Source organism: Eumetopias jubatus, unplaced genomic scaffold, assembly GCF_037043125.1.
Source record: "Eumetopias jubatus isolate StellerSeaLion01/CBP00866 unplaced genomic scaffold, mEumJub1_p1.0 scaffold_10, whole genome shotgun sequence".
NCBI classification, from domain to species: Eukaryota; Metazoa; Chordata; class Mammalia; order Carnivora; family Otariidae; genus Eumetopias; species Eumetopias jubatus.
The window spans coordinates 57,686,039-57,758,127 of NW_028274816.1; the positions used below are offsets into that span (position 1 = coordinate 57,686,039).

At 39.4% G+C, this 72,089-nt stretch overlaps 1 protein-coding gene and 2 pseudogenes across 1 annotated transcript; 1 reads left to right on the forward strand and 2 right to left on the reverse strand.

Annotated features, from left to right (window-relative positions):
• Nucleotides 1-8,331: 8,331 nt before the first annotated feature.
• LOC114199535 (small ribosomal subunit protein uS2 pseudogene) lies at nt 8,332-9,352 on the reverse strand (annotated as a pseudogene).
• A 10,171-nt stretch (nt 9,353-19,523) lies between these two features.
• Nucleotides 19,524-47,265, reverse strand: SLC6A16 (solute carrier family 6 member 16). The gene is given in 14 exon segments (XM_028091431.1): nt 19,524-19,745; nt 19,958-20,141; nt 21,897-22,035; nt 22,176-22,377; nt 22,706-22,892; nt 44,745-44,986; nt 45,153-45,219; nt 45,221-45,261; nt 45,731-45,871; nt 45,874-45,908; nt 46,114-46,240; nt 46,429-46,526; nt 46,529-46,582; nt 46,986-47,265. Coding segments are annotated over 14 exon segments (2,019 nt in total).
• Nucleotides 47,266-56,180: 8,915 nt separating this feature from the next.
• LOC114199514 (replication protein A 14 kDa subunit pseudogene) lies at nt 56,181-56,529 on the forward strand (annotated as a pseudogene).
• Nucleotides 56,530-72,089: the final 15,560 nt, after the last annotated feature.

The window sequence follows — 72,089 nt, forward strand, 5'->3', positions numbered from 1 at the left end:
TACAATACATTACTATTAACTATAGTCACCATGTTGCACATTAGGTCTCCAGAACTCATTCAGCTTATAATGGAAAGTTTGTTCCCTCTGACCAACAGACATCTCTGCATTTCCTCCACCCCTCATCCCCTGGTAACCATTCTTCTACTCTGTTTCTATGAATTTGACTTTTTTTAGATTCCACATATAATTGAGATCAGCAGTATTTGTTTTTCTGTACCCGGCTTATTTTACTTTGTATAATGTCCTTGAGGTTCATCCACGTTGTCAGAAATGGCAGGATTTCCTTCTTTTCTAAGGCTAAATAATATTCCATTGTATGTATATATGCATCACATTTTCTTTATCCAATCATCTGTTGAGGGACACTTAGGTTGTTTTCATATCTTGGCTATTGTGAATAATGCTACAATGAACATGGGAGTGCAGGTTCTCCTCAAGAACCTGATTTCATTTCCTTTGGACATGGACCCAGAAGCGGGATTTCTGGATCATATGGTAGTTCTATTTTTAATTATTTGAGGAACCACCATCCTGTTTTCCATAATGGTTGTACCAATTTATATTCCATTTACATTACAGTGTATAAGCGTTCCCTTTTCTGCACATACTTGCCAATACTTTTTATCTTTTGACTTTTTGATAGTAGCCATCTTAAGGGTATGAGATGATCTCTCATGTGGTTTTGATTTGCATTTCCCTGATGGTGAGTGATATTCAGTACTTTTTCATATACCTATCGGCCATTAGAATGTTTTCTTTGGAAAAAGGTCTATTTAGGTGCTTTGCTCATTTTTACTTTTTTTTTTTTTTTTGCCACTGAGTAGTATGAGTTCCTTATGTATTTTGGCTATTAACATCTTATGGATATACAGTTTGCAAATATTTTCTCATTCTATAGGATGCCTTTTATTTTGTTGATTCCCTTTCTGAGCAGAAACTTTTTAATTCAATGCAGCCCCACCTGTTTAATTTTTCCTTTGTTGTCTGTGCTTTTGGTGTCATACCCCAAAAAACCATTGTTGAGACTAATGTCAAGGAAATTTTCCCATGTGTTTCTCTAGGAGTTTTATAGTTTCAGGTCTTACGTTTAAGACTTTAACCAATTTTGAGTTGATTTGTGTGTGGTATGAGACAAAGTTCCAATTTCTTTCTTTTGCCTGTGAATATCCAGTTTTCCCAACACATTTATTGAAGAGAATATCCTTTCCCCTATTGTATATTCTTGGCACCTTAGTTGACTGAACATGTGTAGGTTTATTTCTGGGCTCTCTATTCTGTTCCATTGATCCATGTGTCTGTTTTTATGTGAGTACCATACTGTTTTGATTATTGTAGCTTTGTAGTATAATTTGAAATCAGGAAGTGAGATGTCTCTGGCTTTGTTCTTCTTGCTCAGTACTGCTGTAGCTACCCGGGATCTTTTGTGGCTCCATATGAATTTTAGGATTTTGTTCTATTTCTCTGAAAAATTATCATTGGAAATATAGTCCCTATAAAAATAGGGACTGCACTGAATCTGTAGATCACTTAGGGTTATATTGGCATATTGACACATATTATTTGTTCTTAATTCTTCCAATCCATGAACACAGTATTAATTGTTTATGTCTTCTTCAATTTCTTTCATCGGTGTTTAATAGATTTCAGTGTACAGATCTTTTACCTCTTTGGTTAAATTTATTCCTAAGTATTTTATTCTTTTTGATGTAAATGGGATTTTCTTCTTAATTTCTTTTTCAGATAGTTTATTGTTAGTGTATGGAAATGCAACTGATTTTTGTATGTTGATTTTTTTATCCTGCAATTTTACTGAATTCGTTTATTAGTTCTAACAGTTCTTTTGAGGAGTCATCTGTAGACAGACACAATTTTACTTCTCCCTTTCCAAATTGGATACCTTCTTTTTCTTGCTTAATTGTTCTGGCTAGGACTTCCAGTACTATGTTGAATAATAGTGGTGAGAGGTAGCATCTTTATCTTGTTCCTGATTTTAGAGGAAAACATTTAAGCTTTTCACCCTTTAGTATCATATTAGCTGTGGGCATGTCCCATATGGCTTTTATTATATTGAGGTACATGACTTCTATACCTAATTTGTTGAGAGATTTTATCACAAAATGATGTTGAATTTTGTCAAATACTTTTTCTGCATCTATTGAGATGATCATATGGTTTTTATCCTTTATTCTGGTAATGTGGTGTATCACATTTATTGATTTGCATATGTTGAATCATGTTTGCATCCCTGGGATAAATATTACTTGATCATGATGTATGATCCCTTTAATGGGCTGTTAAATTCAGTTTGCTAGTATTTTGTTGAGGATTTTTGCATCTATTTTCATCAGAAATATTGGCCTATAGTTATCTTTTCTTATAGTCTCCTTGTCTGGCTTTGGTATTGGGCTAATGCTGGCCTTGTAAAATGAGTCCCCAGTCAAATTCACAGACAGCAGGTCTGTTACCAGGCACAGATGGGTGTAGCTCCCACCGATCTCTGGTTGCACTTGCACCATGCCCCTGGGTGAGTCGGGTGGGAAGATGGATTCTGGAACTGTGGTACAGCGGGCTGGAGCTGGGTCACAGGACTGCTTCGAATTCTGCGGTCAAGAACTAGATCAGTCAGCCTGGCACTGGTGGATGAGAGGAGCATGTCTCTCTCCAGTTCCCTGGGTGGTCAGAAGTGCCCCAACCATGGCAGAAAGGGATTGGCACTCAATCTCAGGGCCATATCAAGGTACATAGCTGGGACTGACTTTTGGGCCTACAGCCAGGACTGAGGTTGGCAGGCCTGTATGAGGAGTACAGACAGGCAATGCTGGATCCCTGGGTAGGCAAGACTGAGATCAGGGCTGAAGCCAGGTCACAGAGCTGCTTCAGGATCCAAAGTCAGAACCAAGGCTACCAGGAGCATGTCTCCCATAGGGCCCCTGTGGAGGCAGGTCTGACTCTAGACTGGCAGTTAAAGTGGGGCTGGAGCTGGGTCACAGGGATGCTTCAAGGATCTGCAATTGGGTCCATGGCTAGCAGGCCTGATACTGTGGCACGGATGACCGTGGCTCCTCCTGGAGCCTTGGTGGATGGAACTGGTTGCAGGACTACAGCCAAGTGGGGCTGGAGCCAAGTCCATAAAGAGATGGGGTGATTTTTGTTCTGTACCCAGGACCACACTTGGTTGGCCTGCCACCAGGGCTAGGGCCTGCCTTCTCAAAGCAGTTTTCCTTAGTCCTGGACTTTCCTGGAGCTTCACAACCTCCTACCAGAATCCCAAAGCTCCCACAAAGGCACTTTTGTCTGTGGATGGCTGCCAGATTGTTGTTTGTGTAGGGGGAAGTGAGCTGGGGACCTCCTATTCCACCATTTTGCTTATTAGGGAAAAAAAAAACTTGATAAAGACATTAAACTATTATAACCACACTCTCCGTGAGGTAAAGGTGAACACTCTTGAAATTAATGGAACAATAGAAGTTCTCATCAGAGAAACAGAAACCATAAAAAAAAGAACCAAATGGAAATTTTACAGCCAAGAAGTAAAATAATGGAAATTTAAAAATTCATTAGATGGAACATGAAGATAGATCATTAGAAATTATCTGATCTTTAAAAAAAAAAAAAAGATTTACTTTTAAGTAATCTCTACACCCAACATGGGGCTCAAACTCACAACCCCAAGATCAAGAGTCCCATGCTCTTCCAACTAAGCTAGCCAGGAGCACCAGAAATAATCCAATCTGAAGAACAGAGAGAAAAAAGATTGCAAATAAAATGAGCAGAGCCTTAGGGACCTATAGGACAGTATCAAAAGTCTAAGGATGAGGGAAAAAGAGATTGGTGAAGAAAAAAATATTTGAAGAAATAATGATTGAAAATTCCCCAAATATGGTGAAATATAGAAATTCACAGATTCAAGAAGTTCATCAAATCCTAAATAGAAAAAAAACTCAAAGTCATATTCAGGCATTCAATAAAGCTGTTTAAAAAATAAAGGATGGAAAAAGATACCCTATGCAAATATCAAAACAAATCTAGAGCGGCTGGGTTGATAATACACAAAGCAGATTACAGAAAGTAAAAAAAAATCCCCAGGAATAAGGAAAGACATTACATAATGTTAAAAAAATAAATTAATAGGGCGCCTGGGTGGCTCAGTCATTAAGTGTTTGCCTTCAGCTCTGGTCATGGTCCCAGGGTCCTGGGATCGAGTCCCACATCGGGCTTCCTGCTCGGGAGGAAGCCTGCTTCTCCCTTTCCCACTCCCCCCTGCTTGTGTTCTCTCTCTCGCTTTGTTTCTGTCAAATAAATAAATAAAATGTTTAAAAAAATCAGTTCATAAAGAAGACAAAACAACCCTGAATGTACATACACCTTAAAACAGAGCTTCAAATACATGAAGCAAAAAATTATAGAAATGATAAGAGAAACAGAGAACTCACAATTACACTTTGAAACTTCAACACTCCTCCCTGAATAACTCGTAGACCAAGCAGACAAAAAATCAATGAGAACATAAAAGACCTAAATAACATTATCAACAACATAATCTAATTTACATATCCAGAATACTTCAACAACAGCAGAATACACATTATTTTCAAACGCATGCAGCATCCACCAAGATCATATCCACCTCATAAAACAAGCTATAAGAATTTTAAAAAATAAAATACACAGTATGTTTTCTGACCGTAACAGAATTAAACTAGAAATAAAAAAACAAAGATACCTTAAAACCCCCACATGTTTGAAAGTTAAACAACACACTTAAATATAACCTATGGGTCAAAGAAGAATTGTTCAGGGAAACTGGAAAATATTTTGCACTAGACAAAAATGAAAATACAACATGTCAAATTTTCTGTATTATAATTAAAGCAATGTTTAAAAGGAAATTTACATTGGGGCGCCTGGGTGGCTCAGTCGTTAAGCGTCTGCCTTCGGCTCAGGTCATGATCCCAGGGTCCTGGGATCGAGCCCCGCATCGGGCTCCCTGCTCTGCGGGAAGCCTGCTTCTCCCTCCCACTCCTCCTGCTTGTGTTCCCTCTCTCGCTGTGTCTCTCTTTCTCAAAATAAATGAATAAAACCTTTAAAAATAAATAAATAAATAAATAAAAGGAAATTTACATCATTAAATGCTTATATTGGAAAAGGAAAAAAAAGGAGTAATTCCAACATTCTCAGATAAACAAAATCTAAGGGAGTTCATTTCCAGTAGACCTGCCTACAAGAAATGCTGAAGAGTGTTCTGCAGGGTGAAATGAAAGGACACTAGAAGTTAATTTGAGCCATAGGAAGAAATAAAGATCTCAAAAAAGGTAAATTATGGGTGATTATAAAAGCTAGTATTACTGTAACAATAGTTTGTACCTCCATTTTTTATTTTCTACATGAAAGAACTGATTTCTTTTTTTTTTTTAAAGATTTACTTATTTGAGAGAGACAGCAGGGGAAGGGGAGGGGAAGAAGGAGAGGGAGAGGGAGAGAGAGAATCTCAAGCCTGACATGGGGCTCAATCTCACAACCCTGAGATCATGACCTGAGCTGAAATCAAGAGTCAGATGTTCAACGGACTGAGCCATGCAGGTGCCCCAAAAGAGATGATTTCAAGAAACCAATACATTTAAAAAAATTATTAGTCTAAAAACTGGTTTTATTGTAACCTATGTTTATAACTCCACATTTGGTTTTCTACATAAGTTAAGATACTAGTGCATTGAAATGAATTATTAGTTTATGTTTTGGGGCACAAAATATATAAAGATGTAATCTGTGACATCATCAGCCAAAAAGGGTGGTGATGGAGCTATAAAGGAGAATCTTTATATGTAATTGAAAAATTGGTAGGGATTCAAATTAGAGTGCTCTAACTTTAGGATGTTATATGTAATCACCATGGTAACCATAAAGAAAATAGCTATAAAACATACAGAAAATGAAATGAGAAAGGAAGTTTAACATTTCACTACAAAACAACAACAACAACAACAACAAATACCAAAGAAGACAATAATAAGGGAATAAGCATGGAGGAGCTATAAGGCATATAGAAAACAAATAGCAAAATGATAGCAGTAAATCTCTACTTATCAGTAATTACTTTAAATGTAAATAGATTAAATTATCTAATCAAAAGACAGATATTTTCAGAATGGATAAAAACACACAATCCAATTATATTCTGTCTATTCTGTCTAAAGAGACTCACTTTAGATCCAAAGACACAAATAGATTGAAAAGATGGAAAAAGATACACCATAAAAATAGAGAGCAGGGGTGGCTATACTAATATCAGACAAAGCAGACTTTAAACTGAAAAAGTTTACAAGAGACAAAGAAAGACATTATATATTAATAAAAGGTTCAATACAGCAAGAATATATAACAATTATTAGTATTTGCACACCTAATAAAAGACCATAAAAAAGACATGAAGCAAAAATAAATAGAACTAAAAGAAGAAAGAGTTCTACAATAACAACTGGGGACTTACATACCCCACTCTCAATAATGAATAGGACTACCATCTGGAAGCAGAGATCTTAAACAACACAATAAACCAACTAGATAAAAGAAGAAATCACAAAGGAAACTATAAAATACTTAAGAGATGAATAAAGGTGAAAACACAACATACCAAAAGTTATGGGATACAGCAAAAGCAATACTAAGGAGGTTATTTATAGTGATAAATGCTTACATTAACAAATAAGAAAGATCTCAAATCACCACTCTAACTTTACAACTTAAGGAACTACAAAAAAAGAACAAATGAAACCCAAAGCTAGCAGAAAGGAGGAAATACTAAAGATCAGAACAGAGATAAATGAAATAGAGAATAGAAAAATTGAGAAAATCAATGAAACCAAAAGTTGGTTCTTTGAAAAGATCAACAAAATTGACAAACTTTTAACCAGATGGACTAAGAAAAACAAAAGAAGACTCAAATTACTAAAATCAGAAATGAAAATGGGGACACTACAACTTATTCTATGGAAATAAAATGGATTATGAGAATACTATGAACAACTGTACACCAACAAACTGTATAACCTAGATGAAATGGACAAATTCCTAGAAACACAAAACCCATCAAAACTAAATCACAAAGAAGTAGAAAATCTGACTAGACGTAACTAGTAAGAAGACTGAATCACTAATAAAAAAAAATCTTTCAATGAAAAAAAGCCCTGGATTTGATGGTTTCACTGGTGAAATATACCAAACATTTAAAGAAAGACTAATATCCATCCTCCTCAAATTTTCCCCAAAACTGAAGAGGAGAAAATACTTTCTAACTCATTTATGAGGCCAGCATTACCATGATACCAAAGCCAGACAAAGATACTACAGAAAAGAAAACTATAGACCAAATTCCCTGATGAACATAGACACAAAAACCTTCAACAAAATACTGACAAACTGAATTCAGCAGCATACTGAAAGGATTATACACGATGACAAAGAGGGATTTACTCTTGGAACACAAAGATGATTCAACACATGAAAATTGATCAGTGTAATGCCCCACACTAACAGAATGAAGGCTAAAAATCATGATCTCAACAGATACATAAAAATCAATTAACAAAATTCAACATTCTTTCATGATAGAAATTTCAACAAACTACGATCAGAAGCAAGCTACCTCAACATAATAAAAGTCATATATGAAAAACCTGCAATAAACATTATACTCAATGATGAAAGACTGAAGGCTTTCCAAGATCAGGAAAAAGGAAAGAATGCTGCTTTCACCATTCTATTTTAGTCATTCTTTTCACCATTCTATTTGACATAGTACTGGAAGTTCTGGCCAGAGCAATTAGACAAGAAAAAAAAAATAAAATAAAAGGCATCCAAGGGAAAGGGCACAGGATTTGAAACATAGCAGACAACGTGGACCAGCAACAAACTACCAACACCGTAGAAGAGCCCCTGGATCTTATTAGGCTCAGCCTGGATGAGTGAACTTATGTGGAAATGAGAAATGACAGAGAGCTTTGAGGAAGATTACATGCCAATGATCAGCATTTAAATATGATATTGGGAGATGTGGAAGAAAACTGTGACTACTATAGATACTGATGAAGAAACATACAAAGATATATAAATCAACAAAATGGAATATTCTCTCTTTTTTTTTAAAGATTTTATTTATTTATTTGACAGAGAGAGACATAGCAAGAGAGGGAACACAAGCCAGGGGAGTGGGAAAGGGTAGAAGCAGGCTTCCTGCCGAGCAGGGAGCCCGATGTGGGGCTCGATCCCAGGACCCTGGGATCATGACCTGAGCCGAAGGCAGACTTTTTTTTTTTTGACTTTTACAAACTGTTTATTTTCCGTCAACCTTTTCCATTTCTATTTCCATTTTGTTTGCCTTTGTGGAAGACCAGCTTAAGACCACTCAGTGGTTGTTCCTACCCATTCAGTGGCCTGAGCAGTGGGAGCTGCAGACCAGTCTTCAGTGGCCGGCTGGGCGCTCCAGTCTTCAGTAGGGAACTGCTGAATAGGCACCGAGGGCACCCGCACACCTTCAGACCAGTCTGCAACTTCAGGCTGAGTAGCAGTGAACTCAGGAGCTGGAGCTCCATTCACCCTGAAATTCCTCCTTGGTCACAGCCTTTTCAGCAGCGGCCTGCTCTTCCTTTTCAATCTCTTCAGGATCTCTGTAGAAGTAGAGATCAGGCATGACCTCCCATGGGTGTTCTCGGGAAATGGTGCGATGCATGCGCAGAACTTCCCTGGCCAGCATCCACCACATCAGACCCACTGAGTGAGCTCCCTTGTTGTTGCAAGGGATGGCAATGTCCACATAGTGCAGAGGAGAGTCTGTGTTACACAGAGCAATGGTAGGCAGGTTAACATAGGACGCCTGTGTAAGAGGCTGGTGGTCAGCCCTGGGATCAGTAACCACCAGAAGTCTCGGCTCCCGGAAGGCTGCCTGGATCTGGTTAGTGAAGTTTCCAGGAGTGAAGCGGCCGGCAATAGGAGTGGCTCCAGTAGCAGCAGCAAATTTCAGCACAGCTCGCTGGCCAGTATTCCTGGACATTATGACACTGACATCAGCTGGGTTTTCAATGGCAACAATGGCACAAGCTGCCAGCAGAAGCTTCTCCCAGGTTCTCTTCAGATTTATGATGTAGATACCATCACTTTTCCTTTTGTAGATGTACTGTTCCATTTGAAAGTCAAGGTTGGTGCCATCTAAATGGGTTCCTGCTGCAAGGAATTTGAGGACATCCTCCTCCTTCATTTGCAGGACATCAAGGGCTCCGGACATTGTGAAAGTTTCCCTTTAAGTTACGACGGGAACGCAAAACAACGCCGTATGGACCCTTCCCCGGGTAGCTCGGAAAGGCGAAGGCAGACGTTTAATGACTGAGCCACCCAGACGCCCCCAAAATGGAATATTCTGATGTTCTCTGGAGAGATGGTGTTGTACTAGTTGTCCTTCCATTAAGAGCTGGCTGAAATAAAGAATTTATCATGTATGGAATATAGGAGACTTTGTATGATTGCCTCTTTAAATGTAGAAGACATTCAAAAGAGAAACCTGTGTAAATTTTGATATTAAGAAATGACTAAGTATTCTCCCAGTCCTGAAATGAATTGATTTGCAGATAACTCAAAAATTCTTAAGCTATACGGCATTTTTATTTTTTTCCAACCCTTTCAATAAATATGATCACCAAAAAATAAAAATAAAAAAGCTATCCAAATTGTAAAGGAAGTAATAAAGTTACCTCTGTTCATAGATGAAATGATCTTTTATGTGCAAAACTCTAATGATTCTATTTTTAAAAACCTGTTAAAACTAATAAATGGGGGTACCGAGGTGGCTCAATCAGTTGAACATCTGCCTTTGGCTTGGGTCATGATCCCAAGGTTCTGGGATTGAGCCCCACATCGGGCTCCTTGCTCATAGGGGAGCCTGCTTCTCCCTCTCCCTCTGCCTGTCACTCCCCCCTACTTGTGCTCTCTCTCTGTCAAATAAATAAATAAAATCTTTAAAAAAAAACTAATAAATGAATTCAACGAAGTAGCAGGATACAAAGTCAACACTCAAATATCAGTTGCATTTCTATGCACTGACAATGAACAATCTGAAAAGGAAATTATGAAAACAATGCCATTTACAATAGCATCAAAAAGAATAAAATACTTAGGAATTAACAAAAGGAAGTAAAAAGACTTGTGCAACGAAAACTATAAAATATTGCTGAAAGATATTAAAGAAGACATAAAGGGAAACATATCTCATATTCATGAATTGAAAGACGAAGTTGTTAAGATGTTAATATTATTCAAAGCAATCTACAGATTTAATGCGATCCCTATCAAAATCCCAGTGACTTTTAAAAAATATAAACAGAAAATTCATGTGGAATCTCAAGGTGTCTTGAATAGCTAAAACAATCTTAAAAAGGGAGAACAAAGATGGAGGATTCATACTTTCTGACTTTAAAACTTAGTACACAAAAGCTACAGTAATCAAAACAGTGTGGGAGAGGCATTAAAACAGACATATAAACCAATAAAATGGAGAGCTCAAAAGAAACCTTTGCATACATGGTCAAATGATTTTTGACAATGCTGCCAAGACCATTTGATGGTGCTGCGAAAACTGGTTATCCACATGCGAAAGAATAAAGCCGGACCCTTACCTAACACCATATATAAAAATTAACTCAAAATGGATCAAAGACCTAAGACTTAAAACTATAAAACTATTAGAAAAAAACATAGAGCAAAATCTTCGTGATACTGGATTTGGCAATGATTTCTTCGATATGACACCAAAGGCACAGGCAACAAAAAATATATAGACTAATTAGATATGAAAAATTTTCAGGGCTCCTGGGTGCCTCAGTTGTTGGGCATCTGCCTTTTACTCAGGTTGTGATCCCAGCATCCTAGGATCAAGCCCCGCGGCTAGCTCCCTGCTCAGCGGGGAGCCTGCTTCTCCCTCTCCAGCTCCCCCTGCTTGTGTTCCCTCTCTCACTGTCTCTCTCTGTCAAATAAATAAATAAAATCTTTAAAAAAAGGAAAAGAAAGAAAAATTTTCAAATTTGTATATCAAAGGATAATGTCAACAGAATAAAAATGCAACCCACAGAATGAAAGTATTTGTGAAATCATGTATCTGATGAAGGATTCATATCCAGAATATATAGAGAAATCTACAATCTGATTCAAAAATGGACAAAGGACTACAATGAGATATTATCTCACACACTTTAGTATGGGTACTATAAAAAAGGGGAAAAAAGGAAAGAAAAGTAAAGAACAAGTGTTGGTGGAGACGTGGAGACATTGGAACCCTGTGCACTGTTAATGACAATATAAAAAAAGGTACAGCTGCTGTGTAGAATACAGTAAGGCAGTTCCTCAGAAAATCAAAAATAGAATTATCATATAATCTAGCAATTACACTTCTGGTTATATACTCAAGGTAATTGAAAGCAGGGTCTCAAAGATATTCTTGTACACCCATGTTCATAGCCGCATTATTCACAATAGCTAGAACATGTAAGCAATCCAAGTGCCTATTGAGGGATAAATGAATAAGCAAAACATGGTATAGCCATTTAATGAGGTATTATTCGGTCTTACAATGTTAGGAAATTCTGATATGTGCTACAACATGGATGAACCTTGAGGATATTATATTAAGTGAAATAATGCCAGTCACAAAAAAGACAAAGACTGTATGATTCTACCTATATAAGGTACTTAGAATAATCAAAATCATGGAGATGAACAGTAGTAGAATGGTAATTGCTAGGGGCTGTGGGGGGTGGGTAATAGGGATTTATTGTTTAATGCATATAGAGTTTCAGTTTTATAAGATCACAGAGTTGTGAGGGCAGATGGTAGTGACGGTGTACAACACTATGAATGTATTTAATACCACTAAGCTATACACTTAAAACTGGTTAAGATGGTTTAAGTTTTGCATTATGTGTATTTTACCACAATAAAAAAATTGGAAAAAATGGAATGCAAAATGGTATAGCCACAAAGTCAGAGTTTCTTTTAAAAGTTAAACATACACTTTCCATATAACCGAGCAATACCACTACTAGGTATTTTCCCAAGAAGTTTTGTTTACAAAAACCTGTACGCCAATGTTTATAGCTACTTTACTCATGATTGCCCAAACCAGAAAAATCCACATGTCCTTCAACTACTGAATAATAGATAAACTGTGGTACATTCATAGAATGTAATAAGCAGTAAAAAGGAACTAAATGTTGATACACTCAACATCCAAGTTTCTTATACATTACACAAAATGAAAGAAGCCAGACTCAAAAGGCTACATAAAGTATGATTCCATTTAAATGACATACTGGAAAAGGCGGAAGTATTGTGATCTTCATCACTATACGTGATGGAAATTCCCAGAACCAATCACTGGTTGCCTCGGATTAAAGGTGGAGATAGGGTTTGACTATAAAGGGGCAGCACAAGGGAGATCTGGGAGTGATGGAGCGAGCTGTTTTGTATCTTGACTGTGGTGGTAGCTACATGACTCTATGTATTTGTCAAAAGTCCTAGAACCATACACTTAGAGTGACTTTTACCGTATATAAATTTAAATTAAAAAATAATGAAAACCTTGTGTGTCAATTATACTTCAATTTAAAAAAGATTTTAAAATGAAGATATTTTTAAAGATTTATAATCTTCTTTGGAAGATATCAAGATTTATAACAAAGCTACAGTAACTAAAACAGAGATAAATCTCTATATAGATACATGTCAGATGTATAGATATGTATAGATATCAGCTCTTTAATCTTGGGACTAATTCCCTCATACTTAACTGTATTCTATATACTGTCTGAAAATTTCAAATGTTTGTTTTGTAATATTTAAGCCTTTAAACCATCTTGGGTTGATTTTTTTATAAGGTGTGAGGGGTGAATCTAAATTTATTTTTTAAAAATATGGATATCCAATTGTATCAGCACCATTTATTACAGAATTTTCTTTCCCTACTTATCTGCAGTGTCAACTCTGCCACATATTAAAGCTCCATAGATATGTGGGTCTGATTCTGGGTTCTTTATTCTGTTTCATTGGTCATTTTGTGTATCCTTACATATTTACCTCACTGTCTTAGTTACGGTAACTTTATACAGACAGGAGAGAGAGAATTTCCAAAACAAGTAAAGCAAAACAATATAGGGATACCTGCATAGGTTCTTTTTTTTTTTAAGATTTTATTTATTTATTTCACAGAGAGAGAGATAGCGAGGTCAGGAACACAAGCAATGGGAGCGGGAGAGGGAGAAGCAGGCTTCCCGCGGAGCAGGGAGCCCGATGTGGGGCTCGATCCCAGGACCCTGGGACCATGACCTGAGCCGAAGGCAGATAGATGCTTAACAACTGAGCCACCCAGGCGCCCACATGGATAGGTTCTAAAGCAATAAAGAAGGAAATAATTACCCTAAAAGAACACTGATTTCCTCTAGAGAGGAGGGAAGTAGTGGTGGTGGGGTATGGGCACATGGGACCTTATGGGATACCAATTCTTGAGCAGGGTCATGGTGACAAGAATACCTGTATTCTCTATGGGTAAGTAGACACCATGGGAAATAATTCAGCTTAAACTCATTAGCAGGTACACTACCTAAGAAGGCTGACCTTTGGAGTAGGATATGAGAGGCAGAAGAGGTTACAGTTAAATCTCCTGTGTCAGCACATTATGCTGTCCAGGGAGAATTCACATATAAGTCTCCACAAGAAAGTCACCATTCAGATTCCTCCTGCACACTGGGGCGAACAAGGTGAGTCTGTGTGCCCCAGAGAAGCAGAGACCACCAACAAGGGACAATTGTAGTCATGTCTCCAGTAAAGCTGGAGATGTCTCCAGTAATTGGAGATTTTTCTTCAGTGAAGACTTAGGCTTGAGGAAAGGAGGGGGTCTTAAGTTTGAAAACATTAGAGGACTTGTGGTGAGAAACACAGGCTTGGAAAAGGGGGAGGAGATGAGTCAAAGGGGAAGGAAAAATAAAAGAAGAGATCACCTCTTTTCCAGTTCAGGTCCCTTGAGTCACAAGCCTGTCCAGGAATGGGAATGAAGTAGCTTTGAATCAGATGATACTGGAGTTTTAAAGTAGATGTTAAGACTGGATTTTTTTTTTTTAAAGATTTTATTTATTTGACAGAGAGATAGCAAGAGCAGGAACACAAGCAGAGGGAGTGGGAGAGGGAGAAGCAGGTTTCCCGCTGAGCAGGGAGCCCGATGCGGGGTCCAATCCCAGCACACTGGGACCATGACCTGAGCCAAAGGCAGACGCTTAACGACTCAGCCACCCAGGTACCCCAAGACTGGATTTTTAATGAATGAAAATGATCAGAAGTTAAGGGATCTAGAACTCAGCAAGATAAAGTCAATAATATAAAGGTAGGCACAGAACTTGGGGAAAAACAAAGTCTGTTCATATTTGTGCTCTACCACCTCAGACTATTCAAAGGTTGTGTGTGTGTGTTTTTCAGATTTATTTATTTATTTATTTGAGAGAGAGAGAGAGCATAAGTGAGAGGGGCAGAGGGAGAAGGAGAGAGAATCTCAAGCCAACTCTGTACTGAGTGCAGAGTTCCATATGGGGCTCGATCTCACGACCCTGAGACCAGCACCTGAGACCAAACCAAGAGTTGGATGCTTAACCCACTGTGCCACCCAGGTGCCCCGGGTTTTTTTTCTAATTAAGAAGAAATAACGTATGAAGCGGAGAATTCTCACACCCAGACCTAAAATAAAATTGTTTTACCTATTTGAAAAATCAACTTCTTAAAAAAATAAATAAAATATCAACTTCTTGGATTAATCTATCCATTGAACAAATATTTGAATGCCTACTTGGGCCTGGAAGGATATATGACACTGTTCTAGGCATATGAATACAGTAGCAAACAACTAAAATTCCTGCCTTCTTAGAGCCTACATTCTAGTAAAGCTTATATTCTAGTAACTTAAAATAACTTATACAGTGGGGAATATTTGAATGTCTAACATCTGTGCATAAAATCTGGGTAAATGCATAGATTTAGGGAAAAATTATGGAATCTTGGCACACTATCATCTATATTAGCTCTTTAATCTTGGAATCATTCCCTTATGCTTAATAATTTCCCCAAGAAATTTGTGGGATTATTTCCCCATCTCCATTTGACAGATAAGAAAGCTAAGGCTAAAGACAGAAAGTGACTTGCTGGGGGTCACATAACTACCTAAGGGTTTGATATAATAAAAACAGATTTCTTTGCCTCCAAATGCTGTGTTCTTTCCACCAGGCCAAGAAGCCCCTTAAGACAGAGATTGTAACAATACTCCCATCAGTGAGTGGGTCTGGGATTAGTCTTGCTGCCAAGGACACCCAAATCAGTAAGAGGACATGTAGGCGTTTCCATATTAGATGTCTACAAACCCTACCACACAAAGCCCTAAAACTGAGGTTTTGCCTTAATTTGCCTGCCTAGGCTCTAGGTTCACCTGCCCTATGCCCTAGGCGGCAACACAGGATAGATTTGTTTGGGGATGGGAAAACTGATGGAGACAATGTTGAGCTCATTCTGGGAAACGAGGGTAAGGGCTTATGGCTACCAACTTCTAGCTGAGAAACGAACATCAAGAGCATCAGACCACATGACAGAAAAATAAGTAAATGTAAGATCTGAGAAGCTAAGTAAAAACCCTATAATCCTGAATTTGAATTGAAAAAATGAATATGAATTTATAACATATTTTATCTTAGGAAACTATTTCCTAGCTGTATCTATTGAAAAGGCCTAGAAACAATGACAGTAGCAATGAACACCCCTAGCACAAAATTGTGATCTTTAAATATCATTTCCCATCAAAAGGAACTAGGTATCCTTGGAAAAATAGCTGATTTCCGTTGATCTGGGGTATGAAATGTACAAATAAATCCTGATAAATATGAGGAAAGAATCAAAGTTTACTTTGCTTTTCTCATACAAACTGTATACTCAGGTAACAAATGTTTGGTAATTGAAAGTTTCTCTTTCTAGAAGTATTAAGCTAATAAAAAAAAAGGAATGATAAAGTTAGAATACCACCACTTTATAATCTCTAATGAGTATGTATACCTAGTCAACAACCATCCATGGCTGCTCACATCACAAAAAGAGAGAACATCCAGACATTTTTTGCCTCCTGATAGAAGCACATAAAACCATTCACAAAGTATTCTTGCCAGAATATTGACCCTAAAACTAATCACCTTCTTGACCTAACTACCAATTTCTAAGAAATCCAGGGAACAGGGAGCGTCTTAAATGACACCACAGGGAAACAATCAGCAAATTACAGATGGTTAGACACTACAGGACAAATAACCCAGTTTCATCAGTAAATTCATTGCAAGGAGAAAAAGACAGAGGGAGATCTATAGATTAAAAGGTTCCCCAACGGATACAGCAACAAACTGTAACATATGAATTTTATTTGGATGATGATTCGATTCAAACAATCTAAAAGAATTATGAGACAGTCTCTCAAATAGTTAAACATAGAGTTGGCATATGATCAAGCAATTCCACTCCTAAGTATATGCCAAGAGAAATAAAAAGATAAGTTCACCTAAAAAACTTTCACATGAATGTTCATAAAGGCATTATTCATAATAGCCCCAAAGTAGAAACAACCCCAAATGTCCATCAACAGATAACTGGATATATAAAATGTATATCTTTACAATGGTATATTCAGCAATAAAAAGAAATAAAATACTGATATATGCTACACATGAAGCTTGAAAGTATTATGTTTTGTGAAAGAAGCCAATTACAAAGGACTACACATGTTGTATGACCTCATTTATATGAAATGTCCAGAATAAGCACCTCTCTTAAACCAAAAGTAGATTAGTGGTTGTCTAAGGCTGAGGTTAGAGGTCAGAGTAGTTGGAGTGACAGCAAAAGGGAGTGGGGTTTCTTTTGAGGGTAATGAAAATGTACTGAAATTGACTGTGGTGATGGTTGCACAACCCTGTGATATTACAAGCCACTGGATTGTACACTTTAAACGGTGAATTGTATGTGACGTGACTTATAACTCAACAAAGCTGTTGGGGGAACATGGCCGGTTCAGTCAGTAGAGCATGTGACTCTTGATCTTGGGGTCATGGGTTGAGTCCCACCCTGGGTGTGGAGATTACTTAAAAAAAAAAAAAGTTTAAAGAAAGCCACAAAGCTGTTTAAAAAAAAAAAAAAAAAACAGATAAAGCTACCAGGAAAAAAAAAAAAGAGACAACCAGGCAAATCTGACTACTGACTGGGTATTTATTTGACGGTATTAAATAGTGATAATAGTTTTGTCAGGTTTTTTTTTAAGGGTTCTTATTTTTTAGAGACAAATAGTGACATATCTACAGATGAAAGGATACATTTGGGATTTGCTTCAAAATAATGGGAAGGTCTGCTGTGGGAGGAGGGAAAATGAAACCAGATTGGTCACGAGTTGGTTACAAGATGGGTGATGAGTACAAAGGGATTCATTAAGTTATTCTTTTGTGTATGTTTGAACGTTTCCAAAATAAAAGGGCTAAAAGCCACAAGACAAGAATCTTTATCAGGCTACCCCTGACTCACTGTGGAAACCCCTCTTTCTTCCGGGTCTCCTGATGAAAATTAAGGAAGAAAACAGCTATATCTCATACCATTCTTGTGAGGAAAGTAAAGAGATGTGTAAGGTACCCTAGCAAGGGACAGGGCTCCATTTTGTCCAAGGCCAGACAGTCCCAAAAGCAATGCAAAAGAAAATATGCTCATCACACACAAAGGGGCTACGAAACCTGACTTTGGACAGTAAGGACCCCAGAGCTATGGAAAGAAGAACCTACAATAGTAATCAGACTTTCTATCTATAATTAATAGCCCCTACAGCAAAGTAAGATATTTGCAATTCAAACAGCCTTGCAGTTAGGCGCCAAAGGACATTCAAGTGACCAGAGAAGATAAAAATTTAGAGTGGGAGGAGACACACCAAGAGCTTCGTTCCACTCCCATCGGTTTATCCGGTATGCCCCTTCTTATCAATCCCTCTCCCACACGTTCCATCCCCAAAGCTGAAACTGGACGGGGAGGCAGAAAGGAGGATGAACATCCGCATCCCCCAAAGGAAGAGGGTTTAAAAACAGACCATCTGATAATGAGAAGCCGACTGCCTCCTCTCGGATTTTCACCTTACCCGACTCAATAGCACTCGGCTTCCGCCAGACAGATCGTTTGGATGGGGGGCGGGGCGAAGGAGAGTGAGGGGGCGGGGCTACAAGGTACATGAGCCAATAGGCGATGACCCGGAGGTTCACGTCCAGCCCAGCGAGAAACTTCAGAGGTCCAGAGACTTTTGGGACCTCATCTCTTCCCACTCACCAGGCCCATCCTCAGAGTCCCAGCCGCCAATGGTTGGGATGTCTGCTTTTTCTTCTTTTGTCACAAAGTTACGCAGAGGCAGCCACCCTATGGCAGCTAAGCAATCCAAGATACTGAGATCTCTGAGCATTTAAGGGAAACCCATTCCTTGGATCTTCTGGAATCCCAACCACCTCCAGCCACAGCTCTCATTCCCAGTCGCTAACTGACTGATCCCGTCTCCTTTTGGGAAGTACTTCAGCTCAGTTGTGTAGTTGCCCCTCCCACAAGTTCTGAGAGACCCACTCAGTCATCACCCACTAGGCAAATTCATTTGATTTAGCCCTGCAGTAAAACCTGCCATGTCTCCCACCACACAGATATGGGGCCCTGGCGGGCTTAGCAATATAGTTTGGTAGTTCTCTAAACTGGTTGTGTGTCGATTCACAGTCTTGGAACCTCTTTTCAAAAATAATTTTTAGACTCATCATAGGATTACCATGTCCCATTAGCAAGTGCATTAATATTCTTTCCATCCTTGCTGAAGCCACCATTTCCCAGGTTTGTCTTGGCTAAAGGCCAATCCCCAGATAAAGCAAGGCTAGTAATAGAGCATCTGAATTTGCCGTGGCAAATTCCTCCCAGGGCAGGAACTCTGGGCTGGACATCTGGCTCTCAAAAGAAAGAACTTCTGGGGAAAAGACATTTATAGAAAAAAAAAAAAAATCTGCTGACACCCAGTACTTGGGAGTCCCAGTAGACTGATTTATTGACCAAGAGCATTACTCCTCCAGCTCCCTTACAGGAGCTGGACAGACCAGTCAAGAGGCAGATTTGTTAGGCATTACTGACAGTGTATATGATGGGCATATATACTGAGGAAGGGGATGGGAAAACATAGTAACAGTGGTAACCAGGAAGAATGGAGTCTGGGAGGGGGCTGCAAAGCCAGGCCCCATGAGTCCACCAAACAAGGCCTCTACTCTTGGGAGTAAAAGTAGTTTGAGTCTGGGGACATCAATAGTTGAAAATTGGTATTAAGAGTTGCCTATAACGCTGTTTCAAGGAATGTGTAATGTCAAATGAATGAAGTCAGGCAATCACACAACAGGTTGACCAGCAACTTGATTATCACTTTACAGGATTTCTTCCTTTTGGATGTCTTCAACGGGTGTTGGCTGGATTAAGGGTAAGGATTTGGAGGATGTCACAGGCTTGCCCTGTCTTGTGGAGCTAAAGGAAATCCTTTGGGTGAGGCAGTATACAAAGTATGTGGGGATGGAGAGGATGACAATGAGAAAAAGGGCAATCATTGCAAGCAGCCCCCATGATGGGTATTGTCGAAGCACCTCTTTTGACTGTGGAAAGATGGGAAAGGGACTCAGGACGTCAAAGTTCCCAGAAAAGGAAGGACTGTAGAAGGGAAGGGTGGAAGGGGAACCAGGGCAGAGGATTAATGAGTCTTTAGCGAGTCAGGGAATGAGATGATAGGGTCTTTAGGCCATGGGTGGATTGAAAGATCCAGCCCCCACTCCCTAGGAAGGTCTGGTGTCTGGGGAGGGAGGCTCACACTGTTTGAGTCCCAGGCCACATAGGTGATAGTCTTCAGAGAGAGATGAATCAGAGTAATCACAAACAGGGCTAGCAGCACAACTGGAGACAGAAAGCACCACAGCCAACGAATGATGGGAGAAGCTGGGGGTCCCCACATGATCGCCAAGTCTTCAAGGAACCTGGGAGGAAGGGCCACAAAACTTGGGGGTCAAGGCCAGCCCGACCTTAGCATCTTTCAAATATTCTACTTCACCTCCAAACCTCTGCCTCAGCTCAAGCCTCATCCTCTCTTATCTGCTCCCTAGTCAGTCTTGCATCCCAACCCAAGAAAAAAATTTCAAACATCTCTCTACTGCTCAAAACCTTTCATGGGTACCCAATGCCCTCAGGATAAAGGCCCAGTCCTTTCATTCATTCCATGAATATGAAAGTGTTTATGATGTGCGAGGGACTCTTCTACATGCTGGGTATCCATACTGAACAACGCAGACTGAAAAAGAAGGTAACACTTGACCCTCAGGGAACTTTTCTGTTTCTTCTAGCCCATGGATCCAGCCTCCTCTACTGCATGTTCTCAATCACAATAAATATCTAAGTGGGTCCTTTGGCCTAGAATGCCATTCTCTTTGTCTACCTATTCATCTGTCTGGACAATGCTCAGCCACTTTCTCCTTTAGGACGCCTTCCCAGTCTTTCCAGGTGCCCCTAGAGAGCCCCCTGGCTACCTCGACTATAGATTTACCACCTGGATTGGGATTATCTGCTTATATATGTCTTCCTCTTTGGTCTCTGTTTTTTGAGAGGAGGAGCTCACTCTAATTTATTTGTATCCCAGTAACGACAAGGCTTTCTCGACACAGAGAAAGCCTCAAGAAAATTTTTTGAATGAGTAAACCACTCTCACCTGAAAATGCTGCCACCTGAGCCTTCTGCTTCTGAATTATGCCACTTGGATGTCCACACTAGCCTGTTAAAAAGTCAGGCTCAGGAGTCCTTTGTGTTTGATTTGGATTTTCCCACTCTTCCTTGCACAGTTATGTCTACTAAGTCCCAGTCTCTGATTATCTTGTTCCCTCTTCCCTGGTGGCTTTTCCTTGCAGCATTAGAGGACATCTCTCAACCTACACTTCTACCCCCCTAGCCCAAGCCATTGTTAGCTCTTACTTGGAATATTACAATAGCACCTAACTGTTCTCCTTGTTTCACTCTTGACTCCTCAGAGTCTATTCTCCACACAGCAGCCATACATATTTTAAAAAATAAATCTGATGATGCCACTCCCCTACTCAAAACCTTCCAAAGCCTCCTCCTCCTCTCAAGTTCTGCATAAAAAGCTAAGTCCTGCAATGGCTTAGAAGGTCCTACATGATCTCTTGTTATCTCTCTGGCTTCATCTACCAACATTCTACTCCAACCTGATCTCTTTATTCCTCAAAAATTCCAGGCATGATGCTTCCTCTTGCCTTCGTACTTAGTGTTTCCTCTGCTTGGAACACTTCCTCAAAATCTGTCATGGCTCCTTCCTTCTAACTCTAACCCTAACCCTTCATTCAGGAGTCTGCTCAAATGTCACCTTATCAGAGAGGCCTTCCCTGCAATCCTAACTAAATTAACACCCATGCATAATCACATTCTTGATCATCTTACTTTACTTTTTGATTTTGTCCTGCCAATTATCAGCACCTGACATTTTTATACGTTCATCTGGTATTGCCTGTCACTACCACTAGAATATAAATTCCTTGAGGACAGGGATGCTTGTTTTATTCAATAACCTTGGTGAGTAAAACAGTGCCTGGCACATAATAAGCACTCAATAAATATGGTAAGTGAATGAACAGGTTTTTCAGAAGCTCCTGAGGTTAAGAGTTCCTATGTCACTCTAGCTGGGTGATGACAGAGGCAACAAGAAAGGGGTCAACCTTCCCTATAGACCCAAGCTATGACCTCCTGGCCCCACAGCTATGTTTTCAAGTATGATGATGATGGTTATGGGGAGGACCGTCCAGTATTCACTCAGCAGTCTGATGCAGTAGATGCCTGAGGGTCAAGTGAAGAAGAGGCCACACAGGAACATGAGAACAAAGACAACCACTGGAGGAAACATAGGATCTAGATCAAGGTCAGAGGTCTGGTTGGGTGACAAGGGCTAAGCAGAGGTTATAGACCTGGGCTGGGTAAGAGTCTCAGAGAAGTCAGGGCCATTGGTGGGAATAGGGCGTTGGTCAGAGTACCTGTAAGCAGCTTTGTATGCTTCCTGAAAGAAGAAAAGGTGTCCTGGAGTGGGGTAAGGATGCCCTGCATGATCCCTATCATGCTGCTCAGCCCCAATGTCAGCAAAAGCAGGAAGAAGAGGATGGATCAGAAGACAGACTCAGGAATGAATGACATGGTTTCAATGAAGGCTACGAGTGCAAAGCTTGGGCCCGCCTTAACCTGTTGAGGGGAGAGAGGGCAGGAGTTAAAGTGTCCTTGAACTTAACAAAAAAAAATACAGACAAGGACACTATCTTCCCTGGAAAAATCTAAAATCTGCGGGTCACTGAGAAAATTAGATCTCCAGGCTGACCCTCTGATAAAGAAAACCAATCCACCTAGCATTTTCCACAGATGGGCATTCTGCAAGCTATAGTTCTTTGCATTACCAGGGCTGCAGGTTATCCTGGTGTTTCTTGGATTCTTTTCTGGTGCTAAAAAGAGCTAAAATTTGTTTCACTGAAGGCTTTGAGTAACTCTAGACTGTCCTCACCTATTTTTTACTGACCTTCAAAAACTGCTTCTCTAAGTTGCATTCAGTCACGGAGCTGACGACCATGTTCTTGATGGGCTAGGGAAGGCTGCTGAGCCAGGACTTGAAGATGGAGATCGGGTTATCAACCAAGTTTGGAGGGGGCTGGGCCTCAACAGGCAGTTTCCCCAGGGTTACCAGCTTCGCTAGTGTTTCAGCATTCCTGGGGATGAGGAGTTGAATCACACAGAACAATTTGGCTCCTCTTATTTCTAGATAAGAAAGTACATCACTAACCTAGCACTACTGATCTAGGTAAGGTAGAGGCTGAGATAAAACCTAGAAGGTACCCACCTCCAGGATCATGAATTTGTGTGAGCCTGGAGAACTTACAACCATGAAGGAACCCCCGGAGAAGTGTTTTATTTCGTCTTTGTGGGGACTCTGCGGTACATGCTGCAGTGATGGGGTCTCTTATTCACCACCTACCTCTTCCCTTCCTCTCTTCTTAGACTAGTAGGTAAAAGACAATCTTCTAGGATTTGTGTTACAGAATGTCAGGGAGCACCATTTACTTATATTACCACATACATAATGCTCCCATGGAGTTGTGCTATGTGAGAGAAACTGCTTTCTTAGACTTTTTGATCTGAGCCCTGCTGACCTCTTTAACTTTACCTTCTTCCCATGACCTTCTGCACATTTCATGCTCTAATCAGACTCAACCAGTTATAGTTTCAGGGCTGACCATGCTCTCTCATGCCCAAGACCAACCCCACCCCAACTACCATTCTGCACTTGACTAATTCCTAAAAATCCTTAAAAATTCAGCTGTTGCTCTATACAAACTGCAGTGGAAAGCTTGCCAAAACTTAGTGATAAGAGCAAAATGCAAGGTGCAGGGAAATAATTATAGTTTGATCACATTTTAGAAAATAAAATGTCTTCTTGGTAATAGGCAAGTTAAATATTTGGATTAACCCTCTCACTATAAATAACTTAAAGCCTGAAAGATATTTTAAAACTTCTTAAAAAAATTAAAATATTGAAAAAGTGAGGAATTATTAGACAAAAATTGAAGCACAAGACAAAAACAGTGGGGAAAGGGGACTTCCAAAGCAACTTTTCCCTGAAGTAAAAGTCAAATACAGCAAACTGTACCTGTAGTTTCCAATTTTGTGACCTTTAAGAAATAAAAAGACCATGGAGGTCAGATATAAAGCACCAGAGCCTGCACAAGTAAGAATCAGACTAAAAAGTCTTCCCCTAAACCTCACACTTGAAAGGGCTACACCTTCAGTATAAAAATGAACCAGGGCGCCTAGGTAGCTCAGATGGTTAAGCGTCTGCCTTCGGCTCAGGTCATGATCCCAGGGTCCTGGGATCGAGTCCCGCATCAGGCTCCCTTCTCCTTGGGAGCCTGCTTCTCCCTCTGCTTCTCTCTCTCTCTCTCTCTCATGAATAAATGAATAAAATCTTAAAAAAAAAAATGAACCAGAAGCTTGCACCCAACCCTTCCACAAAACAGGCAATGCAAAGAAGGTTGCCTCAGAAATGAGCAAGGGCTCCTGGGTGGCTTAGTTGGTTAACTGACTGCCTTCGGCTCAGGTCATGATCCTGGAGTCCCAGGATTGAGTCCCACATTGGGCTCCCCCGCTCAGTGGGGAGTCTGCTTCTCCCTCTGACCCCTTCCCTCTCTTGCTCTCTCTCTCTCTCTCAAATAAATAAATAAAAAGAAATGAGCAAAACAAAGGGAAATTTTTAAAGTTCCTGGCACGTCATAAGCACAAGCCAGCCCTACCTTGGATTTGCAGCCCAAATATTTGACCCTGGTTGTCTCAAGAACTCAAGCCAAGAACTGAGTTTCAAGTAGTCTCTTTCTAATGTCCCCATGCATCAGGTAGAAACAAAAGTCTTATTTGGATGAATACACCTTCATCCTAGGTCTTATGAATTCCCATGAATAGGGGCGCCTGGGTAGCTCAAGTCAATTAGACATCGGTTCTTGATTTTGGCTCGGGTCATAATCTCAGGGTCATGGGATCAAGCCCCTCGTCAGGGTCCACACTGAGCATGGGGTCTGCTTGGGATTCTCTCTCCCTCTGCCCCTCCCCCATTCACATTCTTTCTTGCAAATAAATAAATAGATCTTTTTTTAAAAAATTGAGAGAGCACAAGCAGGGGGAGTGGCGGAGGGAGAGGGAGAAGCAGGCTCTCCGCTAAACAGGGAGCCTGACGCAGGGCTCAGTCCCAGGACCCTGGGATCATGACCTGGACCAAAGGCAGATGCTTAACCGACTGAGCCACCCAGGTGCCCCTAAATAGATCTTAAAAAAAAAAAAGAATTTCCACAAATAATGATCAAATAAATAAACAGGACATAGAGACAATGAAGTACACAAAAAGAAGACACCATTGATTTCTACAACCTAAAGTTACTCCCAAATATTAGAATTATTGAAGATTATAATACAACTGTATTTGCTGTGCTTACACAATAAAAGACGAGTTTAGAAATATTTGAGAGGAAAAAGAAACTATAAATTGGCCATGAGGGTTTTAAAAAACTAAACTGAACATCTTGAAATAAAAAAAATAAAATAACTGAAACTTCAAATTATTAGCGTGAATAATTCTGTCAGCCACAATGAAGTAAAAGGGGCACAACTTACCTTCCCATTGTAAACAACCAGACAACTGGACAAAATTTATAAAACAACTGTCTTCAGACATTAGATAACAGGCAGCACAAGACTTTGATCCCTGAAAGAAGGGAAACAAATGAGGTGTGCCATACAATGGCCCTAGTTTTCTGCCTGAAAGTACATTCTAGTCTGCAGAGCAGGGAAGAAGATTACAAGCAAAGCATGGCAGTCTCACTGAGTTGAGGAAACAAAGGAGTTCAGAGAGGCTGAAGCAGCTGGGAGTTCCAAGGAAGGATTCTGGAGGACAGCCAGCTGGGAAGAAAAAGAAAAAGTTTACAAAGGGGTCCCCTTGAGTCTTTGCTGAATTTTAAGATGCACGTGTGTAGGGTGAAAATCCACAAGGCCATGTAAAGAATAACTGGAAAATATCTAGTTCTGGATGGGGTATTGAGCATGGATGCCAGGAGGGACATGCCTTAGCAATGGGACTGAAGTATTTCTGGAGAAAAGACTACTCTTGACCCACTCTAATGAAGCTTAAAATCAAGACTCAAAAGGATCAAAGTAAACCATAAGTAATACTGCCTGCTAGGAAAAAGCTCAATACTCATTGGAGGAAGGCAACAAAAGCCAGACACTCAAAAATATAAAATTAATAAAGTCCAGCATCCAGTCAAAAATTAGTAAACAAATGAAAAAGGAAAGACTATGACCTATAATCAGGAGTAAAATCAGTAAATAAAACAATAAATAAGGGGCACCTGGGTGGCTCAGTTGGTTAAGCGACTGCCTTTGGCTCAGGTCATGATCCTGGAGTCCCGGGATCGAGTCCCACATTGGGCTCTCTGCTCAGCGGGGACTCTGCTTCTCCCTCTGACCCTCTTCCCTCTCGTGCTCTCTATCTCTCATTCTCTCTCTCTCAAATAAATAAATAAATAAATAATCTTAAAAAAAACAATAAATAAAATAGTGCAATAAATGACAGAGATGATGGAATTAGCAATCAGAAATATTAAAACAGCTATTAGAACTATGTTAAAGTATTTAAAGAAAAACATAAACCTAACAAGTAGAAAAGAAAAGATATAAAAAAAACCAGTGGGACTTCTGGAAATTAATAATAAAACTGTAATATCTGAAATGAAAAATTCCTGGGGCACCTGGGTAGCTCAGTTGGTTGAGTGTCTGGCTCTTGATTTGGGCTCAGGTCAGGATCACCGGGTTGTGGGACTGAGCTCGTGCTCAGCCGGCAGTTGGCTCCCTCCTTCTCCCTCTCCCTCTGCCTCTCCCTCTGCTCACGCACGTGCTTTCAAATAAATACATCTTTTTAAAAAATTCCCCAGATGAGATTAACAGCAGATTAGATACTGTAGAAGGAAATATCAATGAACCCAAATAAATAGCAACAGAAATTAAACAAAAGGAAATACAGAGAAAAAATATTGAAAAAAGAAGACAGAAACTCAGTGACTTGTAGGATAATACCAAATACCCTAAAATAAGTGATGTGCAACTGGAGTTCCAGGAAAAGGATGGGGGGGTGGACATTTTTAAAAAATATTGGCCTAAATTTTTCCTAATTTGATAAAAACTGTAAACCCTCAGTTCCAAGAAGCTCGATGAAGCCCAAACAAGATAAATAGAAAGAAAACTGAAAGACCTCTGATAGTAACATTCCTGAAAAACAGAAAATTTTTAAAGCAGCCTGGGAAAGAGTGAGACACATATAATGAAACAAAAATAAGAATGAATGCAGGAAAGCCATCAGAAAGTATAAAATCAAGAGGACAAGAAATTACAGAAAAAACTGTCAAACCAAAATTATACACTGAAATATTCTTTCATAACTGAAGATATTTCATATATTCATATGGATATATGTTTCATAACTAAAGGTGAAGGAAAGACTTTCAGACAAACAAAAGTTGAGAGAATTCATTGCTGGCAGGTCTGCATTACAAAAAAATGTTAACAGAAGTTCTTAAATTGAAAAAAAAAAGGATACCAGATGGAAGCCTGGATCTATACAAAGGGATAAACAGTGCTGGAAATGGGAAATATTTCGGTAAGTATAAGACACATTTTTTTCTCACTTAAAAACATCTTTTAAACACATTGATTATTTAAAGCAAAAATAGTAGCAATGTATTATATTTATAATGTGCTGAGAAGAAAAATGTGTTACAATAATACAAAGGACAGGAGGAGGGAATAGAAATACATTGTTGTAATGTTCTTAAATTTTGTGAGAAATTGTTTATTATTATTTGAAAGAAGATGGTGATGAGTTAAAGATGTGTACTGTAAGCTCTAGAACAATCACTGAACACATAAAACAAAGAGGTACAGGGAATAAGCCAAGAAAGGAGATAAAAATGGAATCCTAAAAATCTTTTTAAAAAACTCAATCTAATTAGAAAACGAGGAATAAAGTAACAAAGAAGAGATGGGACAAAAAGAAAAGAAGTACCAAGAGGGTAGCCTTAAACATAATTCTAATGATAATTACAATAAACATAAATGGCCTAAGTACTCTATCATACTGAATAAAAAAATCAGGAAAGAACTATATATGCTGACTACAAGAACACATTTTAATTACAAAGACATGGATAGATTAAAAGGATAAGGATGAAAAACATATGCCGCACAGACACAAATCATAAGAAGGATGGAGGGTTATATTAAGACAAAGCAGATTACAGAATAAGTAACACACCAGAGATGAAGAGATATTTCATAATGACGAAGGGGTCAATTCATCTAAAAGATATAACAGCACTAATGTGTATACACCTAGTAACAGAAATTCAAATGGCATGAAGCAAAAGTTGATAGAATTGAAAGGAGATAAATCCATACTTACAGTTGGAGATGTCAACAGCCTTCTTTGAGTAACTGACAGAACAAGTATACAAAATCACTAATAATAAAGACTTGAACCAAACATCAACCAATTTCACCTAATTAACATTTACAGGATACTCTATCCAATAATATCAGAATGCACATTATTTTAAGGTGCTCATGTAATATTCTCCAAGACAGACCACATGCTGAGCCATAAAAAAACTCTCAATAAAGTAAAGCAATTGCAAGTATACAGGGTATGTTCTCTGACCACAATGACATTGAATTTTAAATCATTAAATATAAAAATAGGGCTGGTAAAAACTCAAACATTTGGAAATTTAAAAACACACTTCTAGCAATTCCAGTTACAGCCAACCAAGTTATTTTGTGGATACTGACAAACTGATTCTAAGGTTTACATGGAGAAGCAAAGGACCCAGAATAGCCAACACAATACTGAAGAACAAAGTTGAAGGACTGACATTATCTGACTTTAAGGCTTACTATAAACTGAAACAATCGAGAAATATGGTATTGGCAAAAAAAAAAAAAAAAAAAACCCAGACAATTAGATCAATGGAACAGATAGAGAGCCCAGAAATAGACTCACATGTAGTCAACTGATCTGCAAAAAAAGAAGCAAAGGCAATACAATGGAGCAAAGATAGTATTTTCAACAAGTGGTGCTGGCACAACTGAACACCCACATGCGAAAAAGAATTAGACATAGACCTTACACACTTCACAAAAATTAAAACAGATCACAAACCTAAATGTAAAATGCAAAACTGTAAAACTCCTACAATAACATAGGAGAAAATCTAGATGACCTTGACTGTGGCAAGATACAAATCCAAAGGTACAGTCCATCAAAGAAATAACTGATAAGCTGGACTTCATTAAAATTAAAAACCTGTTGTGTTAAAGGTTCTATCAAGATAATAAGACAAGCCACAGACTGAGAGAAAATATTTGCAAAAGACACATCTGCTAAAGAACTGTTATCCAAAATACATAAAGAACCCTTAAAGCTCAGCAATAAGAAAACAACCTGATTTTAAAATGGGTCAAAGACCTTAACAGATACCTCACCAAAGATATACAGATGGCAGTATGAAAAGATGCTCCACACATCATATGTCATCAGGGAAATGCAAACTCAAACAACAATGAGCACTACACTATTATTAGAATAACCAAATCCAGAAGACTAATAACACCAAATGCTGTGAGGTTGTGGAGCAAAAGGAACTCTTACTTATTGCTGGTGGGAATGCAAAGTGGTACATCTACTTTGGAAGAGAGTTCGGCAGTTTCTTACAAAAGTAAACATACTTTTACCATACAATCCAGCAACTGTTCTCCTTGGTATCTATCCTAGAGAGATCTCATGTTCATAAAAAACCTGCACATGAACGTTTGTAACAGCCTTCTTCATAACTGCCAAAACTTGGAAGAAACCAAGATATCCTTCAGGAGGTTAGATAAATAAACTGTGGTACATTCAGATAATGGAATATTATTCAGTGCAAAAAAGAAAAGAACTATCAAGCCATGAAAATACATGGAAAAAAATAAATGCATATTGCTAAGGGAAAGAAGTTAATCTAAAAAGGCTACATACTGTATGATTCCAACTATATGACATTCTGGAAAAAGCAAAACTATGGAGACAGTAAAATGATAATTGGTTGCCAGGGGTTGGGGGGAGGAATAAACATGCAGGGCACAATTTTCAGGGCAGTAAAAATACTCTGTGTGATACTATAATTATGGATACATGTCATTATACCTTTGTTCAAACTGAATGTACAACACCAAAATGAACCCCAATGTAAACTATGGACTTTGGGTAATAATGATGTATCAATGTAGGTCATCAGTTGTAACAATGTACCACTCAGGTGGGGGATGTTGGTAACTAGTGAGGCTGTGCATTTGTGTGGGCAAAGAATATATGGGAAAACTTTGTACCTTCTGCTCAAATTTACTGTGAATCTAAAATTGCTCTAAGAAATAAAGTCTACTAAAAAACATATTTCTAAATAACCAAGGGTCAAAGAAGAAATCACCAAGAAAATTTCCTATTTTTAATTGAAAGTAAATGAAACCATATATCAAAATTTGTGGGGGGCGCCTGGGTGGCTCAGTCGTTAAGCATCTGCCTTCGGCTCAGGTCATGATCCCAGGTCCTGGGATCGAGCCCCGCATCGGGCTTCCTGCTCGGCGGGAAGCCTGCTTCTCCCTCTCCCACTCCCACTGTTTGTATTCCCTCTCTCGCTGTGTCTCCCTCTGTCAAATAAATAAATAAAATCTTAAAAATAAAACAAGAAAAAAAATTTGTGGGATGTAGCTAAAGTGATACCTAGAGGGAAATGTATAGCTTTAAATGCTTATATTAAAATCTTAAAAAAAATTTTTTTAATAAATAAATGCTTATATTAGAAAAAAAGAAAGGCCCCAAGTCAACCTAAGCCTCTACCTTAAAAAGCTAAAACAATAAAATAAAAGGAAGGAAATAAAGAGAAGTCAATGACATAGAAAATTAATAAACAACAGAGAAAATAACAAAACTAAAAGTTGAACTTTTAAAACTGATACAACCTCTAGCTAAATTGATTGAGGAAAAATAGGAGATGATAATCACCAACATCAGCAATGAAAGAGGGACATCACTACAGGTCCTTTAAAAGGACAAAACAGAAGTGTGATGAACATCGTTCTGCCAATATACCTGACAACTTAGATAAAATGAAAAAAACTTCCCTGAAACACAGAAATTACCAAAACTAATACATGAAACAGAAAAACAAGGGACGCCTGGGTGGCTCCGTCATTAAGCATCTGCCTTCGGCTCAAGTCATGATCCCAGTGTCCTGGGATCAAGTCCTGCATCAGGCTCCCTGCTCCGGGGGGAGCCTGCTTCTCCCTCTGCCTGCTGCTCCCTCTGCTTGTGTGCACCTTCTCTCTCTCTCTCTCTCTCTGTCAAATAAATAAATAAAATCTTCAAAAAAACAGAAAAACAAAAAGAGCCCTACAATCTATTAGATAAACTGAAGTATAACTAAAAACCTTCACACAAAGGAAATTCCATGCCCAGATGACTCACTGGCATATTCTATCAAAATTTTGAAGAAGAAATAACAACAATCTTACAGCAACTCTTTTAGAAACCAGGGAAAGTGGCAACATTTTATGAAGCCAGTATTATCCTGATGATAAAACCAAGCAAGGACACTAGAAGAAAAGAAAACTAAGTACCAATATCCTTCATCACCCTAGATTCAACATCCTTAACACACAGCAGCAAATTTAATCCAGAAATATATAAAAAGTACAAAACATGGGGTGCCTGGGTGGCTCTGTTGTTAAGCATCTGCCTTCGGCTCAGGTCATGATCCTGGGGTCCTGGGATCGAGCCCCACATCGGCTCCCTGCTCAGCGGGAAGCCTGCTTCTCCCTCTCCTTCTCCCGCTGCTTCTGTTCCCTCTCTCTCTGTGTCTCTCTCTGTCCAATAAATAAATAAAATCTTTAAAAAAAAAAGTACAAAACACCATGATCAAGTGGGGTTTATTCCAGGAATGCAAGAAAGCTTTAACATTTGAAAATCAATCAATATAATGAATCATATTAACAAAATGCAGGAAAGATATACAATCATCTAAATAGCTGTAGAATACGTATTTAATAAAATTCAACATTCATTCATGTAAAAACTTGCAGAAAACTGGAGTATAAGCGAATTTTCTTCACCTAATGAAAGACATTGGGAGAGGGGAGAATCCTACAAACATCATCATATGTAATAGAATCAATGATCTCCCCTGAAAATGGCAAAATGCACAGATGTCCATTTTCACTCCTTCCATTCAACATCATACTGGAGATTCTAGTCAATGCAATAAAGGAAGTAAAATAATTTTTAAAAAGAGAAGTAGGAAGATGAGACATCTGGGTAGCTCAGTTGGTTAAGCGTCTGCCTTCGGCTCAGGTCATGATCCCAGGGTCCTGGGATGGGCCCCACATCGGGCTCCTTGCTCAGCACGGAGCCTGCTTCCCCCTCTGCCTCTGCCTCTCTCTCTCTCTGTCTCTCATGAATAAATGAATAAAAATCTTTAAAAAAATAGGAAGAAAAGTCTTCATTCAAATCTACATAATTGTATATTATAGATAAACTTAAAGCAACAAAAAGATGAGTTTATCAAGATCAATATACACAAATCAGCTGTACCTCAATATACTTAGCAATGAAGAATTAGAATAAAAGTTTAAGGATATTATTTATAATAGAATATAAAACATGAAATCATTAGGGATAAACTTTATAAAATATGTACAAGACATTTTATATACCAAAACTTACAAAGTATTGCTGTGAGAAATTAAAGAACATGTAAATAACACAGAGATGGGGCGCCTGGGTGGCTCAGATGGTTAAGCGTCTTCCTTCAGCTCAGGTCATGATCTCAGGGTCCTGGGATCGAGCCCCACATTGGGCTCCTGGCTCAGCGGGGAGCCTGCTTCTCCCTCTCCCTCTGTCTCTCTCCCTGCTTATGCTCTCTCTATCTCTGTGTCTCAAATGAATAAATAAAATCTTAAAAAAAAATAACATAGAGATATACCATGTTCCTGAATCAGAAGACACTGTATTGCTAATTGTACATTCTTCTCAAAATGATCCATAGATCCAACCAATAATTTAATCCCAATTAACAACACAGGATTTTATTTTTGTAAAAAAAAAAAAAAAAAAAAGACAAGCTAATTCTAAAATTTACACGGAGGGTTCCTGGGTGGTTCAGTTGGTTAAGCAACTGCCTTCAGCTCAGGTCATGATCCTGGAGTCCTGGGATCAAGTCCTGCATTGGGCTTCTGGCTCAGCGGGGAGTCTGCTTCTCCCTCTGACTCTCTCCCCTCTCATGCTTTCTCTCTCTCTCTCTCTCAAATAAATAAATAATATCTTTGGGAAAAAAATAAAATTTACATGGAGAGAGAAGATATACAATAGCCAAAACAATTATGGAAAATAATAACACAATTGGAGAACTTCCACAACTTGATTTTAAGATTTACTGTAATATATTAGTAATCACAACAGGATGGTATTGGCAAATTAATTGACTAGAATAGAGTCTGGAAACAGACCTAAACATATATGGTCAACTGACTTTCAACAAAGATAACAAGGCAATCTGATGAGGAAAAGATCGTCTTTTTCAACAAATGGTGCTGGAACAAATGGGTATCGAAGTGTACAAAATAATTAATTTTGACTTTTACTCTACACCTTACACAAAAATTTACTTGAAATAGAGGATATGTAAACAAAAAAAGCTAAAACTGTAAAACTCCTAGAACATGAAAAAAGACAAATACCACATGATTCCATTTATTATTTAAGGTATCTAAAGTAGTCAAAGTAATAGAAACAGAAAGTAGATTACATAAAGTATCTAAAATAGTAAAACTAATAGGAACAGAAAATAGAAAGATGTTTACCAGAGGCTGAGAGGAGACAGAAGGGAGTTTGTTGTTTAAATGGTATAGTTTGTTTTGGGAAATGCAAACACTATGGAGATCTATTTCACAACAACGTAAATATATTTAACAGTATTGAACTGTACACTTAAAGATGGTTAAGATAGTAACTTTTATGTTATGTGTTTTTACCAATCAAAAAATGCTACTAAAATGGGCAGAAGACATGAATAGACATCTCTTCAAAGACATACAGATGGCCAATAAACACATGAAAAGATGCTCAACATCACTAATCATTAGAGAAATGCAAATCAAAACTACAGTGAGATACTACCTCACCTCTGTCAGAATGGCTAAAATTAACAACACAGGAAACAAGAGGTGTCATCAAGGATTCGGAGAAAAAGGAACCCTCACGCATTTTTGGTGGGAATGCAAACTGGTGCAGCCACTGTCGAAAACAGTATGGAGGTTCCTCAAAAAGTTAAAAAGAGAACTACCCCATGATCCAGTAATTGCACTACCAGGTACTTACCCAAAAAATACAAAAACACTAATCCAAAGGGAATACATGCACCCCTATATTTATTGCAGCATTATTTACAAAAGCCAAATTAATGGAAGCAGCCCACATGTCCATCGAGAGATGAATGGACAGAGAAGATGTGGTATATATACAATGGAATATTATCCAGCCATAAAAAAGAGTGAAATCCTGCCATTTGCAACAACATGGATGGCACTAGAGAGTGTAATACTAAATGAAATAAGTCAGAGACACACAAATACCATATGATTTCACCCATATGTGGAATTTAAGAAACAAAATGAACAAGCAGGAGAAAAAAAAGAGAGAGAGAAAGACAAACCAAGAAAGAGACTCTCATCTATAGAGAACAAACAGAGGGCTCCAAGAGGGGAGGTGGATGGGGGGATAGGTGAAATAGGTGATGGGGATTAAGGAGTACACTTATCATGATGGAAAAAAAAATGCTGGTAATCACTGCACAAAACAAAAAAACAAACACAATGAAAAAGGCTGTGTGGTAAAAGAAGCCAAACACAAAAGGTCACATCATACTGTTTGATTCCATTTATACTAAATGTATAATTTACATTTATAATGTAAATTATACATTTACATTATATGTATATAATATATATATATATACATACACATACATACATACATTTTGCCATCCATAGACACAGAAAGTAGATCACTGGTTGCCAAGGGCTCAGAGAAGGAGAAGAATAGACATGACTGCTAATGGGGTTTCTTTTGGGGGTTATGAAAATATTCTGGAATGAGATAATAGTAACGGTTGCACAGCCTTGTGAAAATACTAATAACCACAGAACTATACTTTAAAGTGGTGAACTCTAGGGGCGCTGGGGTGGCTCAGTTGGTTGAGCATCTGCCTTCGGCTCCAGTCATGATCTAAGCGTCCTGGGATGGAGTCCCATGTCCGGCTCCCTGCTCAGTGGGGAGTCTACTTCTCCCACTCCGTCTGCCTCTCCTCCCACTGGTGCTCACTCTCTCTCTGCTCTCATGCTCATTCTCCCTCTCTCTCTCAAATAAATAAATAAAATCTTTAAATTAAATAAACAATAAATAAAATTGTGAACTCTAGCATATGTCAATTATATCTTAAAGCTGTTACTTTAAAAAATACTAGAAAAAAAGGAGAAAATCTTTGCAATCTTGGGGTAAACAAAAATGTTCTAGGGCATGGAAAGTTTGCACCATGAAAGAAACTTTTGATAAATCGGGTATCATCAAAATTATAAATGTCTGCTCATCAAAAGGCATCATTAAGAAAATGAAAAGAAAACCACAGACTGATATATAATATCCGCAATATGTATGTTTGACAACAACTTGCATTTAGAATATAAAAAGAACTCTTACAACTCAATAATTACACACACATATACATGCAATTTTGAAAATAGGCAGTGGATTTGAAAAGACATGCCACAAGAAGTGTAAAATGCCAACAGCACTTTAAAAGATGGCCAACATCATTAGTCATGAGGGAAATGCAAATTAAAATCACAATGACATACCACTACACATTTACTAGAATGTATACAATTTAAAAAACTGATGTTGTCAAGTATTGGCAAGGATGTGGAGCCACTGGAACTCCCATACCTTGCTAGTAAAAATGTAAAATTGGTAAAAACAACTTTTAAAACAATTTAGCAGTTTTTTTATGAAGTTAAACATACAGTAACCATATCACCCTCTCCTAGGTACTCACCCAAAAGAAATGAAAATATATCCACACAAGGTCTTATACAGGAATGCTCACAGCATCTCTACTCATTACAGCCCCAAATTGCAACCAACTCAAATGCCCATAAACAGAAAAATGGATAAACACAATTGTGGTATATTCATAAAACAGAATACTTACTCAGTGATAAAAAGAGACAAACCAAAATACCTCCAACAATATGGATGAGTACCAAAAACATTATACTAAGTAAATAAGTCAGACATAAGAATACATTCACTATGAATCCATTTACTCTAGAAAAGAAAAATATAATCCATAGTGATAGAAAATAGATCAGTAATTGACTGGGGCCAGGGTACAGAAAACACAGATGGAAAATATGAGAGTTCAAGGAGCTGGATGGTATGATGGGAAAATCTAACAAATGGAATGAGATGGACAATGAGGCAGAGGTAATATGTGAACAAGTAACAGTGGAGAATTTTCAGAAGTAGTGAAAAATAGTAATTCACAGATAAAAGGAGACAAAAGAATCCCAAGCAAAACTAAAGAATTCCCCCTGAGATATATTATAATGAAATTGTAGAAAACTAAATAAAGAGCAGCAATCTTAAAAGGCACCTGAGGGAAAGACAGGTTACCTTCACACTGACAGGTGAATGCCTAACAGTCACAATGAAAGTTGGCAGACCATGGAAAGAAGAGAGCCAGAAAAGGAGCCCCAGATTCTCTGTATAAGCTCTGTTCTAATCTCTGGGTGACCTCTGAATAACTCCAAGCAGTCCAACAGAAGATTAAAATGCTGAAATAAAATTTCAGTTGGTACATACCACAGGGAAGAAAGTTTCCACTTAGAGTTCAGTCAAGTTAAATGCCTGCCTAGTAAAACAACCACAACAAAACCAATACACGCTTGAGAAACATAAAAAAAATCCAGAGTCTCCACACCATATCTACAATGTGCAGGATACCATTAAAAAAGAAAAACAACCTCTTGGCACACACAAAGAAAGAAGAAAACATGATTCAGACTCAAGAGAAGATGATGCTGACATTAGTGGACAAGAATTTTAAGGCTGTTATACTGATACTCAAGGACTTAAAGGAAGGTATACCTGTAAGGAAATAAAAAATCAAGATCACGCAGAGAAAGAAAATTATTAAAAACAACCAAAGGGATGTTTTAGAACAAAAAAAATACAGTACCTGAAATTTAAAAATTCAGAGAGTGGACTAAATCAGAGGGGAGTTAATGAACTTAAAAGACAGATCAATAGATATTACACAATCTGAAGAACAGAGATAAATCGTATTTAAAAAATATAATGAACAGGGACTTGTAGGACAGTAACAGAAAGTCTAACCTACATACATACAGAGTCCCAGAAGGAGAGTAAAGAATGAGGCAGAAAAAAATATTTAAAGGAGGGGTGCCTGGGTGGCTCAGTCAATTAAGTGTCTGCCTTCGCTCAGGTCATGATCTCGAGGTTCCTGAGATCAAGCCCCAAGTCAGGCTCCCTGCTTAGCATGGAATCTGCTTTTCCCTCTCCCTCTACCCCTTCCCCTCCTGCTCATGCACACACACTCATGTGCTCTCTCTCAAATAAATAAAATCTTTAAAGGAAAAATGGAAATCCACTTCTCAAATTTGGTGAAAAATATGCATTTACAGATTTAAGAAGCTCAGCAAACCCCAAGCAGGACCAATATTGTTTTAATGGCTGCTTATCAGAAACTACAGAGCTCAAAAGCACACTCTACTCTGCCTCTACTGAACACAACTAAAAACCCTACACAGAATACATGGATGGACTCTGAAAAGTAAATAGTAGCAGGCAGCTTGGGGAAGTAAAATAGGATTCAAAGTACCACCAAATTAGCAATGAGTTTCTAGTAACTTTTCGCTCCAGTATCTACTGATCCAGACTCAAAAGCAGCCTGAAGGGGCATCTGGGTGGCTCAGCTGGTTAAGCGTCTGCCTTTGACTTAGGTCATCATCCCAGGGTCCTGGGATCAGAGCCCCACATCGAACCCCACATCAAGCCCCACATCCAGCTCCCTGCTGAGCAGGGAGCCTGCTTCTCCCTCTCTGTCTTCCGCTCCCTCTCTCTAATAAATAAATAAAATCTTAAAAAAAAAAAAAAAAAAAAAAAGCAGCCTGAAGCCCAGAAGTGCGTATCAGATATGGAAGGAAAAAGTTCCAAAAGAAGCCCTCTATTTTTGGCCCAGAGAATTGGAAAAAGGCCTCAAAGTCTCACAGAGAATGGGGGGGGGAAATCCCCTAATTTTTGCTTTCCGTTTTATCACACACACGTCAGACAATCCTAAAGCAACAATGGCGGTATAGCAGTGGTGGCTGGACAGGTACCTGTAGTTCTGAGATGGAAACCTTCCTCTGACCAAAGAAACTGTGTTTCCAAGAACAGATAGGGAGGAAAATCCCTGTTGCTTTTTAAAAATTTCTATACTCAAGGCGCCTGGGTGGCTCGGTCGTTAAGTGTCTGCCTTCGGCTCAGGTCATGGTCCCAGGGTCCTGGGATCGAGCCCCGCGTTGGGCTCCCTGCTCCGCAGGAAGCCTGCTTCTCCTTCTCCCACTCCCCCTGCTTGTGTTCCTTCTCTCGCTGTGTCTCTGTCAAATAAATAAATAAAATCTTTAAAAATAAATAAATAAAAAATAAAAATTTCTATACTCACAATGTGTGGCCCTGGAGGTAGGTACAGCTTCTAAAATGAGCAGTAGAGTAAGGAAATTAAGCCCTAGTTTTCTAGACACAAAACTGGGTAGTGGGGCTTCTCAGAGCTGGAAAGTGTCAGGGAAATTTCAGGTAAGAAGGAGTGATCCCATAAAGTATTAAATGAAATCCTGGCAGCACATGATTGTATCTGACCCTAAACAGCATTCCAAACACTTTGAGAACTGTAAAACAGGATATACCACTATCCAGCTCCCAAACTACTGGTGGCACACAACCAGGATCAATCCAAACAGCGCTGCAAAGACTTCGAAAACTGAACTGACACTGGGACCACAGCTCGCAGAAGGTGAGTAGAAAGCTGTACCTTAAATCTAACTGGATCAGGGGCGCCTGGGTGGCTCAGTTGGTTAAGCGTCTGCCTTCGACTTGGGTCATGATCCCGGGGGTCCTGGGATCAGGCCCTGTGTCGGGCTCTCTGCTCACCAAGGAGCCTGCTTCTCCCTCTCCCTGCCGCTCTGCCTACTTGTGTTCTCTCTGTCAGATAAATAAATAAAATCTTAAAAAAAAAAAAAAACCAACTGGATAAGTTCCCTCCTAAAACTAAAAAAGAAAGAAATCTACATTTTCTGAGAAACTTAAATAAATGCAGTCTCACATATATTTAAAATAATCAGAATACAGTGGGCACCTGAGTGGCTCAATCAGTTAAGCATCCAATTCTTGATCTGAGCTCAGGTCTTGATCTCAGAGTAGTGAGTTCAAGCCCCACGATGGGCTCCATGCTGGGCATGAAGCCTACTTTAAAAATAAATAAATAAATAAATAAAAATAAAAAATAATCAGAATACAGTACTAAATTACCTGATGTATCAGGAACCAGGAAAACCTTAACACGCCACAAAGAAAAAGATAATCAATACACACCAACCCCAAAATGACAAAGAAGTTTTCATACCAACTTCAAAGCAGCTGTTACAATCACACTCTGGGTAGTCAGAGCAACCCTCTTAAAACAAATGGAAAGTCAGCAGACAAAGATGTAAGAAAGGGCGCCTGCGTGGCTCAGTCAGTTAAGCATCTGCCTTCAGCTCAGGTCATGATCTCAGGGTCCTGGGATCGAGCTCCACGTTGGGGCTCCCTGCTCAGTGGGGAGTTTGCTTCTCCCTCTCCCTCCCCATGCTCGTGCTTGCTCGCTCTCTCACTCTCTCTCTCACTCACTCTCTCTCAAATAAAATCTTTTTAAAAAAAGATGTAAGAAAAATACTAAGTGGAACATTTATAACTAAAAAGCACAATAACAAAAAATTCACTTGATTGGCTAAATAGTGGAATGAAGATGACAGGGGAAAGAGTCAGTGACCTTAAAGACAAATCAATACAAAAAAGTATCCAGTATGAACAACAGACCCAAAAATGTAGGGGGAAAAATACACAGAGTCTCAGAAACCTATGGGACATTAACAAAGGGTTTATGATCTGTCATCAGAGTCTAGAATGAGAGTTGAAAGAGTTCCGTGCAGAAAAAATATTCAGAGAAATAATGGCTGAGAATTTCCCACATTTGGCCAAAGTCATAAAACTTTAGATTCAAGAAGCTCAGTGAACCGCCAACAGGATAAACTCTAAAAAAGCCTATGCCCACACACATCAAAATCAAACAACTGAAAATTGAGCATTAAAAAATCTTGAAAGCAGCCAGAGAAAATGACACACTACATATATGGGAACAACAATTTGAATGACTGTAAATTTCTCATCAGAAATGGAGGCCAGCAGGAAACAGTACATTTCTTAAATGCTGAAGGAAAAGGACTGTCAACCTACAATTCTTTATCCAATGAAAATATCCTTCAAGAATGAAGGTCAATTAGGGAGGGCAGGTGATATGATGAGCACTGGGTGTTACATGCAGCTGAGGAATTAGTGAACTCTACATCTGAAACTAATGATGTACTATTGTTGGCTAACTGAATTTAAATTAAAAAAAATAAATGTAAATTAAGGCATTTTCAGATGAAGGGAACAAGAAAGGTTCATTGCCAACATACAAGAAACATTAAAGGTTTCAGATGGAATGAAAATAATACAGGAGGGGGGCGCCTGGGTGGCTCAGTCGGTTAAGCGTCTGCCTTCGGCTCAGGTCATGATCCCAGGGTCCTGGGATCGAGCCCCGCATCGGGCTCCCTGCTCCGCGGGAGGCCTGCTTCTCCCTCTGCTGCTCCCCCTGCTTGTGTTCCTTCTCTTGCTGTGTCTCTCTCTGTCAAATAAATAAAATCTATTTAAAAAGAAAGAAAGAAAGAAAATAATAAAGGAGGGAAAATTCAAATTTCAGAAATGAAAGAAAACCAACAAAAATGGTAAATATAATAGGATATTTTCTTCCCCTTAAGTTTTAGAATATGTGTCAGTTGAAAGCAAATGTATGTTAATCAAAAGCAAAAGTTGTAACATTGTTTGACGAGGTTTTCAATAGAAGTAAATGTAGTACATATAGCAACTACAGCAGAAAAGGTTGGAGGACAAAGGGCCCTGTATGATGGTAAGGTTTTACATTCCACTTAAAGTGGTAAAGTATTAATTCTAAACGGACTGTAGAAAGTTAAGTGCACACTTTTGTTGGGTTGCCTTCTTAGTGAGTTTCAGGGGTTCTTTACATATTATGAATATAAATGTACAGATATATACATTTCTCCAATTTTGGGACATGCATTTCCATTATCTTAATGGGTATATCTTTTTTTTTAAGTAGGCTCCCTGCCCCGCATGGAGCCCAGTGCCGGGCTTGAACTCACAACCCTGAGATCAAGACCTGAGCTGAGATCAAGTGCCGGACTCTTAGCCGACTGATCCACCCAGGCGCCCTGTGGCACTCAATTATTAACTATAACAAGGGTTACCTACTAAGGGGTGATGAGAACTCTAAAGAATGGAGGAACTGCAGATACAGAGGATGGCAGGTGGCACTACCACCAGGCCTAAGGCAGATCATCTAAGAAAGGAATGAATGTACAAGAATGATTCCCAGGATATACTATTAAATGAAAAAAGGAAAAAGTTACCTCCTGTGTAAGAAAGAAGGGTAAATAAGAAAATATACATCTTTTTCCTTATTTCTACAAACACAGGAAGGATAAGCCAAAAAATAATGTGATTGGTTACCTACAGGGAATGGATGGGAACTGGGTTGAAGTGATGGTGGAGGATTGATACTTCTCTGAGTATCCTTTTGTATAATTTTGTCTTTTGAAACCATATTAATGTTTAACACTAAAAAGTTTGGAGGGATATTAAAATTCCATACAAACAGAAATAAATGAACATAACTGTATTTCACATGAGTAACAATCATACTGAATGGAGGAAAAAGAACTAACCCAAGTAATTTTTGAACACAGCATTTTGACTATAAAATCCAGGATAAAGACAAAAGTTGTCAACCCTGGGATTAGTATGTTTGTTTTTGCAATGGTATGAGCTAGAAAATCTTTGACTATTTGCTGTGCATTCTACCACAGAGATTAATCAACTGTGTGTGTGTGTGTGTGTGTGTGTGTGTGTGTGTGTGTGTGTGTGTGTGTGTTGAGAGAGAGAGAGAAACAGAGAGCCAGAAAGACAGAAAAAGAGATCATTACAATCCTAAAAATACTATGGAAAGTAATTTGGCATTATCTAGTGAAGCTACAGATACATGTGGTAGAAACATAGCCATAATATTTTGCAGCTCCTCCCATCTAGCGGTAAAGCCTCTTTTTCCACCCTGTGAATCTGAGGTGGCTTTGTGACTTCCTTTGACTAAAGAAATGTAACAGCAACAAAAGGAGCATTCCCATGCTTAGGTTTTGACACTTTACTGATTCCATCTGTGTTCTCTGTGAACTGTCATATGAGGAAGCCCATGCTAACCACATGGAGAGGCCTCCTGGAAGACAGCGGCCCTTGTGGGCCCGCCAACTTACTAGAGCACTAGAGTGAGCCCAGCCAACACCACATATAACAGAGCAGTGCAGTCCCAGCTGGGCCCAGCTAAATGCAGAATTGTGAGTTAACCTGTGCAAGCCCAACAGAATTTTCCAGCCAATCTACCAAATCATAAGAAATAATAAATCATTCTTGGTTTCAGCCACTTATTTTGGAGTGATTTGTTACACAGTAATAAATGTCAACAATCTCACTCATTGATATATACCCTAGACAAATGTGCACATATGTAGGACATCAGGAACACGTACAAGAATGTTTAGAGGGCACCTGGGTGGCTCAGATGGTTAGGCGTCTGCCTTTGGCTCAGGTCATGATCCCAGGGTCCTGGGATCGAGTCCCGCATCGGCCTCCCTGCTAGGCGGGGAGCCTGCTTCTCCCTCTGCCTCTGCCTCTCTCTCTCTCTCTCTCTCTGACTCTCATGAATAAATAAATAAAACATTAAAAAAAAAGAATGTTTAGAGCAAAACTGTTTTAATAGCAAAAAACTAGAAAGACTCCAAATGTTCAATAATAGAATGGATAAATTGTGGTATGTTCATATACTAGAACATTATACAGCATTAAAAGCAGACTAGAGCTATACACAGTATGGATGAATTTTACAAACATATGTTGAATGAAAGAAGAAAAACACAAAAGAATACCAAGAGATTGTACATATAAATGAACAAATTAAACTACATAAATGGACACATTAAACTATATTGTTTTATAGGGGCACCTGGTTGACTTAGTCGGAAGAGCAAGTGACTCCTGATCTCAGGGTCTTGAGTTTGAGCCCCACATTGGGTGTAGAGATTACTTAAATAAATAAAACTTAAAAAAAAAAGTTACTTAAAAAAAAAAGCTCTATTGTAGGGGCACCTGGCTGGCTCAGTCAGTAAAGCCTGCAAGGCTCAATCTCAGGGTTGTGAGTTCAAGTTCCACGTTGGGCATGGAGCCTACTTAAAAAAAAAAACAAACCCACATTGCTTTGTATAAATTAATTGTACAAATTAAACTGTATTGCTGAGAGGGGCACACACAGTTGATTAAGCGGCTGCCTTCAGCTCAGGTCATGATCCCAGGGTCCTGGGATCAAGTCCCACATCGGGCTCCCTGCAGTGGGGAGCCTGCTTCTCCCTCTCCTCCCTCACTCATGTTCTCTGTAGTTATCTCTGTCTCTCTCTCAAATAAATAAAATCTTTTAAAAAAAATTTTAAAAAAAACTACATTGCTTAGATTTGAATACATAATAATAAAATATATAGCAGAACAAAGAACTAATTATCATAAAAGCCAGGATAGTAGTTGGGAGGAAAGAGGTTATAATTAAAGATACATAGAGAGCTTCTAGGGTCATTCTTTTTTTTTTTTTTTCCTCTAGGGTCATTCTATCCTTAACATGGATGGTGTTTATTTTCTGTTTTTTTTTTTTTTAGATTTTATTTATTTATTTGAGAGAGAGAATGAGAGATAGAGAGCACGAGAGGGAAGAGGGTCAGAGGGAGAAGCAGACTCCCTGCTGAGCAGGGAGCCCAATGTGGGACTCGATCCCGGGACTCCAGGATCATGACCTGAGCCAAAGGCAGTCACTTAACCAACTGAGCCACCCAGGTGCCCTATTTTATAGTTTTTTTATGCTGCACTTTTTATGTGTGTTTCTATATGTATGTAGTATGTCATAATAAAATGTTTTTAAACATTAAAAAATACCATTATCCTCCCACCAGACTGGCAAAAATTTTAAAGTTTGGGGGTGCCTAAAGAATGAAAAACAGGGGTGAGCAGACAATAAAGATTCTAGTTCTGAGAGTCCCTTTGGGATTTAAGTATGATAGATTGACAGAAATCTCTAAATTTAGGAGTAGAAAGTGAGGGCATTCAGGAAGTAGAAAGTTCTCCAGATCTCGAATGTTTGCCACTTTTAACCTATCTCTGTGGTGGCACTCTGAAGTGGACAGTAGCAATCTCTGAGTTTGAAGATTTCTAGGGCCAGAAAGGGCTCAGAGCAAGAAAATATATGGCAAGGATTCTATTGTTTCTGTTTTTTGCTCCAGGGGCGAGTAAAGGCTTGCAAGTGCACCTGAGGTTGCCAGGTGTGAACGGGAGTCTTTGCAGCACCTTGAAAGTTAGGGTCTCTGGGTTTTGTAGTTCCCTGGGGCTGGGACCCTCCCTAAGGCACTGGCCTTACTTCTCATTGCAGCAGTGTGTGGTGATTGTAGCCCAGAAGCCCAGGATACAGAAGGAAAAAGATGTGACCAGCAGCATGGTGAAGAGGTTGACCAGAGCCACAACAAAGGCATCACTGAGACAGTTGGTGGATGGATACATGTGCAAAGATAAGGAGACAACAGGGCCGGAGCCTAGACCCAAGGCAAATAAGACTTGATTTCCTGCTTGACACCATACGTTCATGTTGTACATAGCTGGTATCTAAGAAGGAAAAGACAAGTAGAAGGAGAAATGTCAAAGAAGGAGAGGAGAATCTTAACAGAAATGGGGGGAAGGACACAGGTAAATAATGGGGAAAGGACGCCCTAACAATAGACAGTACGTGTCTTCCAAGGCCTGGTAGGGGAATGAGGGAGACTTACTTTACCTTGGCAAGCAACAAACATTGAAAGCCAAATGCTGCCCCTTCCAGCAGTAGACTCCGGAAGAGGAAACAGAATGATGAAATAGGGGGCTGGCACCGGGACACACATTACCTGAATTGAGAATGGGGCATATCAGCAACCTTGTACCAGTGGTTGGGGGGGTCCACCAACAGTCAGCAGGGATCAAAAGTACTGAGTCAGGGGGCGCATGGGTGGCTCAATTGGTTAAGCGGTTAAGTGTCTGACTTTTGGTTTCGGCTCAGGTCATGATCTTGGGGTCCTGGGATCAAGCCCCACGTCTGGCTCGACCCTCAGACGGGAGTCTAAGGATTCTCTCTCTCCCTTTCCCTCTGCCCCTCCCCCCCACTTGTGTGCGCTGTCTCTTTCTCTCGTTCTAAAATAAACAAATCTTTTTTTTTTTTTTAAGCGCTGAGTCAGAAATGAGGAGTTAGAAGACAGTTTTCAGCAAGGGTCAAGGGCTAGTGGGAGCCAAAGACCAGAAGGAATGAGACATTAGGAAATCAGTGAGAACAATGCTGGAGGGGCTCTAAGGCTTCCGAGAATGTCAGTGGTGGCTTACCTTCCCAGTGGACTTGAGCCCGTCAATCATGAAAACACCAACAAGACGCCAGGACACCAATAAGGGCAGGTTCCGACTGAAGACTGGTGACTCACCGTCCTCAGTTCTGTCTGAGGCCTTCAAGGTCAGCCAGTACCAGAAAAGTACATGGAGGGTGGTGTCCGTGCACATTCGGGATCTGGGGGGACGTGGCTTTGGACATGCCTGCTAGACACAGTGACCCCTCCCCTCTTCTTTAGCCCTTCCCCCACTTCCCACTACTCCTTCCCCCTCCCATTTCTTTTTTCTACTCTTTTCCTCTTCTTTATCCCTCCTCACTCCTTTCTCCTCTTCCAAATTCCCCTCCAGCTGTTTCCCCCTCTCCTCTTTCACTTCCTCCTCACCAAAGTCACTGGAGTTCTCCAATAAGGGACATTTTTCCCATGGAACTGGAAAGTGGAAAGACTGGCCCAAGTAGAAGAGGGTCCAGGCATTGACCACATTCAAGTACAAGCCAGTGATGAAGCACACCTGGGGACAAAAGGGGAGGTGGCTGGGGAGGAAGGATGAGGACAGGCAAAAGGAGGGGATTTGAGAGAGGACTGGGGACTTGAAGGGACTCGACCCATGGAAGTGAAGTCATGGGACCCATCCCAGGACAAGGGATGGGGTGGGAGTGGGGCATAAAGGGTAGGCCTGGGCAGCCCAGGACTCCTCACCATGAAGCTGGTGTACCCCACACCACCGATCCAGGGGCTGATGACCTTCCATACATCAATGCTGCCCTGACACATCCTCTGACCAGCTGCCATCTCCATAGAAGAGGAACCCCGACCAAGAACAGCATGAGCATGTAGATGATGAGAAAACTGCCTGTGCAGGGAGTCAGGAGGGGCTTTGAGAACCACCTGGCTTTTCAGTGCCTGGACCTCCTTGGGGTCTGGCAAAACACGTTCCCCACCAGTGACCTCCCTCAGGGCCACCGGCATCAGGGCTCAACTGTTTCCACATCCCTCATAGTCCCAGGTGTCCCTTGGGTCCCCAGGTCCTGGAAGACCCAGATGCCTAGTTTCCACCCCCAGGCACCCTGACCCAGGCCTCCAACCCCACCATCCTCATATTCTGATACCCTGCACCTCTATCCCTCTCATAATCCTAGGTATTTAGGCACCTGATTCCTATCCTCATAGTACCAAGCTTCCAGCATCTACAGATCCCAGAGACCTTGGAGTTTAAAGCCCCCTGTGGATCCATGATTCCTGGTCCCCAGACTTACAACCTCCATTGTGAAGGCAGAGGAGGAAGAAACGCCAGAAACTGCTTATCTTCATGGAATAGCCCACCTGAGTCAGGATGTACTCAACCTTATTGGGCCAGCATGGACGGGTATGGAGGACCTCACTCGCTTCCTCCTCTGCAACTTGCACCTTCTCAGGTAAGGGTTTCTGGTTCAGGGCTTGGGTAGCCTCCACCTCCAGTACATTGATTGGCCTGCATTGGCTGGCTCTACGCTGGGCCTCAGCAGCCTGAATCTCCCAGGCAAGAGCCTTCGCCATCCGGGCCTCTGAAGCCTGGGATTTTGAAACCCAGATCATCGGAGGCCAGTTAGCTGTGCTCCTATCTTCCCAAGTCTGGCTTCCGCAGAAAGCCTCAGAAAGCTCTATCTCAGTAGATAAGGCTTTTGTCAGTGAAGATTTTGAAGCCTGGGCCTCTGTCTTCATTCCAGGCAGACTCTCTGGAGCAGCTCCAGCTTTTTCAAGGGGGTACTCACCTTCTTGAGTAGACCTTAAGAACACCAAAACCTAGATTTCGATTTCAGAGTTAAGAAATGACTTCCAAAACAATTCTCAGCATGTACCTTAAAGCAAACCTTTCTGTTCTTACCACCACTGAAATTCAAAGCACACAAAATCTCTTACATAAGTTTTACCTCTTAGAAATGTTTTGGTGCAAGGGATAAGGGTCGCGATAGCCAAGCTAACAACTGGGAATCACACTCAAAGGTTTCTGAAAACATTGAGGTATACTCCCTACCAAAGAAGTACCCTTTATAGTGGGCTTTTGAATCAAAGAAACAAAGCTAGGGGCACCTGGCTGGCTCAGTCAGAAGAGCATGTGACTCTTGATCTCGAGTCGTGAGTTCAAGCCCTACGATGGGTGTAAAGATTACTACATAAATTAAAAAACTTGAAAGAAAAAGAAGAAACAAGGGCCCCCAGCTGGCTCAGAAGAGCATGTGACTCTTGATCTTGGGGTTGTGAGTTTGAGCCCCACATTGGGTGTAGAGATTACTTAAAAAAATAAAATCTTTTAAGAAAAAAGAAACAAATTTAATACTACATCTTTCTTATAACCTTAGGAATGTTGCTTTATCTCTCTGAGCTTTCTCATCTATAAAACACCAGGTCTTTGCTCAAATATCACCACCTCACTGGAGATGTCTTCCCCACCTGCCTATCTAAAATAGCAGCTACCAGGGGCGCCTGGGTGGCTCAGTTGGTTAAGCGACTGCCTTTGGCTCAGTCATGATCCTAGAGTCCCGGGATCGAGTCCTGCATCGGGCTCCCTGCTCGGCAGGGAGTCTGCTTCTCCCTCTGACCCTATCCCCTCTGATGTGCTCTCTCTCTCTCATTCTCTCTCTCAAATAAATAAATAAAATCTTTAAAAAAAATAAAATAAAATAAAAAAATAAAATAGCAGCTACCAGGGCATCTGGGTGGCTAAGTCAGTTAAGCTTCTGACTTCAGCCCAGGTCATGATCTCAGGGTCCTGGAATCCAGAGCCGCACTGGGCTCTGTACTCAGCGGGGAGTCTGCTTCTCTCTCTCTCTCTCTCTCTCTCTCTCCTTCTCCCTCTGCCCCTCCCCCCACTCATGCTCACGCGCTCTGTCTCTCTCAAATAAATAAAATCTTTAAAATTAAATTAAATTAAAAAATAAAATAGCAGTTACCCACCCCCAAGATTGTCTCCATCCTACTCCCTTTCATTTTTCTTCATAGCATTTTTCACCTCCGGGTGTGATTATCTGCTGATTTTTCATCTAGTTATTGTCTATCTTTGCCCCCCACCCCACCACTGACAGCTCTATCCCCAGCAAGAGGACAGCGCTCTACCTCATATCTGGGTTCACTCTCCTCTCTGCTCTCTGTGCTTCTGCCACTCTGACCTTTTGCTGGCTCCTCGAATGCTCTATAAGAGAATGGACAAGGAGTGTGCTGAAAAAAAAAACGGATGTGGAAGAGGGGAAGAGAGAGCGAACTGGAGTTTTCTTTCAGAGGGAGAAGCATGCCATCCAAAAGCAGAGGCAACAGGTAGGTATCAGGGCAGCACTGGTGGATCTGGGTCACGGGGATAATCAGTTATGAGCCCTACTGTTTTAAAAGAGTTCTTAGTAGCTCAGGAAATGCTTATAATTAAATGACAAGTTAAAAAAAAAACTGAGATGCAAATCTCTGTCTCTAGTTCCATCTCTACTACATTTAAAAGTGCAATGAATAATATTCCATTATATATATATTGCTAAGCAAAATAAGTCCATCAAAGACAAATACCATATAATTTCACTCATATGTGGAATTTATGAAACAAAACAGATAAACATAAGGAGAAAAAGAGAGACGCAAACCATAAAACAGACTCTCATCTATAGAGAACAAACTGAGGGTTGCTGGAAGTGAGGTGGCTAGGGGGATGGGCCATACGGGTCATGGGTTATTAAGGAGGGCACTTGCTATGATGAGCACCGGGTGTTGTATGTAAGTGATGAATCACTAAATTCTACTCCTGACTAATATTACACTATATGTTAACTAACTAGAATTTAAATAAAAACTTAAAAATATAGATATTTAGGGGTACCTGGGTGGCTCAGTCATTAAGCATCTGCCTTCAGCTCAGGTTGAACCCCGTGCTGGGCTCACTGCTCCACGGGAAGCCTGCTTCTCTCTCCCTCTCCCACTCCCCCTGCTTGTGTTCCCTCTCTCACTGTATCTCTCTCTGTCAAATCAATTATAAAATCTTTTAAAAATAGATAGATACTTAGTTGTTAAAAAAAAAGTGTAATGAAAGCAAAGGCTGAAAGAAAATATGTCAATACATAGACGATAATAGGACACAGGTATTTTTTTTATCTTTCTGATTTTATTTTATTAAATTGTCTAAAATAAGTATTATCAAAAATCAAGAAAAATATGTATTGATAAGTAAAAGTTAAAAATAAAAAAGATAATACTAGACACAGAAGTCAGATTGAATGAGCTCCTTTCATCCAGATATGGGGCAATTAAAGCATCAAAATAAATAAAAATATGGGGCACCTGGGTGGTTCATTCGATTAAACAAGTGGCTCTTGATTTCATCTCAGGTCATGATCTCAGGGTCGGGGGGATTGAGCCTGGCACTGGGCTCCGCCGCACTCAGTGTGGAGTCGGCTTGAGATTCTCTGTCCCTCTCCTTCTGCCCCTCCCTGCCACTCACTCATGCACCCTCTCTAAATAAATAATAAACAACATAAATAAATAACAATAGTAACAGATGAGAGCCCAAAGAATAAAATAGGAATCCATGAATCCATAGTGATATAAATAGGCAAAAGGAAAATTTCTGCCTTACAGCAAAATGCAAACTAATAAATGTATGAGGAATGATGATGGAATTAGAAAGTCATCATCTGGAAACCACTGAGAGTAGTAACTAATTTAAGCAAGAATCATCAATGGCTGCTAACACAACAAAGTTTGATGGGGACAAGTAATTGCCTAGTATTAATTAACGTATCTCTCCAAAAAAAAAGAAAAGTGGTGCCTGGGTGGCTCAGTTGTTAAGCGTCTGCCTTCAGCTCAGGTCATGATCCCAGGGTCCTGGAATCGAGCCCAATGTCAGGCTCCCTGCTCAGAGGGAAGCCTGCTTCTCCCTCTCCCTCTGCCTGCTGCTCTCCCTGCTTGTTCTCTCTCTGTCAAATAAATAAAATCTTTTAAAAATAAATAAATAAAAAAGAAAGGATAATAAAGGAATACTATGAACAACTCTATGTCCATAAACTTGATAATCTAGATGAAATGAAGCAATTCCTTCAAAGTTAAAATCTTCTGAAACTCACACAAGAAGAAACAGACAATATGAATAGGCCTGTCTCTATTAAAGAAATTGAAGGGCACATGGGTGGCTCAGTCGGTTAAGTAAGACCTGCCTTTGGCTCAGGTCATGATCCTGGAGTCCCGGGATCGAGTCCCATGTCCGGCTCCCACCTCAGCAGGAAGCCTGCCTCTCCCTCTGACCCTCCCCCCTTCTCATGCCCCCTCTCTCTCTCTCTCAAATAAATAAATTAAATCTTTAAAAAAAAGAAATTGAAAAAAATAATAACCTTCAAAAAAATAATTAATGACCTTCCAAAATAGAAAGTACCAGGCTCAGAGGCATTCACTGGTGAATTCTATCAAATATTTAAGGAAGACATTACACCAAATCTCTATAATCTCTTTCAGAAGATAGAAGCAGAGGGAACACTTCCTACTTTATTCTATGAGACAAGCATTACCCCAATACCAAAACCAGACAAAGACATTAGAGGAAAAGGAAACTACTGACCAATCTCTCTCATGAACATAGAAGCAAAAATCGTCAACAAAATATTAACAAATCCAATCCAACAATGTATAAAAAGAATTACACAACATGACCAAGTGGGACTTATCCCAAGTATGTAAGGCTGGTTCAACATTCAAAAATCAATTAATGTAATCCATCAACAACAACAAGCTAAAAAAGAAAAATCACAATCGTATCAAAAGATGCAGAAAAAATATTTGACCAAATCTAACAGGATAAAAACTATCAGTAAACTAGGGAATAGAGGGGCAACTCCCTCAACTTGATAATCTACAGAAAACCTACAGCTGGGCGCCTGGGTGGCTCAGATGGTTAAGCGTCTGCCTTTGGCTCAGGTCATGATCCCAGGATCCTGGGGTCGAGTCCTGCATCGGGCTCCCTGCTCAGCGGGGAGCCTGCTTCTCCCTCTGCTTCTCTCTCTCTCTCTCTCTCTCTCTCTCTCTCTCTCTGTCTCTCATGAATAAATTAATAAAATCTTTAAAAAAAAAAAGAAAACCCACAGCTAATGTCATTCTTTTTTTTTAAGATTTTATTTATTTATTTTGAGAGAGAGAGAGGGAGAGAAAGAGAGAGAGAGCCTGCACAAGTGCACGGGGGGAGGGGCAGAGGACGAGGGAGAGAAGCAGACTCCCCCCTGAGAGCAGAACCCAACTCGGGGCCTGAGGTGGGGGCTCCATCTCATGACCCTAAGATCATGACCTGAACTGAAATCAAGTGTCAGACACTTCACTGACTGAGCCACCCAGGTGCCCCTAATGTCATTCCTAATGGTGAGAAACTAGGAACTTTCCCACTAAGAGCATGAAGAAGGCAAGGATGTCCCCTCTCACCACTCCTTTTCAACATCGTACAAGTCCTAGCTAATGCAGTAAAACAAAAAAATGAAATAAAAGACATAGAGTTTTGGAAGGAAAAAGTGAAACTGTCTTTATTCACAGATGATATGATCATCTATGTAGAGACATCAAAAGAATTGGTTTGTCCTGGAACTAATAAGCTGTTAAAGCAAGGTGGTAGAATATAAGGTTAATATGCAAAAGTCAATCATTTTCCTATACCAACAGTGAACAAGTAGAAACAAAAAACATAATAACACTTACATTAGCCCCCAAAAATGAAATAAATTTAACAAAATATGTTCAAAATCTATGTGAAGAAAACTAAAAAATTCTGATGAATAAAATCAAATAACTACATAAATGGAGAAATATTCGATGTTTATGGATAGGATGACTCAATATTGTTAAAAGATCAGTACTTCCCAACTTCATCTATAGATTCAATGTAATCCCAAGCAAAATTCCAGCAAGTTATTTTGTGGATATTGACAAAGTGATTTTAAAGCTTATGTGGAGGGGCGCCTGGGTGGCTCAGTCATTAAGCATCTGCCTTCAGCTCAGGTCATGATCCCAGCGTCCTGGGATCAAGCCCCACATCGGGCTCCCTGCTGCTGCTTCTCCCTCTCTCACTCCCATTGCTTGTGTTCCTTCTCTCGCTGTGTCTCTCTCTGTCAAATAAATAAGTAAAATCTTAAAAAATAAATAAACTTATGTGGAGAGGCAAAAGACCCAGAATAAACAATATGATATTGAAGAAGAACAAAGTTGGAGGACTGACATTACCTGACTTCAATACCTACTATAAAGTTACCATAATGAAGAAATAAGGTATTGACAAAAGGGTAGACAAATAGATCAATGGAACAGAATAGAGTATAGTCGTCCATATAAACACAGACAATTAGTCTTTGAAAAAGGAGCAAAGGCAATTCAATGGAGCAAAGACTGTCTTTTCAACAAGTGGTGCTGAAACAACTGAATACCCACAGGCAAAGAAAGAATTAGACACAGACTTTACACACTTCACAAAAATTAACTCAAAATAGATCACAGACCTAAGTGTAAAATGCAAAACTATAAAACTTCTACAAGATAATATAGGAGAAAATCTAGATGACCTTGACTATATGGCAACGACTTTTCAGATACAAATTCAAAGGTACAATCCATCAAAGAAATAATTGATAACCCAGACTTCACTGAAACTAAAATCCTGCTCTGTGAAAGATGCTATCAAAAGAATGGGAAGATAAGTCACAGACTAAGAGAAAATATTTGGAAAAGATATATCTGATAAAGGAGTGTTATCTAAAATATGTAAAGAACTCTTAAAACTCAACAATAAGAAAACAAACAACCTGATTAAAAAATGGGCCAAGGGGCTTAGTCATTAAGCGTCTGCCTTCGGCTCAGGTCATGATCCCAGGGTCCTTGGATCGAGCCCCGCATTGGGCTCCCTGCTCTGCAAGAAGTCTGCTTCTCCCTCTCCCACTCCCCCTGCTTGTGGTTCCCTCTCTCACTGTGTCTCTCTCTGTCAAATAAATAAATAAAATCTTAAAAAAAAAAAATGGTTTAAAAAAAATGGGCCAAAGACCTTAATAGACACCTCACCAAAGAAGATATTCAGATAGCAGTATGAAAAGATGCTCCACACATATGTCATCAGGGAAATGCAAACTCAAACAACGAGATAGCACTACACACCTATTAGAATTACCAAATCCAAAGCACTAATAACACCAAATACTTACAAGGATGTGAAGCAAAAGGAACTCTCATTCATTGCTGGTGGAAATGCAAAATGGTACAGCTACTCTAGAAAACAGTCTGGCAGTCTCTTACAAAACTAAACATATTCTTATCATATCGTCCAGAAATTGTGCTCCTTGGTAGTTATCCTAGAAAGCTGAAACTAATGCCCACTCAAAAACCTGCACATGAATATACAGTAGCTTTATTCATAATTGCCAAAACTTGGAAACAACCAAGATGTCATTCCTTATATTGGATAAATTGTGGTACAACCAAGTGGAATATTATTCAGCACTACAAAGAAGTGAGCTATCAAGCCTGAAAATAGAGAAAACCTAAATGCATATTACTAAGTGAAATAAGCCCAACCCATAAATGCTAAATATTGTATGATTCTAACTATATGACATTCTAAAAAAGGAAAAAATACAGAGACAGTAAAAAGATCAGTAATTGCCAGAGGTTTCTGAGGGAGGGATGAACAGGTGGAACACAGAGGATTTTTAAGGCAGTGAAAAGCTCTGTATCATACTATTATGGTGGACACATGTCATTATACATTTGTCCAAACCCATAGAATGAAGAACACCAAGAGCGAACTCTAATGTAAATTATGCACTTGGGAGTGATTCTAATGTGTCAATGTAGCTTCATCAACCGTAACAAGTGTACCACTCTGGTGGTGGAGGTTCTTAATGGGAGGTTATGCATGCATGGGCGCAGGGGGTGTTATCAGAACTCTCTGTGTCTTCCTCTCAATTTTGCTGTGAACCTAATACTGCCCTTAAAAAATAAAGTCTTACACATGAAAAAAAAAATACTGGCAAGCTCCCTGCCACTCCTACCATTTACCATCAAAACAAAAGGAAGTGCCTTCTAGGAGACCTAGTTACGTGAACACCAATATCCACACTTACCCACCATCTCCCCATGGCCCCCTCAAAAAACAAGTAAATGATTTTAAAATATTTTAAAACATGAGGATATCTGAGGGACCTGGGTGGCTGAGTCAGTTAAGTGTCTGCCTTTGGCTCAGGTCATGATCCCGGAGTCCTGGTATCAAGTCCTACATTGGGCTCCCTGCTCAGCGGGGAGTCTGCTTCTCCCTCTGACCCTCCCCCATCTCATGCTCTTTCTCTCTCATTCTCTCTCAAATAAATAAATAAAATGGAGAAAATTCTGCTATGTACGCAATAGATAGAACCAAACTGTAGTCACTAAGGGATTAATTCACATCTATCCTTCCTGATGAAGTTGTTCAATGTTTTAGGAAATAAGTTATAATTTTGGCAGCTTGGCGGAGAAATAAAAACAATCCCTCTCCAGAGCCCTTCTGCTCCAGTTAACCAACAGCTTCCAAAAGCTGTGTCCCAGAGGGTGCAAAGATGTGCGAGCTACTCCAAAGAAAAAGTGAATGAGTTAATAAGTCTCTCCCTGAGACAAACTGTGCTACCATAGCATTAAGACGGAGCATTAATTTGAACCACAGTGTTCACAGATAAAGAAAAAAATAGGTAAAGAAACCAGCCTCCAGGGGCGCCTGGGTGGCTCAGTTGTTAAGCGTCTGCCTTTGGCTCAGGTCCTGATCCCAGGGTCCTGGGCTCAAGCCCAGCATCAGGCTCCCTGCTCCATGGGAGATCTGCTTCTCCCTCTCCCACTCCCCCTGCTTGTGTTCCCTCTCTCTCTGTGTCTCTCTCTGTCAAATAAATAAATAAAATCTTAAAAAAAAAAAAAAAAGAAAGAAAGAAACCAGCCTCTGGCACAATTATCTTTAGTTAAAAGGCAAAACATTGGGAAACATTACAGAAATGAAGCGTTAAGTCTAGTCATGGTCCCACCCCCCTCTCCTCTCCATCAGACACCTAAATTACTCAACAGTAATATAAATCTAGTTAGCAAGCCTTCAAGCTTAAGATCTGTGAAGAGCATTCTACACCAAGAATCAGACGATCAACAGCAATACAAAAAGAAATGTAATGCCGCATAAATTTTAGACCAGAAGCAATGTAGAACTAATCTGTCTTCATTCAAAGACAAATAAAAAGAAAGAAACATTTGGATCTTAATGCACAAGCACTCTTCCTAAAAAAAAAAAAAAAAAAATCAGTCAACTAAGATATCAAGCAAAGTAATAATTAGGATAGAAATGGCCCAGTTTTAAGCACAGAAAAGTACTAATAGAAATCATTTAGGGAATGTCTACTCAACTTTCTAGCAACAAATAAAATATTTTTAAAACCCTACTCAACCCCGCTACATCTTGCATCACAATCATGGTGGATGTGATAGAGTTGCTCAAGTCATGCATCAATGCCAACATTCTAGCTCAGTTCATCAACTGGCACATTTGCTTTGCTCGGAGTTTGGAAAAGATTCATCCACTGGGAAAAAATGGAACTGCTGAAATGATAGAGCCCCATGATGAAGAAATCTCTGGAATCATGGAATTAGTTGGAAGACTAAGAGCCAAAGCAACTATAATGTGTGTGTCTTATGTCCAGTTTTAAAAGAAGATAACCAGCCATCCTTTTGATCTTGAACTTTACAGTGAAACTGTGAAAATTACCCATGAGTTCCCTCAGTCTTTTTCCTTTGGGAATTGTGCAATATAATCGACCTTGATTAATTTTTTATGAATGTGAATGAGCTACCTTGAAGACTATGAAAGAAGGATCCTGATTTTTGAGGGAGAGAGTGCTATAGTTTCTAATCTTTAATTTGATATACTCTGGTTTCTCTTCAGATCGTATAAATCTTTCACCTTTTACTAATCTTTAATTTGCTCTTTTTTAAAATTTCATTTACCTAATTTTAGATATTCCAGTCAGCAGTTTTTGATGGAACTGATGTATTGACAGTTCTCTTCTAAGTCCTCTGTATAAAGAATCCTTTCTACAGTATACGGTCAGACTAGATACAAGGACAAATCAAACTCTGAGTTTGGTTTTCTGTTTTATTAATAAAAATTAAAATGGTACATACTATTGGTCAATTCATTCTTACTCGTTTAGACATGTATTCAAGCACAAACTTGGAATTTCACTCGTTTAGACATGTATTCAAGCACAAACTTGGTTTTCTGTTTTATTAATAAAAATTAAAATGGTACATACTATTGGTCAATTCATTCTTACTCGTTTAGACATGTATTCAAGCACAAACTTGAAATTTCACTCGTTTAGACATGTATTCAAGCACAAACTTGGTTTTCTGTTTTATTAATAAAAATTAAAATGGTACATACTATTGGTCAATTCATTCTTACTCGTTTAGACATGTATTCAAGCACAAACAAGGTCAGGTCTTCGACCCACCAAATGAAACCTTGTGTCAACTGTATTAAAGATTTACTTGCGGGGCACCTGGGTGGCTCAGTCGTTAAGCGGCTGCCTTCGGCTCAAGTCATGATCCCTGGGTTCTGGGATCCAGCCCTGCATCAGACTCCCTGCTTGGTGGGAAGTCTGCTTCTCCCTCTCTCTCTGCTGCTCCCACTGCTTGTACTCTCTCACTCGCACTCTCTGTCTCTCAAATAAATAAATAAAATCTTTAAAAAAAGAAAAAAAGATTTACTCGCTACCTCACAATATGCCATATTAATTACTTTTTGACAGTCCCCACAAGAAATGATTCTGATGACGGGCACCTGGGTGGCTCAGTTGGTTGAGTGGCCTACTCAGCACGTCTTGATCTCACAGTCATGAGTTGGAGCCCTGTGTTGGGCTCTGTGCTGGGTCTGGAGTCTACTTAAAAAAATACATTTTGATGAATTAAAAGAACAAACAGAGCCGTACATCTCCTGTAATTTGAGAAGTATCTCTTTGGGGGGATTTTAAAACTGAGCATTTACTAATGCTAAACAAGAGATACATGATCATTAAAAGTTATTGGAATCATTTAACTTTTTTCTTCCTTTCAACTGTCATTTTCCTTATGGTAGAATTTCTGTTTATCACCAAGTAATTTGGGGGTTGGATAGGGAGGGAAGTGGCCAAGTGTAGATAGAGGGTGATGCAGAATAACTGTGATGAACTGTATAGCCAGTTAGGCTTAACTCATTACCTTCAGTGAGGAAATAAACTAATTCCAAATTCAGTTAGATTGTAAATTATACCAAAAAAATTTATTTTAAATTAATATAACCTTAAATTTCAACTTTTATCATCCCCAAATACTCTGCAAATTACTTAAGCGATATTGCCATAGCTGCTTATAGTAAAGGTTTTTATTTTAGAAGTGACAATAATTCCTACTAAATTCAATTGAACTGAAATTCAACTGAAATTTAGGAGGGACATCGGCTAGCACCAATAACATACTGTTGTATTAAACACCAGAGAAGGGATCAGTCCTGTTACACCGAAAACTCAGTGTGATTAAATACTAAAAGTGCCCTGCTTGAAACCTTCCATTGAGCTATGACATTTAGTAAATTGGACCAAATGAATAGGTTATCTTGCTTTCTGTTGAATGAATACTTTCTGTTAATGATTTATAGTACCATATGTCTAGTCCCAAACTCACTGCTCAGCTGCACGTCTGCACCTGGATGTCCTACCAGCACTTCAATTTGAACAAGTGCGGTTTGAAATAGTGTAGTGTCCCTGCCATATGTTCCCTGATTTTTTGGTAATAATTTTACTGAGATATAGATCATACATCCAATTTACCTATTTCAACTGTACAATTCAAGGGCCATTAGTATTCACAGAGTTGTGCAACCACCATCACAATTTTAGAACATCTTTATCACCCCAAAAAAGAAATTCTGTACCATCTGCTCATCATGGCCTAATCCCTACATTACACTGCTCACCCCCAGCCCTAAGCAATCACTACTACTAATCTATTTTCTGCCTCTACAGATATGCCTATTCTGTACATTTCATATAAATGGAATCATGTAATATGTGGTCTTTTGTGATTGGCTTTTTTCACTTAGCATAGTATTTTCTTTTTTTAAATGTTTTTATTGTTATGTTGATCACCATACATCACATCATTAGTTCTTGATGTAGTGTTCCATGACTCATTGTTTGTGCATAACACCCAGTGCTCCACGCAGACTGTGCCCTCTTTAATACCCATCACCAGGCTAACCCATCCCCCCACCCTCCTCCCCTCTAGAACCCTCAGTTTGTTTTTCAGAGTCCATCGTCTCTCATGGTTCGTCTTCCCCTCCGACTTACTCCCCTTCATTCTTCCCCCCTGCTATCTTCTTCTTTTTCTTTTTTCTTAACATATGTTGCATTGTTTCAGAAGTACAGATCTGTGATTCAAGTCTTGCACAATTCACAGTGCTCACCATAGCACATACCCTACCCAATGTCTATCACCCAGCCACCCCATCCCTCCCACCCCCCACCACTCCAGCAACACTCAGTTTGTTTCCTGAGATTAAGAATTCCTCATATCAGTGGGGTCATATGATACATGTCTTTCTCTGATTGACTTATTTCGCTCAGCATAACACCCTCCAGTTCCATCCACGTCGTTGCAAATGGCAAGATCTCATTCCTTTTGATGGCTGCATAATATTCCATTGTGTACCTATACCACATCTTCTTTATCCATTCATCTGTCAATGGACATCTTGGCTCTTTCCACAGTTTGGCTATTGTGGACATTGCTGCTATAAACATTGGGGTGCACGTACCCCCTCGGACCCCTACATTTGTATCTTTGGGGTAAATACCCAGTAGTGCAATTGCTGGATCATATGGTAGCTCTATTTTCAACTGTTTGAGGAACCTCCATACTGTTTTCCAGAGTGGTTGCACCAGCTTGCATTCCCACCAACAGTGTAGGAGGGTTCCCCTTTCTCCGCATCCCCGCCAACAACTGTCGTTTCCTGACTTGTTAATTTTAGCCATTCTGACTGGTGTGAGGTAGTATCTCACTGAGGTTTTGATTTGGATTTCCCTGATGCCGAGTGATGTTGAGCACATTTTCATGTGTCTCTTGGCCATTTGGATGTCTTCTTTGGAAAAATGTCTGTTCATGTCTTCTGCCGATTTCTTGATTGGATTATTTGTTCTTTGGGTGTTGAGTTTGATAAGTTCTTTATAGATTTTGGATACTAGCCCTTTATCTGATAAGTCATTTGCAAATATTTTCTCCCATTCTGTCAGTTGTCTTTTGGTTTTGTGGACTGTTTCTTTTGCTGTACAAAAGCTTTTTATCTTGATGAAATCCCAAGAGTTCATTTTTGCCCTTGCTTCCCTTGCCTTTGACGATGTTTCTAGGAAGAAGTTGCTGCGGCTGAGGACGAGGAGGTTGCTGCCTGTGTTCTCCTTTAGGATTTTGATGGACTCCTGTCTCACGTTTAGGTCTTTCAACCATTTGGAGTCTATTTTTGTGTGTGGTGTAAGGAAATGGTCCAGTTTCATCCTTCTGCATGTGGCTGTCCAATTTTCCCAACACCATTTGTTGAAGAGACTGTCTTTTTTCCATTGGACATTCTTTCCTGCTTTGTCAAAGATTAGTTGATCATAGAGTTGAGGGTCCATTTCTGGGCTCTCGATTCTGTTCCATTGATCTATGTGTCTGTTTTTGTGCCAGTACCATACTGTCTTGATGATGACACCTTTGTAATAGAGCTGGAAGTCCGGAATTGTGATGCCGCCAGCTTTGCTTTTCTTTTTCAATATTCCTCTGGCTATTCGGGGTCTCTTCTGGTTCCATACAAATTTTAGGATTATTTGTTCCATTTCTTTGAAAAAAGTGGATGGTATTTTGATGGGGATTGCATTGAATGTGTAGATTGCTCTAGGTAGCATTGACATCTTCACAATGTTTGTTCTCCCAATCCATGAGCATGGAACGTTTTTCCATTTCTTTGTGTCTTCTTCAATTTCTTTCATGAGTATTTTATAGTTTTCTGAGTACAGATCCTTTGCCTGTTTGGTTAAATTGATTCCTAGGTATCTTATGGTTTTGGGTGCAATTATAAATGGGATCGACTCCTTGATTTGTCTCTCTTCTGTCTTGTTGTTGGTGTATAGGAATGCCACTGATTTCTGTGCACTGATTTTATATCCTGCTACTTTACTGAATTCCTGTATGAGTTCTAGCAGTTTTGGGGTGGAGTATTTTGGGTTTTCCACATACAGTATCATATCACCTGCAAAGAATGAGAGTTTGACTTCCTCTTTGCCAATTTGGATGCCTTTGATTTCTTTTTGTTGTCTGATTGCTGTGGCTAGGACTTCTAATACTATGTTGATAGCAGTGGTGATAGTGGACATCCCTGCCGCGTTCCTGACCTTAGGGGGAAAGCTCTCAGCTTTTCCCCATTGAGAATGATATTCGCTATAGGTTTTTCATAGATGGCTTTTATGATATTGAGGTATGTACCCTCTATCCCTATACTCTGAAGAGTTTCGATCAAGAAAGGATGCTGTACTTTGTCAAATGCTTTTTCTGCATCTATTGAGAGAATCATATGATTCTTGTTCTTTCTTTTGCTAATGTATTGTATCACATTGATTGATTTGCGGATGTTGAACCAGCCTTGCAGCCCAGGGATAAATCCCACTTGGTCATGGTGAATAATCCTTTTAATGTACTGTTGGATCCTTTGGCTAGTATTTTGGTGAGAATTTTTGCATCCATGTTCATCAAGGATATTGGTCTGTAATTCTCCTTTTTGATGGGGTCTTTTTCTGGTTTGGGGATCAAGGTAATGGTGGCCTCATAAAATGAATTTGGAAGTTTTCCTTCCATTTCTATTTTTTGGAACAGTTTCAGGAGAATACGTATTAATTCTTCTTTAAATGTCTGATAGAATTCCCCTGGGAAGCCATCTGGCCCTGGGCTTTTGTTTGTTGGGAGATTTTTGATGACTGCTTCAATTTCCTTAGTGGTTATAGGTCTGTTCAACAGGTTTTCTATTTCTTCCTGGTTCAGTCTTGGTAGTTGATACATCTCTAGGAATGCACCCATTTCTTCCAGGTTATCTAATTTGCTGGCATAGAGTTGCTCATAATATGTTCTTATAATTGTTTGTATTTCTTCGGTGTTGGTTGTGATCTCTCCTCTTTCATTCATGTTTTTGTTGATTTGGGTCATTTCTCTTTTCTTTTTGATAAGTCTGGCCAGGGGTTTATCAATCTTGTTAATTCTTTCAAAGAACCAGCTCCCAGTTTCGTTGATCTGTTCTACTGTTCTTTTGGTTTCTATTTCATTGATTTCTGCTCTGATCTTTATTATTTCTCTTCTCCTGCTGGGTTTAGGCTTTATTTGCTGTTCTTTCTCCAGCTCCTTTAGGTGTAGGGTTAGGTTGTGTATTTGAGACCTTTCTTGTTTCTTGAGAAAGGCTTGTATTGCTAGATACTTTCCTCTCAGGACTGCCTTTGCTGTATCCCAAAGATTTTGAACAGTTGTGTTTTCATTTTCATTGGTTTCCATGAATTTTTTTAATTCTTCTTTAATTTCCTGGTTGACCATTCATTCCTTAGTAGGATGCTCTTTAGCCTCCATGTATTTGAGTTCTTTCCGACTTTCCTCTTGTGATTGAGTTCTAGTTTCAAAGCATTGTGGTCTGAAAACATGCAGGGAATAATCCCAGTCTTTTGGTACCGGTCGAGACCTGATTTGTGACCTAGGATATGATCAATTCTGGAGTATGTTCCATGGGCACTAGAGAAGAATGTGTATTCCGTTGCTTTGGGATGGAATGTTCTGAATATGTCTGTGAAGTCCATTTGGTCCAGTGTGTCATTTAAAGTCTTTATTTCCTTGTGGATCTTTTAGATCATTTAGATGATCTGTCCATTTCAGTCAAGGGGGTGTTAAAGTCCCCCACTATTATTGTATTGTTGTCAATGTGTTTCTTCACTTTTGTTACTAATTGCCTTATATAATTGACTGCTCCCATGTTAGGAGCATAGATATTTACAATTGTTAGATCTTCTTGTTGGATAGACCCTTTAAGTAGGATATAGTGTCCTTCCTCATCTCTTATTACAGTCTTTGTTTTAAAATCTAATTTGTCTGATATAAGGATTGCCACCCCAGCTTTCTTTTGGTGTCCATTAGCATGGTAAATGGTTTTCCACCCCCTTTCAATATGGGGGTGTCTTTGGGTCTAAAATGAGTCTCTTGCAGACAGCATATTGATGGGTCTTGTTTTTTAATCCAATCTGATAGCCTGTGGCTTTTGATTGGGGCATTGAGCCCATTTACATTCAGGGTAACTATTGAAAGGTATGAATTTAGTGCTATTGTATTGCCTGTAAGGTGACTGTTACTGTATACTGTCTCTGTTCCTTTCCGATCTATGCTGCTTTTAGGCTCTCTCTTTGCTTAGAGGACCCCTTTCAATATTTCTTGGAGGGCTGGTTTCGTGTTTGCAAATTCCCTTAGTTTTTGTTTGTCCTGGAAGCTTTTTATCTCTCCTTCAATTTTCAATGAGAGCCTAGCTGGATATAGTATTGTTGGCTGCATATTTTTCTCGTTTAGTGCTCTGAAGATATCATGCCAGTCCTTTCTGGCCTGCCAGGTCTCTGTGGATAGGTCTGTTGTCAATCTAATATTTCTACCATTGTAGGTTACATATCTCTTCTCCCAAGCTGCTTTCAGGATTTTCTCTTTGTCTCTGAGACTCTAAGTTTTACTATTAGATGTCGAGGTGTTGACCTATTTTTATTGATTTTGAGAGGGGTTCTCTGTGCCTCCTGGATTTCGATGCCTGTTTCCTTCCTCACATTAGGGAATTTCTCTGCTATTATTTGCTCCAATATACCTTCTGTCCCTCTCTCTCTTTCTTCTTCTTCTGGGATCCCAATTATTCTAATGTTGTTTCGTCTTATTGTATCGCTTATCTCTCAAATTCTGCCCTTGTGATCCTGTAGTTGTTTCTCTTTTTCTCAGCCTCTTTATTTTCCATCATTTGGTCTTCTATATCGCTGATTCTTTCTTCTGCCTCATTTATCCTAGCAGTTAGTGCCCCCATTTTTTATTGCACCTCAATAATAGCCTTTGTGATTTTGACTTGGTTAGATTTTAGTTCTTTTATTTCTCCAGAAAGGGTTTCTCTAATAACTTCCACACTTTTTTCAAGCCCAGCTAGTATCTTTAAAGTCATGATTCTGAACTCTAGGTCCGACATTGTACTAATGTCCATATTGAGTAGGTCCCTGGCTGACGGTACTCTCTCTTGTTCTTTTTGCTGAGGTGATTTTTTTCGTCTTGTCATTTTGTCCAGAGGAGAATAAATGAATGAGAGAACAAAATGCTAATAGGTTAACAACGTCCCCAGCAAATATACTCTATACAAATCAGAAAAGACCTGAAACCAGGGGAAAAGAAAGGGAAAGAAAGAAGAGAAAAGAAAGAAAAAAAAAAGAAAAAGATAAAAACAAAAACAGAACAATACAAAAAAACAGAATATGATCAAATATGATCAGGCTAGTGCATAGATCAGTGCCACACTCTAGATTTTGGGCATATTTTGGTCTGTTAGAAAAACGTGCCTCCTAAAATTTTAAAGGAAGAAAGACTTATATATGTACAAAATAAGGGTTGATACAATGAAGGGATGGAAGATGACTGTAAAGATGAAAATTATAAAAGATTTTATAAAAGGAATTGATAAGAAGCTGTTTGAAAAAAGAAAGAAGAAGATTTAAAAAAAAAAGAAAAAAAAGGGAGAGAATGTGATCAGGCAGGAGACTAGAACAAAGCCATACATTAGTGATTTAGGATATATTTTGATGTTAGAAGAAATTGTATCTCAAAATTTTAAAGAGAGAACTTATATATATATACATACATATGTATATATATATATATATATGTATGTATATATATATGCCAAAAATAAGGGTAACTACTATGAAGGGATAAAATATGACTCTAAAAATGAAAAATAAAAAATGTTTTTTTAAAAAAAGGGATTGATAAGATGTTGGTTGAAAAAGGGAAAAAGAAAAATTAAAAAAACAGTTAAAAAAATTAACTTTGAAAAACTAATGAATCATGATAAAAAAAAAAAGCCATGAATTCTATGTGCAGTATTCCCCTAGCGCTGGAGTTCTCCCGTTCTCCTTGATCGGTAAACTTGGTCTTGGCTTGCTGGCTATTCCTGCTGATCTTCTGGGGGAGGGGCCTGTTGCCGTGGTTCCCAAATGTCTTTGCCGGAGGCGGAATTGCCCCGCCCTTGTCAGTCTGGGCTAAGCAAGCTGCTTGGGTTTGCTCCCAGGAGCTTTTGTTCCCTGCAAGCTCTGGTACAGCTTTGGAGGACCAGGGTGAAAATGGTGGCCTCCCAATCTCCACTCGGAGGAGCTGAGAACTTGGGGCCCCGCTCCTCAGTGCGCTCCCAGAGAAAAGCAGTCGCTCCCGTGTCCCCTGTCTCCGGCCGCACTCCGTGCTCACCCGGCCTGTGACCGAGCATTTCTCTCTCTGGCACCCGACCCCGTGTGGCGTCTCCAAACCCAGCAGATCCCTGCGGTGCGCTCCCGCGCAGCTCCTCCCGGGGGAGGGAGGGGAGTCTCCCCAGATCTGCCGCTTGTTGGGTCCCTGCTGGAGGACCAGTGGCCCGACTGGGCCGCGGATCACAGTTTATGGCCACCCCGAGCTGAGAGCCCGCGCCTCGGCTCCGTCTCTGCAGCCGGCTTCCCCGCTCCGATACCTGGGAGCTCTGCTGCACTCAGGCACCTCCGGTCTTTCTGTGACCCCGAGGGTCCTGAGACCACACTGTCCCGCGAGGGTTCCACCCCCTGCTTAGCCACTGGAGCGACGTCCCTCAGCGGAATCGGCTTCTAAAAGTTCCAATTTTGTGCTCCGCGGCTCTATCACTTGCCAGAGGCGGCCGACGGAGGCCCCCTCCCCCGCCGTCTATCCTCCCGAATCGCCTCGGATTCACTTCTCCGCACGTCCTACCTTCCAGTAAGTGGTCGCTTCTCTGTTCAGAGAGTTGTTGCTACTCTCTTCTTCAGTCTCCTGTTGAGTTCGTAGGTGTTCAGAATGGTTTGATCCCTATTCAGCTGAATTCCTGAGACCAGACAAAATCCAGGTCTCCTACTCCGCCTTCTTGCTCTGCCCCTCTAGCATAGTATTTTCAAAGTTCATCTATACTGTAGCATGTATCAGTAGTTCATCCCTTTTTGTGGCCAAATAATATTCCACTATACCATATGTTGTTCATCCATTCATCAGTCGGTGGACCTTTGGGTGGTTTCCACTATTTGGATAAATGAATAATGCTATTATGAACATTTGTATGTAAGTTTTTGTGTGTTTTCATTTACCTTGGGTATGTACCTAGGAATGGAACTGCTGTGTCAAATGATAAAAATGCTTAATTTTGGGGCACCTGGGTGGCTCAGTCATTAAGCATCTGCCTTCGGCTCAGGTCGTGGTCCCAGGTCCTGGGATCGAGTCCCGCATGAGGCTCCCTGCTCCGCGGGGAGTCTGCTTCTCCCTCTCCCATTCACCCTGCTTGTGTTCCCTCTCTCACTGTGTCTCTCTCTGTCAAATAAATAAAATCTTTAAAATAAAAGTTTAATATTTTGAGGAACTAACAAACTGTTTTTCAAAGTGGCTGCACCATTTTCTAACCCCAGCAGTAGTATATGAGGATTCTAATTTTTCTGTATCCTCAACACCACTTGTTATTATCTGAGTTTTTTTATTATAGTCATCATCATGGGTATGAAGTAGTATTTCACTGTGGCTTTGATTTACCCTGTTTCTTTTAAGGCTACCATAAGCCACCCATTTGCCCAGAAATGCTTGAATGCATCCTTCCATTGCAAGTTCCATGCATCACTGCCATTGTCACTGTAAGTTCAGATGGCGGTCATCTCTCACCTGAACTACTACAATAGCTGTAGTACATAACTGGACTTCCCTGTTTCCAGCCTCTACCCTTGACTCAGTCCAGAGTTGCATTAAACATCAGCTGTAATCGTTATACTATAAAGTGTGAAAACCTGAGATATATATAGAAAGGGGAAAACTTCCTGCAAGTGATCAGTGTTAAGATCACCAGTGATGTCATGTGGATATCATGCACCTTCTTTTTTTTTTAAGATTTATTTATTTTTGATGGGGCGCCTGGGTGGCTCAGTCAGTTAAGCATCTGCCTTCAGCTTGGGTAGTGATCTCGGGGTCCTGGGATAGAGCCCAGAGTCAGGGCTCCCTGCTTAGCGGGGAGCCTGCTTCTCCCTCTCCTTCTGCCCCTCCCTCCACGTGTTCACTTTCTCTCTCTCTAAAATAAATATTTACTTTATTTTAGAGAGAGAGAATGGGGGAGGGGGAGAGGGAGAGAGAGAATCTCAATCTAATGTGATGTGATGTGATAAGAAAGGGCACTTCAGGGGCGCCTGGGTGGCTCAGTTGTTAAACCTCTGCCTTCGACTCAGGTCATGATCCCAGGGTCCTGAGATTGAGCCCCGCATCGGGCTCCCTGCTCTGCAGGGAGTCTGCTTCTCCCTCTCCCACTCCCCCTGCTTGTGTTCCCTCTCTCAGTGTGTCTCTCTCTATCAAATAAATAAATAAAATCTTAAAAAAAAAAAAAAAAAGAAATGCACTTCACTTCTGTGGTATTTTTCCAATACCCTTAATTCCAGTCTAATTATGACAAAACATTAGACAAACCCAAATTGAGGGACACTCTGCCAATTATCTGATCAGCACCCTCAAAACTGTGAAGGTTGAAAAAAACAAGGAAACACTAAAAAACTCACAGAGCAGAGGAGACTAAGGAGACACAACAACTAAATATGATGTAAGATCATTGATTGGCTCCTGGAACAGAAGAAAGACATCAGTGAAAAAAATGGTAAAATGTGAATAAAGCCTGAAGTTCAGTTAATGATAATGTACCAATGCTGGTTTGTTAGTTTTGACAAATGTACCATGGTAATGTAAGATAACATTAAGGGAGACAAACTGGACAAGGGGTTATATGAGAATTCTCTGTACTATCTTTGCAACTTTTCTGTAAATCTAGTTACTTCAAAATAAAACTAAAAGCTACCAAAAATTATATGACTAAAAGATCTCTAAAAATATACAAAGCTTTTATTAAAAATACAAAAATATAGAAAGAAATAAAAGTTGAACAAATGGGGCAATACACTATGTTGCTAAGTTCACCTCCAGTCTTTGCTATTCCCAGCATTTATATGGAGTATAAATAAAGTGTCCAGTCTTACTACAGTCTTCCAAGCCAAGTAAATAATTTTTAAAACTTAAAAATGTGGGAAAATCTGGAACACTTCTGTTAACTAAGGTCCCATCATCATGTCAAAAACCAAGTAAGTTCTTTTTTTTATTTTTTTTTAAGATTTATTTGTCAGAGAGAGAGAGAGCACAAAGCAGGGGGAGCAGCAGGCAGAGAGGGAGAAGCAGACTCCCCGCTGAGCAGGGAGCCCACTGTGGGACTCAATCCCAGGACCCTGGGATCATGGCCTTAGCCAAAGGCGGACGCTTAACCAACTGAGCCACCCAGGCATCCCAAAAACCAAGGTCTAATTAGAACCATATCAAAGTCGCTAAGAGGACAACTCACAATTCCCATTCCTCTTATTGTGATTCAGTATTTACATTAGTTTCTTAGAGCTGTCATAACAAAAGTACCACAAACTTGGTGGCTTAAAACAACATAAATTTATTGTCTCACAGTTATAGATGACAGAAGTCCAAAATCAAGGTGTCAGCAGGGCCATGGTCCCTGTGAAACATAGAGGAAACCTTTGCCTCTTCCTTGTGTCTAATAGTTGGCTGACAATCTGACATTCCTTCCATATGCAGCTGGATAAATCAATTTCTGCCTTCATCATTACTTGCTGTTCGCCCTAGTCTCTGTCTTCACATGATCATCTTCTTATAAGGACACCACTAATATTGGATTAGGGGCCCACTCTCTATTAGTATGACCTATTCTTATCTGCATCTGCAATAATCCTATTTCCAAATAAGGTCACTTTCTGAGTTACAGGGGCTTAGGACCTCAACATTTTGGAGAGGGGACACAATTCAACTCATAATAGTATTTCAGAAAATAAATTTAAAATTATTGGGCATAACTGTATTAAAATTCACAGGATGGTCTAGTGGATAGGACTAGATAGGACTAGTGGATAGGTCTATTCACAGGATAGCATAGTGGATAGGACAGAGCAAAGGGTCAATAAACTTGAAGATGGACCGATAGAAATCACCCAATTCCTGAAAGAAAAAGAGAGAAAAAGGATGAAAGTCACAAACTCTTAGCAACCTAGAAGGCCAATCAAAAGGCCTAACAATGGATAAGTAGAGTCCTAAAAGGAGAGGAGAGAATGAAAATAGGTCAGGAAAGGGCGCCTGGGTGGCTCAGTTAGTTAAGCGACTGCCTTCGGCTCAGGTCATGATCCTGGAGTCCCTGGATCAAGTCCTGCATCGGGCTCCCTGCTCAGCAGGGAGTCTGCTTCTCCCTCTGACCCTCCCCCCTCTCATGTGCTCGCTCTCTCATTCTCGCTCTCTCAAATAAATAAATAAATAAATAAAATCTTGGGGGAACAAAAAAGAAAATAGCTCAGAAAAATATATTTGAAGAAATGGCAGAAAACCCCCCAAATTTGGTGAAAGGCATAGATTTCAAGTTAAAGAAGCTCTAAGAATGCCAAACAGGATAAGTACAAACAGCAACAAGTCTAACATTAGAACAATCAATCTGCTAGAAATCAAAGATAAACAGAAAAATCTTGAAAGGAGAAGAGAAAAAGAGCAGATTACATAATGGGGAACAATACCAAATACTGCATACTTGTCAACAGAAATTACAAAGGCCAAAAGAGAGATGAATAACTTCTTTAAAGCAGAGAAAAGCAGAAAGCCTGTCAATCAGAATTCTATAATGAGGGCGCCTGGGTGGCTCAGTCGGTTTAAGCGACTGCCTTCGGCTCAGGTCATGATCCTGGAGTCCAGGGATCGAGTCCCGCATCGGGCTCCCTGCTTGGCAGGAAGTCTGCTTCTCCCTCTGACCCTCTTCCCTCTCGTGCTCTCTATCTCTCATTCTCTCTCTCAAATAAATAAATAAAATGTTAAAAAAAAAAAACGCACCATGGCCTTTAAAAAAAAAAAATTCTATAATGAACAAAAATATCCTTCAAGAAAACAAGATGAAATAAAAAGTTAAGCAAATAAAGAAAAACAAAGAATTCATCACCAGCAGACCCACATTACAAAAAATGATGAAGGAAGAAGTTCTTGAGACTGAAGGAAATGACATCAGAGGGAAACTTGGATCTTTAGGAAAAACTAGAGAGTAGGAAATGGTATATATGTGGGTGAATATAAAAAAATAAATACAAAATTTTAATGTAATGGAGGTGTCTTCTTCATTTCTCTAAAACATATATTAAAACAAAAATTATAAGTTGTAGGTTTTATACTAAAATTTAGATGTAAGACATATCAAAAGCAGCTGGTGATACAGATATTGGACTTACATGGTTGTAAAATGTCTACATTTTTATGTGAATTGATAAAACATTAATTCTAAATAGACTATAAAAAGTTAATAATATGAATTGTAATCCTTAGAAAAACTGCTAAATAAATGTTGAAAAGAATTACAGCTACCAAGACAATAAATTAAAATAGATACTAAAAATGATTCAAGTTGTCCCAAAAAAGATGAGAACTGGAACCAAAAAATTAACAGAAAACAAAAAAAATAAATAAAATTGGAGACCCAAATCCAACCATATCAATAATTACATGAAATGTTTTTAGTTTAAGCATTCCAATGAAAAGGCGAAGATTGTCAAGATGAATAAAAGAGACCCAATTATAAGCTTCTGGAGAGATACACCTTAAGTTTACACAGATAAATGAAATTAACTTAGTAGGAAAAGATCTATCTTGCAAATTAAGCATAAGGCGGCTGTAGTGGCCTTAATGTAACTTAAAATGGGCTTTGAGGTAAACAGTATTACCAGATATAAAGAAGGATATTTACTAATGATAAAAAAGGTCAATTCATCATGAAGCCAATATTTATAAAGATATACAAACATAACAAATCTCAAAATACATGAAGTAAAAATTTACAAAGGCTAAAGGAAAAATAAACTGATCCCACCATCGTGGTAGAAGTTAACTCTTTCTCAGTAATTGATGGGAAAAAAGAAGACCAAACTATTAGTAAAGATAAAGAAGACCCAAAAACACTATCAGCAACCTTGCCCTAATTGACACTTACAGAAAACCCCAAAACCGCAGAATACGCATACTTCATCATGCCATAGGCTAGGCCATAAAACAAGTACCAATCAATTTACAAGGACTGAAATCACAGAGTCTGTTCTCTGACTATGATGTAAGTAAATTTCAAATCAATAATAAGAAGATGTGTAAAAAATTTTCAGATACTTGGAAATTAAAGAATATATTATTAAACAATCCATAGGTCAAAGACTAAATCACAAAGAAATTATAAGATATTTTAAACTGAAGGATAAAACTACAAAATATCAAAATTTGTGGGATGCAGCAAAAGCAATTTTAGAATTTTATAGCTTTACATGCTGTTATTAGAAAAGAAGGGTTTCAAATCAATGTCATACAAAAAGTTTTCAAGAAAAGAACAAAAAAAATCCAAAAGAGAAGAAAGGAAAATACAAATATAAAATCAGAAATTGTGAAGTAGGAAACAAACAATAGCAAAAAGTAAAGAAGCTAAAGCTGGTTCTTTGAAATGATCACAAAACTGGTAAACCCTAGACAAATTAAGACAAAAAGATACGAAAATCACCAACATCATGAATAAAAGTGGGGTTATTACCATATAAGCTATAGACATTAAAAGAATAAGAAAATATGACAAATTCATGCCAATAAACTTAACAACTTAGATGAAATGGGGAAAATTTCTTAAAAATGCAACTTAACAAAACTGAAATCAAATGAAATGGGAAATCCGTAGAGTCCTATATCTATTAAATAAGTTGAATTACTTATCAAAACCCTTCCCACAGAGAACATTCCAGGCCCAAATGGTTTCAATTAGTGAATTATATCAAATATTTTTTAAAAACCCACCAACCTTATATAAGTAATTTCAGTAAAGCAGAAGAGGAAACACTTCCCAACAATTTTACAAGTCTACCATAACCCCAATACCCAAACTTGAAGAAGAAAAAAGAAAAGCGGAAATCTTTTCAATTCGTTCAAAAGTGAACCAAGTTGAGGAA